The 72089-nt window shown below is 38.9% G+C and overlaps 1 protein-coding gene across 2 annotated transcripts; it reads right to left on the reverse strand.

Annotated features, from left to right (window-relative positions):
- Positions 1–15026: 15026 nt before the first annotated feature.
- Positions 15027–50880, reverse strand: LOC126428131 (uncharacterized). Of its 2 annotated transcripts, XM_050090033.1 has the most exons (7): positions 50614–50880; positions 50189–50526; positions 45221–45391; positions 43589–43730; positions 38713–38894; positions 30540–30616; positions 15027–16486 (listed from the first exon to the last, which is right to left on the reverse strand). In XM_050090033.1, exons 1-7 carry the CDS (start codon positions 50818–50820, stop codon positions 16293–16295), a joined length of 1311 nt encoding a protein of 436 aa, XP_049945990.1. In that variant the 5' UTR covers positions 50821–50880; the 3' UTR covers positions 15027–16292. The 2 variants fall into 2 exon arrangements, with proteins under 2 accessions (XP_049945990.1, XP_049945991.1); XM_050090034.1 differs by lacking the exon at positions 50189–50526.
- Positions 50881–72089: the final 21209 nt, after the last annotated feature.

The raw sequence follows: 72089 nt of genomic DNA on the forward strand, positions 1-72089 counted from the left end.
CGTCTAATTGTCGAGTTTCACTTTCATTGTTGATTTTAGACTTGCCATTATTACTGTTAGCAGTTTGTCATAGTTGAGCAATGCCTTTATTTTAAAGTAGATTTTGTAAGATTAGTTATAGAGGCTTGAATGACGCAGAAGTTCTTGCAGAACTGTTACTCGACAACGAATTATCAGATTTAAGTGATATTGAGTCAGATCATACAGAAGTAGAAAAGAATTCCAGTGAAGAAGCGGAGGACAATGAAGAAGAAACAAACCATGCAGGTAACGCTCCAGATAAATATGTTACAAGTTCTGGCAGAGTGTATCTTGCAGAAGCTCCGAGACATAGTAAAATGGATTTTGGTAACATAGTTCATGAACGTCAAGGAATAACCAGTGCTGGGAAAGTGCATATGTGAATCATTTTTAAAAAATTTCACTCCTGAATTAGTATGGAAAATACTTGACCATACAAATGAAGAAGCTGAAAGAGAAAACGTATCTCCTGTTAGCGATTCTGAAATATATGCATTGACGGGAATTTTAATTGTAATTGGATTTTAACAGGACACCAATATTTCTTTATCTGATTTATGGTCAAATTCATTGGGAAGACCGATTTATAGAGGAGCTATGGGTAAGACAAGAACATATCAGCTATTGAAAATTCTTCGCTTTGATGATAAAGGCACCAGGTCAGAAAGACGTGTACGTGACAAATTTGCGCCGCTGTGTGAAGTATTGAATGGAATATTCCCAAGGTACTTCAGAAATGGACCTTACAATACAATTGATGAAATGTTGTCTTTTCAGAGGTCGTCGTCCTTTCAAAGTTTTCCTCAAAGACAAATCTGGAAAATATGGAATATTAGCCAGAATGCTTTGTAGTGCAACTGAATGATACATAATAAAAATGGAAGTGTATGCTGGAAAACACAGTAAACCTGCCAGTGAACAAGGTCCTCTTGAGATTTTGAAGAGACTGGTGGAACCAATAAAGAATACAGGCTACAATGTCACAGCTGACCGCTTCTACACTTCTGTGGAGTTGGTGGACATTCTATATCAAGACTACAAACTTACATTGTTTGGGACACTCAAATCAAACAGAAGACATGTACCACAGGAACTTAAGACGACGGCAGGCAGAGAGCTGTATTCCTCCAAATTAACATTCACACACCCATCTTCTAAGAAGCCACCAGTAACAACTGTCTCTTACATCACAAAGAAAAAACCAAAGAAAATCTGTTGATGTTGTCTACACAACATCGTAATGCAGGAGTAGATGTTGATACACCAAAAAAGAGAACAAACATAAACCTGTACTATAATTCCACTAAGGGAGGAGTGGATACCGTAGATCAACTGCTGCAAATGAAAAACCAACAAGGAAAGCAAGGTGCTACTTATGCTTGAAGAATGCAAGTAACCAGAGAGCAAGAGACATCATCTCACCAAGTTAACATGTGGAAGCTGTGGGCGCCATCTGTGTGAAACTCATTCAGAATCAACCATTTTGTGTGTAGGAGGTAAATGTCATCTGTATGTGAAAATATTCTCTCCAAGTGAAAAGTGTTTCAATGTGAAATAACATGTATTTTAGCAAGTGTTTTTTTTTATTTCTGTTTTTGAAACTTTCTCTCAGTGACAAAGCTGTATTATTCAGTTAATAGATCAAAGAGTGCATAGAAACTTTAGACAGCCTTTGTATTCAATTACAAACCTTCTTATCTTGTTTACACAAACTTTCGTTGACCAAGATTTGACCATTCTTGGTTGTTACATTCACCCTATGAGTGTTAAAAAATTAAGCTTTCAATTATGTTGTCACTATTTCCTGTTAAACTAATATCTCAATGGAAACAGAATTACATAAAATAAATACATATTACAACAAATTACAAGATTTACAACTTATTGTAACACGGGCAAGATTTGCCCTTGGTTGGTGCTCCATGTAACCTAAAATCCCTTGGTGTTTCTACGATTAAACAAACCTGTTACCATTCATGCAGAACTTCTCTGTATATGTTCAATATCCCATGCTAATCCTGTCTGGTATGGGTCCCACACACTTGAGCAACATTCCAGAACCAATGGCATGACTGATTTGTAAGCAGTCTCCTTTGTAGGCTGATTAAACTTCCCCAGTATTATGCCAATAAACCAAAGTCTGCATCCTGCTTTATCCACAACTGAACCTATGTGACTGTTACATTTCTTATCCCATCAAAGTGTTACATACAGGTATTTGTATGAGTTACCCAATTGCAACAGCAACTCATTGATATTATAGTCGTAGGATACTACATTTTTTTAGCTTTGTGAAATGCAAAATTTTACACTTACTATGTGAGATATGAATGTTATAGTCTGTGGAGAGTGATCTCTTGGGTTCTCTTGGTGTGATTAATTAACGGTGTTCTTTTGAGTGTTCAGTCAAGATGTTCATTCTATCAACAACTCAGCTAAACATCCAAATGCACGCCATTAGTCTATGTGGATTTTAAAGTTATTACCATACAATTACGACTGAAATCCCACTGCAAAAAGTACTATCAATTCTTATCCGAGTCAGATAAATGTACTAGGGATAAAAGCTATAAGCAGAAAAGTTGTCCAAGACACAGATGTTAATTCCCAGAATGACAAATGTTGTGCACACAGACAGTTGGCAAATTGAAGCAAGGATTTTCTTCTCACACTATCTATAAAATTGCTACTTATTGACAACTTTTTAAAGCTTGATATGTAAATGGCTCTGCATTCACTAACCTATGTCTAAATTTTCTGATGCTCAGTTTTGAAAAAGTGACAGTATAAATGTTGTCTTGGGCAGAGATCAGAGGATATCTTAAAGACACTCATTTCGAATTAGTGTGCAAGGATGAGGAATCGAATAAGTTAGTAGGAAATCTGCTTCTAGTACTGGGCACTGCAGATGTTGAATGCCCATAAGAGGAGATGGACTTAGATAGCAATTAGAGGGCACTGCAGCTGCACTGCCCTGTGCTCACATGCCAAGGGTGCCACTGTCACACCATGTGAGTACAGCAGCCAATACAACTCCACGCAACCGGTGTATAGGAAGCCATCCAGTTCATTGTTTGTGTTCGGAACTACTGGATTTACCTTCACTGTGTCAGGACTGTTTGATAACTACCTTGCTTGTTGTCCGTTTATTCTCTCTGGCCGCATCTCAGATTCATCTCTCTGCTGTTCTCAGCCTTTTTATTATCGTGGTGGCGATGGCTTCACTTAGTGTCTCATTCTGGTATAAGTTGTTTGTCCTTGTCCTGGCCTCTTGTCTTGTCCTCAGTCCGTCTGTTGTATTTCTGTGAATTTGGATTACTCTTCCAAATGTGGCCCTCCCAACTGGAAGCTTCCTCCGTTCCTCCATTCACCCAGAACTGCAAAGCATACACCAATATTCGGGTACCTACAGATATAGCATTGGTGCCTCCTCAGTTTTACTACATAACTGCTGATCATCTGCTGTTATTAGCTTAATATTTACTTGATTGCAATGGTATCCTTGAAGTATTTGCATATCTATAAGTGCTGAGTCTTATTTATAGCGTGTTATTATTTATTATGCAGCTAACTGCCATGCAGCCAACATAACTCCTGTGTGTGTGAATCTACATGTTAATATAACATGTAGAAAGAATGGCTAGTGAGCTGTTTTTCTGAAACTTCCTGGCAGCTTAAAAATGTGTGCTGACCTGGGACTCAAAACCTGGCACCTTTGCATTTTGTGGGCAAGAGCTCTACTAACTGAGCTACCCAAGCACGCCTCATGATGTTTACTCAGAGCTGTACTTCTGCCAGTATCTCATCTCCTACCTTCCAAAATTCACAGAAGTCCTTCTGTGAAACTTGTGGGTCTGGCATTCCCGGAAGAAGGGTATAGTGGAAATATGACTTAACCATCACCTGAAAGATGTTTCCATAATTAATGTTTCACTCTGTTTGCGGAGTGCCACAGCAGAACACAGTTTTAATCCGCCAGGAAGTTTCATATCAGCACAGACTTTACTGCAGATTGAAAAATTCATGCTGGAAATATTGTCCAGGCTGTGGTTAAGCAATGTCTCTGCAATGTCCTTTCTTCCAGGAGTTCTAGTCTCACAAAACTTCTATGAAGTTTGAAAGGTAGGAGATCAGGTAATGGCAGAAGTAAATCTGTGAGGAGGGGCTGTGAGCCATGTTTGGGTAGCTTAGTTGGTAGAGTACTCGCCTGCAAAAGGCAAAGGTCTTGGTTTCAAGTCCCGTTCTGGCACACAGCTATAATCTGCCGAGAAGTTTCATATCAGCACACACTCCAGTACAGAGTGAAAAATTACAGCTACATTAAAAAAAATTTTGAACTGGTAGCAGTTCCTGAATTCTTGCTTTATGTTAAGATGGAAAGTTATTTTATATCTTACTACCATATTACATAACTCAGTTATGAACGCTGTGCAAGGAGGAAAACTACATGAAAATTGCTTTTGTGTCCTGTATTGTGACTGTGTATATCATACTTCAGTTAAAACTGATTTTGATTATCAGCAACATAACCATTAAGGAGTAAATGTATTGGGAAGTGAGTGTAAGAAGTCCACGATTCACTGTTATCTACTTTACACAGTATTCTTAATGCTCTCTTCTGCAAAACACTCTCCTTTTATTCTTTAAGTACACTGCCTTGAAAGATAATTGCATAAGGTGAGAGGGAATGAAGACATGCAAAATACGAGGGTGTGCTGAAAAGTAATGCCTCCGAATTTTTTATTCAGTTCTCAGTATCGGGAGAAATATTACATGTCACGCATATTACTCAGTTGACTTTACCACTTCGCTAATACAAGTTGCAACCCTCTGCCGCGAGAGGTCTCCAAACTGTAGCATGTAATGTAAAAATGTCAGTGAATGCACATAGAGCATCCTCTCCTTTGACACGACAGTGCCAGGCCACACACAAGTGCTGCAACAATGTGATGCATTGGGTTCACTGTCATCAATCATCTTCCATACAGTTCTGATTTGGCCTCACCCAATTTTCATCTGTTTCCAAAATTTAAAGAACACCATCAAGCACTTCACTTTAATAGTGATGAAGCAGCGTAAGTTGAGGTGCCACTGACAACAAAGTCAAATATTCTACTGCGACAGTACCAACACATAGTAAAGCACCTTGGGACCAATTTCCATTTTGTTTTGTTATTTACCTCCTTATATACGACAGCGAGTCAAAAATTATGTACACTTTTCATTCTACCGTTTATTAACATGAAGCTAGGGATATACAATGCACATCATTTTTCTATGTACTCTCCCTCCTCCTCAGTGCACTTGGCCCAAAGGTTATCGAGCTTACATATTCCTTCCAAATAAAAAGTATGTGGTTGATCGTGAAGCCACTTTTGCACCATATTTTGCCTGTCCACATCTGAGGCAAATTGGCAACCACACAAAGCATCCTTGAGTGGCCCAAACAAGCGAAAGTCATTTGGAGAAAGGTCTGGGCTGTAGGGAGGGTGTTCCAATACCTCAAATTTCATCTTGTTGATGGTTTCAATAGTGTGACGGATCATGTGTGGCCATGCATTGTCATGCAACGACAACACCTTCTTCGACAGAAAACCTGTGTTTGGTGTGAATTGTTGGCTTCAGCTTCTTGCCAATAATTCACTATAAACCTCCCCCCCCCCCCCCCCCCCCCCCCCACTGTTGACAGTCGTTCCCTTTTCCATGAACTCTGCCAATGTGGGCCCTTGAGAGTCCAAGAACACAGTTAACATAATAATCCATCATCAGACAGAAATTGTGCAGCGGGTGAGAACAGCAGTTCAACAATTGCCACAATGTTCTGGTCGACAACATGCTGTTGCATTGGGGATTTCAGATTGCAGTTTGAGGAGGATTGTCCAAAGCGATTTGAAGTTCCATCCTTTCAAAATAATGATTGTTCAACAATTACGCCCAGCAGACTACACCTACCGTCAAAATTTGTGTGAGCAAATGCTTGTTCAGATCCCTCAGAATGCAGCTTCCCTCAGTAGTGACGAGGCACATTTTCATCTTAGTGGGTGCGTGAATAACCAAAACTTTCGCTACTGGGCTGAAAATAACACCTGAATTATTGATGAAAGTCCGCAACATTCTCCTAAAGTGACAGTGTGGTGTGCCATATCACAATTTGGCATGGTAGGACCTTACATTTTTGAGGAAGGAATGACCATGACAGTGAATTCAACATGTTATCTTTCAATGTTGCAAAATTTCCTGCAACCCAGAATGGACAAAATTGTGGAAGAACATGGATTGGGGGACATGTGGTTCCAACAGGATGGAGCTACTGCTCACACAGCTCTAATTTCACTTGATGTTTTGAGAAAAATGTTTCTGGGCCGTCTTGTCTCTTTGAGAGATGATGTTGGGTGGCCTGCATGGTCAGCAGATTTGAGCATTTGAGACTACTTTCTTTGGGGATATCTGAAGGAAAAAGTTTTCAAAAGCCGCCCTCATGCCCTACCAAAGTTACAAGAGCGGATTACTGACGAAGTAAATGCCATACCCCGCGATGTGTGTGCAAGAGCTGCTCGAAACTTCAGGGATTGTATACAATAATGTACTGATGCTAACGGCAGCCATCTTGAGGTCATCATTTTCAAAACTAAATGAATGTAAAATGGTATATTGTACTAATTTAGAAAATAAAAACATTTTTTCTCTATACATCCAGATTTACTTTTATTGCTCCTTAAAAAAGGTTAGGCGGTTCTGCCGCTCCCTGTATATGGGGTCCCATAAATCGCAGAAAGAAACTGTTGTGACTGGCACTTACGTATAGAAGGTAGCCACCAAGGTACCCGACAGGTGAGCAGAGAACCAATGTTTGATTCTCAAACACATTTTGTATTTTTTTTATTTGTGTTTTTTTTTTTCAGTAACGTAATTGGTACAAGAGTTAGTAAAATAATCAGTAAGGAATAATAACAAGGTAGGCAAATTTCTCAAATGACTTGGATTAGTGAAGGACTAAAATTGTAAGCCTTTTTATATTCAACAATTCTGAATAATACTGCTGTGAATTCATCAGGAGGGACTACAGACAGTCAACCATGCGATGCTTGTTTACGATGAGGCATGGTGCAGAACTTTATTTGACATTTCAGAATTTCAGTGTGCTCCCTGAAATCCAGCAGGAACTGTACAACCATGTGGATGCAATAATTCATAGCGTAATTCACGATCAACTTTCAGCACTAATTTTTGCGACAATGCTATTGTATGTGTGGTATGAATTAAAATTAATTAATGAAAAAGAAATACTGTATTTTCAAATGTAAATGAGGTCTGTTTTCAGCCAAATCTTTAGAAGGAAAAATGTAGTTGCATTAAGATTGCAACCGTGAGACGTCTTGATGCTGCAGGTATATTTGTTTCAGATGTTGATATTGCAGTTACCATCAATGCAGTTGTTTGAAGGAAAGTGAGGACGTGTAGCAGAGTGTGTGACAGAGTCGTTGTAAGGTAACCAGTATTAAAATTTTAATTCTCTACTAGTCCAAGTCGTTTGAGAAATTTATTTGCTTTCCTCATTACTATTCTTTATTGATTAACTCTTCTATATCCACCAATGTTGATACAGGGAAAAAAAAGCAAACTGGACAAAGCATTTGGGATTTGAACACAGGTTTTCTCCTCCCCAGCTAGATGCCTCCACCACTACATCAGCGTTGCTTTTGTTGAACAGCATTTATGCGTACATAAGCAGTATCCTTGATTACCAGAAAATACTCATTTTCAGATGCCATGTATAATTATGAAAAATACCCAGTTTTCAATTATCTATTGATCCTGTCATTTTCAAGCCAATTAAGACATGAACTTTAGGGGTGGTCTTCTCAAAAAACCGTGTATGTGAGGAGGAGGAGGGGGGGGGGGGGGGGGGTGGGGGGGAGGAGGAGAAGCCAAAATATCTTAAGTCTTTCATTTTAGATTGTACACAAGTGACCTCTCAAGTACAATATGAGCGAAATGGGTTGGCAATGTCTTAGGACTTCCCCTGTGAGTAGCAGCGAGACAATGTTCAGTGAAGGACAAGTACGGCAATGTGAAATTTTGGAGTGAATGGGACTTCCGCTGAAATTATCAGAGCACACACGATGCTAGCATTCGGAGCATGTTAAATGCTGTGTCAGAGGGAGGAAGTTTCACCATAAATTTGTTTTATTGTGCGCTGAACTGTTGACTAGCAGAGATGGTTAGTTTACCTGCGTAAGCTATCACATGGTGCAAGATCCGCAGCAAGTTGTTTGATGGCAAAATGTCTGCTTCTGGTGCAGATGTTTGTTGTAACAATTGGCAGTTTCTTCAGCATAACTCCTCCCTACACACATAAATTAAAGCCATAATGCTTTTTTTACTTCACTGGACACAAGTGCAACAATTGAGAGGCACTTTTGAAGTCAAGTTCCATTCGAGTGCCTCCCTGGTGTCCTCACATTTGGGGGTGTGCTCCTGACATGCAGGTCATAAAATCAGATGCGAACAGGAGTCGTGATGGGCAGCAGAGGTAGCATTTGGATAATCTTACAAGGAATTTAGCACCAGAGCTATCATCCAAAAATGTGTAAACCTCCCTACACGCAAACAGCATACAGTAGACCTCTGTTATTTCGAAATCAGATATCTGAAAACTCAGTTAACCCATACTAGCTGTTCAGTCCCTGTCGAATTACTTCAAAACATTTACTGCTTAAACTGAATTTCAGACAACTTCTATTACAAACTAAAATCACATAATCCATATCTTATTCTTCGCCTAAACTGAATGAGTACAGGGTGGTTATAATTAAACTTTGCTGCTGGAGAGGGGCCCATGAAAAACAAGTAACCATAGAGCAATGAAACTTTGTGGAAACATCTTTGTAATGACATGTGGAAGAGAGATAATAAATAAACTATTGAAAGGAACACATTTTAATTTCCTTGTGAGAGGGTAACATTTTTTAACTGTGTACCATGTTTACCTTCCACGTTACAAATGTTGCTTGATGTGACAACCACCTGCATTCACAACAGCCTGGAACTGCATTAGAGATTACTTTGCAGCTACCTGAAACATCTCAGGTGGGATGTTGGGTACCTCCCCTGCTATGCTAATCTTCAACCTCCGGGTGTTAGCATCCCGTGATAAATCTGAAGTCTATTCTTTCATCAGTAAGAGGTTCAAGACAGAAAATAGAGACAAAAGTGGCAAGCTGTTCATAACATCATGTGGCCAGTCAAACACTAAGTAGTGGAGGAGTTAATATTTGAATGGTTCCAACATATACGCTAACAGAAAATTCTATTGCCTGGCCACATGCTTCAAGAAATCACCCAGAAAAAGGGAACTTATTTGTGTGTGTTTCCTGAGGGCTGGCAACAGTGTTTTCAGGAAAGGCATAAAAATAGTACTGTCAGTGTATGTGGGGAGGCACATGCAGTAAATGAGGAAGATGCCAATGAGTGGTCATGACAATTTAAATCCAAGATATCTCATTTGTATCATCCAAGAGATGTTTAATATAGATGAAACTAGCACTTTCTATAACCTGCCTGAAAAAATGTTAAATGTCAGTGGTGAAAAAAAATCACGAATCAAAATGCAGCAAGGAGAGACACACAATGATCTTGTGTTGCAATTCAATGATTCTGAGAAGCACAAACCAACAGTGATTGGAAAATACAAAAATCAGACCACTGCTCAGCACATCAGTTCAATGATCTGTAACTACTACTTACCAGCTATGTAACACCACTAGCTGTCTGCAGTCATTGGACTGAGGAATAATCACCTCAATGAGAAGTGTAACTGCAGGTGCTGACTTGTTTAGGCTGCTGTCAGTGCAATTGAACTACAAGAAACAGTTGCACATTGGAATGAATTGCAAGCGGTTCAGAACATGTCTGCTACTTGGGATCCACTTACGACAGACACCATAACTAACTCTTAAGCAGGCCTGATAACTCCTCTGAAACTGAAGAGGAAACATATGATCCAGTACCTGAACTTATTCATAACATGGATACAACTTTGGATTCTGACATCGCTCTTATACAGGTTTACTACTGATTGGTGTACTCTCATACTGCGAATATGGAAGAACGTACACAGACAGATGACAACATCCATGTTGCTGAAGAGCCAGTTATCAATTCTGCTGAAGACACAGAAGAGAATGGTAATGTTTTACTGTCATCTTTTGAGGAGGAACAAGACGACATGACACTTGTCACCCCACACTGAAGTCTCTGCTACAGTTGCTGCTCTCGTGAGATCTGCTGCCACTTCTGATGTCTCCATGGGATTTCAAGCTCCACTGGATGTGGCATCTTGAGAAAGTGCCGTAATTTTATGACTAACGGTCTGACAAACAACAATTAATGATTTAAAAAAAATAATTTAGAGACAAGAATGTGTAATGGGTAAGGAATGCTGTAAGCTAAAATGTGTTCTCATTGGTGTGCTAAAGAACAGTATATGCAAATGCTTCTTAAGATTATCGTGTTTTGTATTACATGATACACTAATTCAGTAGGTACAGTATTGTTCCACAACATATATGTAATTATACAGTTTGGAAAAAAAATAAGAATTTGACAATATATACATATACTTCCAAAGTTACAAAAAATACCAGAGATACTGTTGTACAAATATGGTGAAGATATACTTTTTCTTAGAGTTCATGAAAATAGAGCGCCTTCATTTGTTGGTTCCCGTAACAAAAGAAAAAGGTAACTCAATAGTTGTGTATTTCTACAAAAATAAATAAATAATAATGTTACTAATTCAAACTTCATTAAACCAAACTGGCTATATTTCAGTGTCTTGAAATTCGGTTAAGCGAGGGTCCACTGTAGTGGGCAATGGCACCTACTTGGGAGCAGTCACTTTTGTTGTCAAGTAAACTTGCAACAAATCTTACTCCATGTCAAACAAGCTTTACTGATCTGCTTGTATTTGGTAACCATACAAGGCACAGAGTACACAATGGATATTTTTGAAGTGGATGATGTGCTGAAGATTTCAGCATTTGTGAAAATAGTTTTGTTTGAGTCACAGTTCGAACTACTTTCTTTGGTGGTTTCGTGGACTTTGCCAATTTTTGGAGTGCATTTCTAGGAATTTGTAATATTTCCAGTTGTGGATGCTGGTTGAGTGTTTGAACTTTTGTGAATTAGCCACAGTTAGTATTTGAATTCACCTGTGGTTTGACAAATAGTCAGGACACTATTTACTTGCAGCTGATAGTTCAGACATGACTTGGATCATCTACAGTCAGAACTTCATTTGCCACTGTTCCGGTGTCATTCCAAGTAAAATCGGTCAGGCTAACATTCATTTTCACAGCAACATTAGTAAATGGAACAAAGAGTCATACATATTTTAAATCACAAACTTCTATTAAGTCAGTACTGTTATACAAAACGTACCACAGCCTTTGAAAGAATAATTCAACATTTTAACAAGTAAATATACATATATATGTTTGCACAACATGCTGCAAAGCTTTGTGTCTGTTTCTGCTATGTATTCCAATTGTCCTGATATCACAAATAAGTATATTACTAAAAAAAAATTTCTATTTAAAAATTTTGCAAGTACCAACATTTACTTGTAACTCAGTGTTTAGAACATAGAAATTCTGAAGTGTTATGTATAGTGTAGTGGGTGGGCTCACGAGTCAGACTACTGACTTTAATAGTTTCAAGCATATCTGGTGCAGTACTTCGCTGTTAATAGCACTTTGGGCTAACAGTGAAGAGTGTTGATAGAATTTGTTACGTTAAATTCTCGGTTAATTGCAAACAATGAATCTTGGCTAAAGTAATTTTTAGTAGCTTGCCACTTCACTACCACTTATTTGTGCACTTACAGGAAATTGGGTGCAGTTGACCATTAATGGAAGTGAAAGCAGGGCCAAAGACAATAGTTTCACTGCACTGCAGATTGGCCATATTCCAGGTGGCAGTGTAATTTATTATTAACAATCTAGCAGTAGTGCAATAAGAGGCCCATTACTGGTGTTACTGCATACAATTGCATTACATCAAATTTCAAATGGAACTTACTTTCTGAATCCTCTTTCCATTAAACACCAAGTGCTGAATAAATCACAGTGGATGTGGGAGACATCAGTAATTTTAAAATCCAACAGCTCTGTGCAGGGAACAGAGGTATATACTGTCACAGGTTAGAAAACAATTGCACAATGTGATGTTCATTTACCTACAATGCAAGTGCAACTGCTGAACAAGAACAGCAAGCAGTGGGAGGTTATAGTGGAATTGGTAAGAAGGTTGTGGTTCAACACAAAAAGTTTTGCAATGCATGTGCTGATGTAACCTACACATGAGATGGTATTTATTATAATCTAAATATTGAAATACACTGTATTTCCAGGTAAAGTCATTTAGGCTAACATTTATTTTCACAGCAACAAAAATAAATAGAACAAGGAGTCATACATATTTTAAATCACAAACATCTGTTAAGTCTCTGTAAGAACAATTCAATGTTCTTAGCAAATAAATAGATATATACATAGATCTGCACAACTTGCTGCAAAGCTTTATGTATGTTTATGCAATACATTGCAACAGTCCTGATATCACAGATAAGCATATTATTAACATTTATTTCTGTTTAAAAATTTCACACATACCAACAACATTAAGTACAAGAAAATATGAACCCCTTGAATTTGCACAAAAACGTGTGCTTAAGATATGCACATGTTGCAAAAGGACCTTAACTGGTTTCAATCTTTACTTTACTTTGAAACCCTTATAGATACACACTTGATATGCAAGAGACAAGATGCCGACTATTATCCTCCATCCCACTCCTGCTGTGCTACAAACCCTGTTGCTTTCTGTTCAACAAATAACAAGAATTTCTCCTCTCCAATATGGTACCAGTTTTCACTGAAATTCTACTATAAGAACAACAAACCACTTTCTTTATTACAGTTGTTGCATAAGAGGGAGGGAATAGGATATGAAAAAGTACCCTATCACTTCTTATCATCAAGTAATCAAGCAAAGGCAGAAAACTGAACGAAATTTTTGTAGGAATCTAAGATTTTGGCTGCAGATTAAGTCAGATAATTGACATGAAATCATGTGTTGCTATACAACACATATACTAAAGGCTACTGACATGTGGCATTTTACAATCTTTGTTTTTTCAAACCCCAAATACTGTTTTACATGGACAAATGTACAGTAGCAGCATTAATTATTCAATGGTACACATACTATTAGTATGAACCTTGTATGTAAACATTAGTTTTATTTTCATAACAACTGTCCAGTGTGTCAAAATATCAGTACTGGTGTCACAGGGTATGTAGTACTTTGTTTTACTTGCTGAACTATGAAGCTAAGTCAGTAAGTATCTGCACTTCTGCTCTATTTATCTTTAGGCTGCCTCTATGGCTTTGCGTGCTCACCAGCCACTACACTGCACCATCGCCTTCACCTGTGGTAGGTTACAGCATCATTACATCTGCTTTGTACTGTTGCAACATAAAGAAGTCTGTGACGCTCTGTTTGCACCATAGAAGAACAGCGTTCCTTCCGTTTTTTGTGGTCTGAAGGTGTACCAGCAGTGGCAATTCGTAGAAGATTGTCAGCATAAGATGGGGACAACGATTTGTTCGAAAGTGGTTGGTTGAGTGTGAAGGACAAAGAAAGAGTGAGTTGTCCAGCTACAGCCACAACTATGCCAATATTGAATCAGCCCATCAAATGACTGCTCATCATGTGGCAAACCATATACAGATTAGTTATAGCACACAAAATCGTACATAATGAGCCCAACTTTCACAAAATCGGTGTTAAAAAAAACTCTATGAAGAGCACAAGTGTAACTACATGAAAATCTGTCGGCACCATCATGCTAATGAAAGTGAAAAATTTCTGAAATGAATGGTCCTCTTAAAGATGATTTAAGTGGCCACCGATTCAGCTCCAGTCAACAGGCAAAAGAAACAGTGCATACATGGCTTATTGTGCAATCAAATACCTTTTTTTCAGAGGGTATCACAAAGCTTGTGCAATGATGGACTAAGTGCACTGAAAAGCAGGATGATGATGTTGAAAAATGATATCAATAAAAATTTTGTACTCTTGTAATAAATTATAAAAATTGACTGTAGATACTCATGACTTACCCTCATATATATGAATAAAAGAAAACACTACCTACCATAATTTCTAAATTCTGTAACTTCAGACAGCCTCAATCTTATTTAAAGAACATGATATTCAAAACAAAGGTTAGAAACTACACCAAGAAGAACTATCTGCTTTTAGTAGTTTCAGTAACTGAAAAATTATAGAAAAGCTAAGAAAACACAGAACAGTAGAACATTTTTTTCCTACATTACTTTCAGGAAATGATAAAACGGTTCCATCAATTAGGACAAGAGCAAATGTTTTTTCCATCTAATTTGGTGACCCCAGGGCATGACAATGAAAAGGGAAAGACTTGGGGTGAAGGGTGATGAAGAACTAAAAATACCTCTGCGATCAGGTCCAGAAGACCATGGGATGCAGCACCGCTGGCTGCTATTCATGCACATAAAATTTTAATGTATGCCTTTTTCTATATATTTCCATCCCTGTTAGCTCATTGTAAAATACTTCTGGAGTTACATTTCTTATCTATAACCGGCTGCAGCTCATAATTTGTATTCTGGAATTTGATATGGTGTTTAGAGATGCAGCATCAGCCTTCTCATACTGAAAATCACAGCGTTCACAATAATCAATTTAGGAAAACCACTGGAAGCTTAACTTGGATTGTCAAATGAGAATTGAAACCTTGCTCCTCCAAAATTAAAACAAGTGTGTGAAAGACTGTGCCATATTGCTTGGACCTGTTTACAATCTTCAATATAATCACCAATCCAATCTGTGCATTAATGTAGTTTCTTTCTGGAAAGTTAACCTATATCATATCAACACATCAAGAAATAATGCTTAAAAATGGGAGGGGGGGGGGGGGTGTTCTTTAATTTCTGCCAGACTTAATCCCTTGGATTTCAACACTAAATTATATCTTTGTTTGAAAGTTAAGGCTTTAGTTAACCTTCCGGCCTTGTTATTTGTTTTCTGTGATTAAACTGTTGATTTGTCTTCCTCCACTCCCTTCTAAGATAATGTTTCCAGAAAGGTAGTCCATTTCAGATATAGCCTATAGCTTTTATTTTCATTTCTTCTAACCCAGTTCACTCATGATAACTACATAAAATGCAACCTGTATGTTATACTGACCTGAGGGGAATTTCAAGAAACAGTTTTTTACTTTCCATGTGCCCAACATGTTATCTGACGTTTAAATATACGCATCTAGCACTGTTTCTCATTTTATTCCAAAAGATTATGAATGAAATACAAGCCACACAACAACTGCTGTTCAAGTACCAATGCAGCCATAGAAGTTTTTATATTCTGACTTACATTTCAATTTGGTATGTGGTGGATGTTTGTCGACTTGTTTGAGAATGAGCAACACCACAAACTAGCTAGTAGTGCATAATAAAGTACTGTTTTAAAAGGACAGACTGGTAGAAATAATGTTCTTCAAATTCATTATTACCAACCCACTACTGTAGATTAATGCTCTACTTTTTGTTGTTGTCCAAAATAAGATTTTTAATGGCTAGTGAAACACCCATAACACAAGCATTTTAAAGCATGTGGAAAATTACAACATCGCAAATCTTACACAAATTAAAATATTTTTATTTATTTTTTCTGAAGGGAAGATGAAAGCAAAGTGTCCATAGCAAGAACACACACCCCAGAAATTGCCGTAATTTGCTATGTGACTGCAGAGTTTCTTCAAGTCATGAAATGCATCATCAATTCACAAAGGAAACAGGAAGTTTCAACACATGTGAAAAATATGCGTTCTGACACTTGACAAGCACACGTTATAAGAGACCTGCTTGAGAAAACAGACTTACAAAATTTCTAATGCATGTCATTCTACGACATCTCTCTTACCTTAGTAAAATTTTGCCTTTGTTCAGCAACTGCCTCACTTTCATACACTATCAGTATGAACTGAGACTTTTTTCTTTCCCCCTGTTTCAGCTCTCAATTCTCACCTGTCTATTGCTTATTGATAGCAACAATAAAAGTGTAAGTGTAGAAAACAATTCTGAATTTTTAGGTTTTCTCTCATTTTCTATAGGCCTGTCAAACTTGTAGTTACTAGTTATAACATATTCCATAAACTGAAGAGAGATTCAGGCATCAGTTTCATCAGAAACAGGGAAATCAGGTGATAGTGGTGTGTCTGGAGTCGATGTAGCAGGAGAGCTTTCGGTGGGGGAGCTTTCAGCTGGTGATGTGGTGGTGGGAGACTCCGAGGACTCATCTTCTGCAAGTGCTTGCTGCATCTCCCTCTGCCGCTTCAGGCGGCGCTTCACCGCCATCACACCTGCAAGCACAAGAGGTAAACAATTTTTTTTGCAGCAAATGGACTATAAATAAAATGAATGAAATAACAACAGCAGATGGAAGGATGTTAGTGTACAGGAAAAGCAGAAAAAATCAATTGCTCATCTAATAATAAACAATAATTACAGCAGCAACAACAAGTGTGAGTTTTGTCAATCCCCATCTAGTGCGTCCCCAAGTGGTGGATATGCAAATGCCCGATAGATATGCAGGGTAGGTGGGAAATAAAATACCACCCATGGACCAAAATAACAACCAAAACCCATGCTGCGCCTGACTTGGAGCAAGTGGCCATATGGTCAGCATCTGTTCACCACGAGGTGCGGCTGTAAACACGCTTGAGGAACTCACAATCCCTGGTTCTACACCACTGGCAAAAGTCAAAAAATTGATGACAGGCAAACATGACTCATACAAATGAAGGCAGAATTACCTCAGGTGGACAATCCACCCACACTGATGTGGCAATCAAGCATTTGGATTCTCAAGAGCTTGGACTTATACAAGAGATCAAGTTGGAGTGCTCTGATAAACTTCCATGAAAAAGCGCACACTTATATTGGCGCTCTCAACATTCAGGCACTCAATTGAGCAAGAAAACTAAATAATCTCACAACAGAACTCATGAAACATAAAATCCAAATTCTCGTCTTTCGAGAAAGATGTTTCACAGATTCAGCAACAATAGACTACAACAATCACAAAATCTTCAAAAATGGAACAAACAAGAAAATTGGCAAAGGAGCGGCACTATTTGGCTCATCGTAAAGAAAAAATTTTGGATTCAGTATGAGATGTGAAACCCATCAGCAACTGACTTATGACCTTAAGAATTAAACACACAAACAGAAATTGCACTTTTATTAATGTACATGCACCAATTAAAGGGGACAGTGAAACAAGAGTTTCAATACAAACTGAAAGATTCTGGGAAGAACTTTAAACAGAGAGGGCCAAAATTCCAAAAGATGATGTGAAATTCTACTCTGTGATTTTAGTGCCCGAACTGGCAGGGAAAACAAATACAAGAGGACAGTGAGAGACTATACTGCAGACAAATTCACCAATAAGAATCATACATGACAGTTTAACTGAGTTACGTCAATGAAACAAACTAAAAATTGCGCCAACCTCACTTTGGAAAAAAAAAAAGATATGGAGAATTTCAGATTGACCATGTGGCAATGTCATACAACTACAAAAAGGAATTCATGATTTGCAAGTATGCAGAGGTGCAAACATTGATTCGGATCATTATTTAATCAGAAGCAAAATTAAATTCAAGCCCCCTCCCAAAAAAAGAAACACACCAGTGAATCAAAAATTGGATTTACACAAAATCAAGGCTCTACAATAACAGAGAAGTCAGGAGAACAACCTACAGAAGATAGGGACAAATTTCAAACTAAAATCAGCCAAACAACGAAAGATCTGATCCTTCTTCACATAACCCAAAACACCCTTGCAGGACTCAAGAATGTGAGAGTGCACTAGAAGAAAGAAAAAAGGCATTTCAAAATTACAATTGCAACAAATCAGAAGAAACATAGAAGAAATTCCTCAAAGTTAGCAAACAAACATCCAAGATTTTAAGACAACTTCAAAACTTACAACACATGTGATTTATACAAGACCTTTGTAAATCAAATCAAAGAAAGCAGAACCTCTGCTATCAGAAACAAGGTGATAAATTAACCTTGACAAATAAAAAAACTGCCAGGAACAAGCCACATATTTTTCACAGCTTTTAAACTGTCCAGAACCCAAAGAGAGATTCCTATAATTACATCCAGAAATCACAACAGAAAGTTTGTTCCCACCAATGTGATAAGAAGTTTACTCATACTTAGAGAGAGAGAGAGAGAGAGAGAGAGAGACAGAGAGAGAGAGAAAGAGAGAGAGAGAGAGAGAGAGAGAGAGAGAGAGAGAGAGAGAGAGATCAGGGGAGGACAGAATTGTAGCTCAACTTATGCAAGTTTAGGATCAAACTAACTCAAAGAAAGTACACAAATATTCCAGAACATTTGGCAATTTGGCAAACTGAAAAAATACTCTATGATTGGAAGATTTCTCTAATCTATCCGCTACATAATAAAGGCCACAAATCAGATATAAACAACTATAGAGGGATCTCTCTCTTATCAGTTGCCTACAAAATCTTTTAAAGTTGTCTTATCAAGTTGAATAGAGCACAGAAGCAATTAGAACCAAAATTAGCAGAATATCAAACAGGCTTCAGACCCAACAGATCATACCCAGAACAAATTTTTAACCTCAAAATTATATTCAAAATGCGAGCCCTCACAGAAAAACCTCTAGTTTGTACATGTTTGGATTTCAAAAGGGCGTACGAAGAATTAACATGGGCCTTCACTATTTCAAATTTTAGAAGCGAAGGGACTGGATCCCAAAACCTGAGACCTCATAAAGCCAACTCTATCTGGAACAAAATCTAAAGTAAAATTTATGTGGAAATCTCAGAACCTTTTGACAAGAAAACAGTAGTGACAAAAGGAGATGGACTCGCTCCTTTTCTGTTCAACGTTGTCCTAGAAAATGTTATGTCAGAATGGGAGGAAGAACCCATGAAACTTTGGTTTTGGGAGCCAATCCTACAGGGTTTTCCCAAAAAAGACCTCTACATACCATACCCTGCATTTGTGGAAGACCTGGCGCTACTTACAGAGGGTGAACAGACAGCTGTCAAATAGCTCAAGGTACTTAAAGATTGTGCATAAAAAGTAGGGTTACAAATCTCAGTCTTACGCTCAAAGACAGAAATCGCGAGTGTGACAAAAAAGGTAGAATCAACAGGTTCCCATACTTTAAATACACAGGAGAATTCATCAAACTGACAGGCCTTGAAAAATCTCACAGTAAAAGTCAAACAAGCATCAGGATTAGGCCAAAACCTCTACAACAAAAAAATCCACATCAAGACAGAAATTACTAAACCAACAGTCCTCTACACGACTGAAACACTGATGCTTAACAGAATGATCATTAGGAAAATTTTAGGATCAAGACATACTTAAGAAGGTTATGGGCTACAATCACTCCAAACAACAGTAAAGTGTTCAGACATCAAAACTGGTATTAAGAAAAGGCAAATGTAACTCTTTGGTCATCTAAACAGACTACCAGAAAAGTGACTGAAAGAAAGGATAATAGATTATGGAACATCACACAAGATCTAAACACCTCGAGTCAACAAAATTCGAAAGGACCTAAAAAATGCAAATGTAAGACCAACCGACATTTTAGAAACAGACACCCTCAGACATGAAGCAGGCAAAGGTGGAGTTAATTAGAGCATCCAAAACACACACACCTCAGACCAAGGTGGCTGGAAGAACATGAACAAGCCTTCTCATAAAAAAATGAAAGCCTACTGGAACAACAATTAGAACCTAAAGAAAAGTTGACAGAGTTATTTGCTTAACGTCTCCCATTTATTGGGAGAATCTGGTAATAATAATAATAACAATAATAATCTTTATCTCTCAACAGTAATTTTAAATTCTTTGACATTATTATTTTTTTTATAATTTGCATATACTGTGTATGTTGTTTGTCACTGTAAAAATAAGCAAACTGCTCACATACGCCATGCTAAATATTTAACAAAGTTTGATTCATCATTGCCATTTGTAATCAACTTGCATCACTGAAACCTAAAAATAACAATGACACCTATGTAGTTATAAACATGGTAAAGTAAGTACTAAACAATGGAAATCTCAGAATGGATAATAACAATATTATGAAAAGTATAGTTCAGGTTGGAATATCAACAATATTATAAAAAGGATAGACTGCTACCAGACAGGCACGATGAAAAGACTGTTTTTACACACACACACACACACACACACACACACACACACACACACACACACACACACTACCTCAAGCCAGACTGTAGTGTGGCCAGAGTGCAGCAGTTGTGTGTGGTGTAAGGTGTGTGTGCTTGCTTGCTTGCTTTTGTGTGTGTGTGTGTGTTTGTGTGTGTGCGCCTTTTTTCTGAAGATGGCTTTGGCCAAGAGCTAATATGTAACAGTCATTTCATTATGTCTGTCTGCAACTCAGTGTGTCACCCTTATGGTGAGAACCAATCTACCCTTTTCATAACATTACAAAAACATATAGCGGAGAGTTGAGTCACAGAGAGGCGCAATAAAAAGACAGTTATACATTTAAGTTTTCAGCCAAAAGCAATACACATCGCACAAGCACAACTCACACATTACCACTGACACTGACTGAGGCCAGACTGCAACTGCGCCTGACACGAACAGCAATGTGAGCGGTGGGGGTAAGAAGGTGACATGGGGGTGAGGAGGGAGAGGGATAGTGGATGGTGATGGAGAGGGCGTAGTGCTGCTTGTAGGAGCTGCAGGGCTGTGGTGGTGAGATGGTAAGGGAGCTAGGTGCAGTCACAGGAGGTTTGGAGGTGGAGGGAGCAGAAAACAAGAGAAGAGGAAAAAGGCTTGTGGGTGTGTTGGTGGAATAGAAAACTGTATAGCACTGGAGTGGGAGCAGGGATGGGGATAAATGGGTGGAGGATGGGGCTAGTGAAGGTTGAGGCCAGGAGAGCTATGAGAATGTAGGATACATAGCACGCAGGGTTCCTACCTTCCCAGTCCAGAAACGCTGATGTTTGTAGGAAGGGTCCAGATACCACAGACTGTGAAGCAGTCACTGAAATATAGCACACTGTATTGGGCAGAATGTTTAGCAATTGGATGATCCAGCTGTCTGTTGTCCACAGTTTGGTGGTGGTCATTCATGCTAACAGGCTGGTTTTTATTTGTCATGCCCACATAGAAAGCAGCACAGTGGTTGCTGTTTAGTTTGTAGATAACATGACTGCTTTTACAGGTAGGCCTGCCTTTAATTGGGTAGGAGATGCCTGTAAATGGACTGTAGTAGTTGCTGGTGGGAGGAGTAGAGATACTGTCAGTGGTAGGCTGGTATGATGTGGATGGAGCCATCCCTGAGATGGATGTCAACATTGAGGAAGGTGGCTTGTTGGGTTGAGGAGGATCAGGTGAAGCGAACGAGAAGGTATTGAGGTTCTGGAGGAATGTGGATAGGGCGTCCTCACCCTCGATCCAGATGTCGATGATGTCATCAATGAATCTGATCCAGGTGAGAGGTATGGGATTTTGGGTGGTTAGAAAGGATTCCTTTAAATGGCCCATGAGTATATTCGCACAGGATGATGCTATGCGGGTGCCCATTGCCATACACCGGGTTTGTTTGTAGGTGATGCCTTCAAAGGAGCAGTAACTGTGGCTGAGCATATAGTTGGTCATGGCGACTAAGGAGGAGGTTGAAGGTCCAGTGTTTGTCAGGTGTTGGGAAAGGTGGTGTTCAATAGTGACAAGGTCATGGGCAACAGGGATGTTACTGTACAGGGAGGCGGCATTGACAGTGACAAGCAAGGCACCGTGTAGTAAAGGAACAGCTACTGAGGAGAGTCGCTGGAGGAAACAGATGATGTCTTTTACTGGTAATAGGCTGAAGGGGCTGATGTATGACAGCAGATATTCTCTCAGTGGGGCACAGTAACTGACCCCAAAAGGGCGTCCTGTGTGGTTGGGTTTATGGAATTTAGGAAGCATGTAGAGTGTAGAAGTGTGGAGGATGGACTTACTGATTTTAGGAGTGACTGGAGTTACTGTTGGATTTCAGGAATGGGTTTGCTGTAGCAGGGTTTGGAGGTAGACATATCTGACAACTGGAGACCCTCAGGGTAATCCCCTCTCCCAACCCCTTGCCTCACAGCTCGTATCCCTGTAATAGACCTAGATGCAATCAATACCTGTCTCATACATCCTCCTCCCACCACCACCACCACCACCACCACCACCACCACACCACCTACTCCAGTCCTGCTACAGTTATCTCCTATCCCATCAGTAGCAGTGCTATCTGTGAAAGCAATCATGTGATCTACAAACTGTGCTGCAACCACCGTGCTGCTTTCTACATGGGCACAACAACTAACAAGCTGTTTGTCCAAACAAGTGGCTACTGTCAAACTGTGGATAAGAGACAGCTGGAGCACCCAGTTGCTGCACATGCAGCTCAACACGATGTACTTCACTTCAATGACTGCTTCAAACCCGTGCCATCTGTGTCCTTCCTACCGACATCAGCACTTCTGAACTGTGCAGGTGGAACTCTCCCTACAACATATCTTTCATTCTCACAACCCTCTTCGCCTCAACCTTCCCACCCACTTCCCTCCTCCCACTCCAGCACTATCCATGCCTCCCATTCCACCAACACACCTACTAATCATTTCCCCTCCTCTATGTCTTCGCCTCTCCTCTTCCCCCCAATACAGCCAATCAATTCTGTACCTAACAGTTACAGGTGTAGTGCCCCACCACACACCTGCCCACTCTCACACCAGCACATCATCTTCTCCCACCCCTAGCCTCCCACACCTCACCCTCCTCACCCAAATTGTGTGTTACAGGATTAAATCATTTAAATAATACATCACAATTGTGTACCCAGTCTCAATGAATATTATTGCTCATTAGATAATTTGTCCTGCTGGAGACTAAAGGATAGAGAGATGTCTTCAATTGTCATTTACGCTTTCAAACCATAGCTGGGTAAGGAGAGGATGCACACACTGCCACAAAGTGGGTAGCAAGGCGTCCAGCAAGAACTTAAGAATCAGTACAAATATTACCCTGACAGAAGAGGTGCAGAATAGCTGTTGATCTCTGGTGGCCCAGAAGACTATGGAGTTAGGCTTATACCCGGCATGAAAATGTGTAAGTTCCCAAGGAGGAGATGCAGAACTATCAGCATTCCTACTTACTGTGTTTAACTGGGTAGTTAGCCTTTGCACAAAGCTGCTTAAAGGTGAGGAGGATGGTCTGTGAAGGGTCTCACTTGACAAGTTGCAGGAACCTTCAATGATCCTGGATAGCTGTTGGAATAACTTCAGTCTACTATGGCATCTGTCAGCAGGTGAGGACTCGATATGAAGGGGAATACCAGCTCCCAGAGCATAGGCGATCATGTCAGAGATGCCTCCCACCATCTCATTGATGAAATATGACAGCGAGGAAGTGATATGACAGAAGAGGCACATAACCGACAGTTAGGTCTTCTAAGAGCCCAACATGATAAATGGTCCACTGGGCAGTGACAAGAAAGGGATAGGATCATTGGAAAGTGGTCACTGTCACAAAGATTATCGTGTAACACTAACTGTAGTGAAGTGGCGAGACTGGAGGAAGAGAACGTAAGGTCAATAGCCAAAAATGTATCCCCATAAGTGGCACTGAATTTGGTAAGAATCTCATAATTGAGGAGACACACATCACGATCAACAAGAAGTTGGCCCATCAGAAGGCCCCCACTAGACGACTTGGTAATACCTTATAGGGGTTGTGCACACTGAAATTGCATAATAGAAGAAACGGCAAGAGAGAGAGAGAGAGAGAGAGAGAGAGAGAGAGAGAGAGAGAGAGAGAGAGAGAGAGAGGGGGGGGGGGGGGAGGGGGGGAGTGGGGGGGGAAGGGTGGTTATCTCAAGGTAAGTAAATGTCCTGCTTTGAAGTAAATGTGTGTTACAAATGTGGTGATCACGATCGTCACTTGTACCGACACTGCTACAGCTTTCAATGTGATACGGAGAGGAATCCACTCACTGATGACAACTGTGCAAACCAATGTACAGAACCCTCTACACGTTCTTTTGGGACCAGTATGGTTCCAACAGACTGCACAGTAGCCTCAAAGAGTTAGGGAATGGTCATCAATGAAGTGTGCTACTTGGAGAGCAACATAGATTGCAGAACAAGAAGAAATCACTAGTTGGAATTCTAGCAGGTAACAATTATATCGACTATAGTTCCATTGGATCAGCACACTGAAGTGAGCTGGTTAGGTGTGAAGGGGCCGGGAGGATAGGTCATGCACTATGATCACTGTTTTTGGGTGTGGAACAACAACAATGAACACTTTTTCAGAATTCAATGGCGTGAGGGGTCAAGCAAATCCCGGCATCACTGCAGGAGCCTACTCCTAAGATTTCTTCTTTTTCTCTTTAACAACTTTTGGTGGGCAAAATTCCTGTGAGGGCTTACTCACTAGGTATAGGAACATGGGAAGAGTGAACATGCCTCGGATCCACGGTCCGTGGCTCCTTCAGTCAGTGATTGGTGTCAGGCCTCCGCTTTGTGGATTTGCAGTGAGAGCATTCCAAAGCGGAAGCCCTGTCGCTAGTAGATGCCACAGGAGGAAGCTGCTGCTACAGCGAGGTGCAGGGAGCGGTTCCCAAAGGTGGTGCTGGAGGAGCTGACAGAGGCAAGGGCCTATTGCCCCCACAGTTAAGTTTATTTGTGCGAACACAACGTGTCAAAGTGGAGACAATAAATACGTCAGGTACAGTTGATGACCTGGTCACAGCAGTGCAAAGGTCATTATCACTGTGACTGGATACAAATGATCATATTTTTTCCAAACTTCAAAATAAGAGAGATGATCTACCTCTTTCAGTTCCCGGATTTTATGTTCCCCGAATGGGTTAACACACTTCGGGGTTGGGGAGGGTGGTTGTTTCCATAGTTGACAGACAGTTTGTAGAACACATGGAGAATTTTTGTGAAGTGGCCAGCAACATTCTCCACAAATCAGGTTGTATTTAAACACAGAAGACAAATGCCCAAAGTGCTTACTTTTAAAATATGGTGTCACATTGCAGCAGTAACATGAGTTGACCTCTTCTAGAATCAGATTCCCCTTTAAAATGAAGAGATACGCGGCAGTGTCTACCTCATTGTCTGCTGTCTCTCGATGTACGAAGTGGATTCCTCACATCTGCAAATGTTTGCCAAGTTCTTCATCTGTCCACAGCATCAGTTCCCAATGAAAAATTAATCTTTGTACTGTGTTGAAGTTCTTGTGGTGGTGTGATGATAGCAGGTACACCAACAAGTTGTTTACAAGAGATTAATGCCTAAGACTGAATAGGATTTGGCACCTTAAGATGGAACCACTTTGCTATTTGATAAGAGAAGGGAGATCACCAAAAACACTTTCAATAGAAGATTGGTTTAGTAGAGAGAGAAGACGTTCTATCTGTTTGGGTGCAAATCAGGAACTGAGGGAATAACTGTCTGCAAATCCCTTGAATTAGTGTTCCCCTCCTGACATAGCCAAGGAGGAAACAATCCAAGGGTAGTAACAATCAGCACTAAACTGTTGTCCATACTGGAAAGATTGCTGGTGCCTCACAGCGGCCAGTTGTCCTGCGATGCCAAATATCCACCACAATGGCACCCTACTTTGAACGTGGGTTCTTCTCCACCACTGCCACCTGGCATGATAGCCAGTGCCCGGGGTCCAGGTGCTGCCCAACGGACGGGCACCTATTCCTCATTAAGTGCAGGGAGATGACAGCTTGAGCCTCGACAGTGTGACCCCTGCGTGGTCTGGCGGTCACTAATACACAGGTACCTGACGACCTCCACACTGATTGGCTATCACGTTAGATAGTGGGCAATCTTCCCCACATGGCTCGCACAATCTGTAAAAAATTTGGAAAGGTGGATATCAAACCGAGATCTGAGGACTGAAAGCACGATAATCAAAATATGTGTTGTAAAATGAAGGAACAAAGTGGAAGGAGCCAGAAACGACATCCTAAGAGTGAGCTACGTTGTCAACAGGAAATCTGTCAGAGAAAGTCAGAGAAAATATACAATGAGAAAGAAAAATAACAGCACAGAAAAAGATGAAGCACTGCCATGGCTCTGGACCCCTTGCTCCCACGCACCTACTCCAAAAGAGTTCCGATTCCCGTGAGGGCTTCTCTCGTGATTCCCACTTCTTCATAGGAACAAGCACTGCCATTTTGTTCTTCATAACCGGTACTGCCAGAGAGTTTTTGTCAGTGGGAGGATGGTACAGAATGCACTCAGCCTTATGAGGCCAATTGAGGAGCCACTCGACTGATCAGTAGCAGTTCCAAGGTCAAGAAACCCAACAATGACCAGGAGAGCAGCGCGCTAACCACATACCTCACTGTACTGCTGCTGGAGAGAGCACTGGCAGGGAATGACACACAGGGCAGTCGGGCGCCGTGGTCCTTCTAGAGCCAAAACACAGAACTTAACCTTACCATGGTTTTTTTTCTTGTGGTGATAATTACCAGGTGTACCGGTATGAAATGAGCATTAAGATTCAAATGTGTCGATAGGGAACATTTGTTGTGAACGAGCCTTAATTTTGTTTGTTTGTTATGACATCTGTCAAAGATATTTAGTATACATTAAGTCATGGAACAAACATCATCATATGTTTTCATCGTGTTAACAATGTCGAATTTTGTACCAGAAAGTGATGATTTGTGGAAAGCATTAATTTTTTGTTTTCATTTGAAAAAAAGTGCTGCAGAGTTGCATTGAATGCTTGTCGAGGCATATGGTGATCATGCTCTATCAGAAGCAACATGCAAAAGATGGTTTCAGCAGTTCAGAAATAATGATTTTGATGCAAGAAATGAAGACCGTGGAAGACCACCAAAAAAGTTCGAAGACGCCGAATTGCAAGCAATATTGGATGAAGAGTCAGAAGAAAATTGCAGCAACGCTAAATGTTGCACAACAAACAATTTCTGACTGTTTGAACGCTATGGGAAAGATCAAAAAGTGTGGAAAATGGGTGCCACATGAATTGAATGAAAGACAGATGGAAAACCGAAAAACCGTTTGTCAAATTTTGTTTCAAAGTCATGAAACAAAATCAATTTTGCATTGAATTGTTACTGCCAATGAAAAATGGATTTATTTTAAGAATCCTAAACGGGGAAAATCATGGATTAATCCGGGACAACCATCAACATCGACTGCAAAACCAGATCGATTTGGCAAGAAGGCAATGCTCTGTGTTTGGTGGGATCAGAAAGGTGTGGTGTGAAACTGAATACTAATCACTACAGACAACAAATGATCAATTTGAACTATGCATTGATCAAAAAAAGACCAGAATGGGCCGGAAGACATGGTAAAGCAATTTTTTTATACGACAATGCACCTGCACACAAAGCAAAACTGGTTCAGGGTACAATCAAAACACTTGGCCGGGAGCTGCTACCCCACCTGCCGTATTCACCAGACTTGGCCCCTTCTGACCACCATTTGTTTTCATCAATGGGACACGAGTTGGCTGAGGAACACTTCAATTCCTATAAAGAAGTCGAAAATTGGGTGTCCGATTGGTTTGCTTCAAAAGACCAACATTTCTATTGGTGTGGTGTCCACAAATAGACAGAAAGGTGGTCAAGATGTATAGAAATCAATGGTCAGTACTTTGAATAAAATGTTTTTACTTTTCAATACAAAATTAGTGTTTCACTTTCACAAAAAAAAAAAAAAAAAAAAAAAAAAAAAAAAAAAAAAATGCTCATTTCATACTGGTACACCTGGTAAAACTTTTAGCCCTTCAATTTTTTATTTTACATCTCACTTTTATGAAGGGCTAAATGTAAATGGACAAGAAATGATGGAGGAAAAGCTGTTGACGTGACAATCATTAATAGCTTGTTTGTGTGCTGGAATTGGTGCAGTTACAAGTCAACATGATATTCCACTATTCTTACAATACCCCGAACTTGGCAATGAAAGACTTCGCTTCCTTTTCCCAAAGGGTGATGTGTCGACTCAGTAAGGCGCCCGACAGTTTTTTCAACTGAACACTAGTTTCCCTCTAAGCCCAGGAATTCGTGATGTCTTGTACTGTTTACCCTAAGCCTACATATACAGAACTGTATTATCAGATGTGTAGCTCCACCACCCCTTACAAATTATGGCCACTTATAGAATTCTGGTGCACCAGGCACCTGTTGTGTAGCATAGGGACTGTCTCACAATGAAGTGTGAGCACCTACAGTCTGTGTTGAAAGAAAATCGATATTCACCTGACCAGATCTGCCCTGCTTTAGTAAGATCTCGCATGAGACTATGATAGAATACCATCTGAGGCACTGCAAGCCTTAAGTATAAATTCAATAGCCAGACTGACTGAGGTCATAAACAGAATTTATGAGACAGGAATTTGGCCTCTAATACCTACTTAAGAGCATTGTAACACTTCTACACAAACGGTGAAACATGAAAGAATGCAAAGACTACAGTACAATTAGTTTCAACCGTCATGTTACAAAGGCTGTAAAGACAATGATATTAAGATGAACTGAAAAGAAAAATTGAGGAAAATACTGGGGAAGGCAAGTTTTGGTTCAGGAAGTGCAAAGAAACAAGAGATGCTATGGGTTGCCTGAGGATGATCAGAGAATGAATAATAGAAATGAAGAAGTAGGTGTATATTTCATTTCAACTAGGGCATGACTTTAAATACAGTCACCTGGAGTATACTGCTGAAATTTAAAAGATGTTGGTATGGGCTGGAAAGATTGAAAGTTAATGGAGATGTAGACAAAGCAAATACTGAGAGTACAGAAAGGAGACTGAAGATATGAGCATTGGAAGGGATGTAAGGGATGCCCATTGTCACTGAAGCTGTTCAACATATATGGAGACAAATTGAGATGCAAGGCCTTAGATGACGCAAGAGGCATTATAACTGGAGAAGAAAAGATAAAGATTACAAAATATGTTGACAAACAAGCAGTGCCGGCAGAATCAGAAGAGAAGCAACAGCAGATGTTGAAGAGTATTGGAGGAAGGAAAAAGTAAGAATGAAGATAAATATGCTATAGGAAATACAAAAGTTATGAGAACAAGCAATAAGAAAGCTACAGTTCACACATTCTTACTTGGTAATTAGATAGAACAAATAAAATACTGTATGTACCTGGGAAGCTTAATGACATGGAATGGGTACTGTATAGAAGAAATAAGGAGGTGGATACATATGGGAAAAAGGCATTTGAAAAGGTGAAGCAGTTACTAACATTTAGAAGAATTCCGATGGAGCTAGATTCTATAAATGTTATATCTGGAGTGTACTGTTATACAACAGTGAATAATGGATCATTAAAAAGAAAGATGATGTTCAGAAAGTTTTGAAATGTGGCTATGGAGAAGGATGCTTACAGTGGAGTGGACTGACAGACTTAAGAATGAAGAAGTTATGAAGAAAGAAAGAAGATTTTTTAGACATGATCAGGAAGTGGAAAAAATCTTGGCCGGGACATACACTGCGTAGGAATTGCCTGCAACAAATAATTATAGACGGAAAGGTGGAAGGCATGAGAGGAAAAAAAAAAAAAGACTGTTGCATGAAAGTCATTTTTCATCCACCTACATAGACCTCACCTCCTCTTGGCTTGCTAATGGGTGATGTTGGTCTGTAGAAAACTGCAATCTGCAGGATACTGCATCTGTATGACAAAACCTGAATTGGCCTTTTGAAGCCCAGTAAACTACGGTATATTGTTAGGATTATTCTGCTACAATTAGACCATTTGGATTTCAGTTATTAAGTTATCTGTGGAAATATGTTTCGATAGGATATGGTGAATCTCTTGATTTCTCTGCAAAGATGAAAGTGTATGATCAGTGCCACATTTACTGACTTTTAATTTGATCAATTTGACTGCCAAGTATTAACTTGGGCAAGCAATTTATCAGAGCATGTGCATTCAGTAACTGCATCACACATATGCCACCATGATTCAGATACAGCATAATTCTGCAGAGGTAACAAAATTCAATGGAGTGTCATAATGCAACTCCAATGGATGTGGATGCACAGCTGTGCCAATCATTCGTTTAAAAACATGGTGACGTGCATCAATTATCTCCAGTTACAAAATTCACCTAAAAGTTGCCCGGTTGCCAGCTGAAAAATTGAGGCGCAGAGTCAACATCATTCGTCATCAATCAAAAACTTGTATGGAACATGAAAGATTGTGCAACATTATGTTGGTGATCTAAGCAGCTGTAAATAAATTGCTTGAAGCATTCTGATTGAAAGCTCGATGTTAGTGGAGCCTAATCACAAAATAATAAATTACTATTGCTGATTGACACTTACATTTAATTGTCTGGTAGAGTTTCAGTCCTCGCCTGTTGATATCACATGCTGTCACTGAGCCACTGTGGTGTTCTGACCTGCAATTACATAATTACTATTAAAATTACTGTAAACAACATAAAACTACTAGTGTTTTTTTGTACTTTATTTATTACCGCACATGTGTCAATGCACTTGAGATCTCGCAATATATTCACCCCCTGCCCTCTCCCCAACATCAATAGACAGGTCCAGCTGTCCTGGTAAGTTCATTATGCATCACAGGACCGCTGTTTTGGATATTAAACAAGCATCTGTGGGCAGCTCCCAGCAATTCCCTGTTGTTGCCAAAGCTCTTACCTTACACCATCCTTCCTGTTATCGAATAAAGTACAATTTTATGGAGCGAGTTCTCGTAAATATGGTGGATGTGGCACAAAAATGAACCCCAGTGATGTCAACTTTGCAGTCATAACAGCATTGCCAGTGTGGGGCTGCACATTGTTGTGCTGGAGGAGCACTCCTTATGATAACTTACCTTGTCAACTTTGCTGAATCCTGAGTCCAAATCATTTAAGAGGTCACAGTACATCCTGCATTTGACAGCCAGTCCATCGGCAGTATACCTCAAGTGTCCCAAAAGACAGATCATATGCTTACCAGCAGAGGAAGCAGCACAAAATGCCTTGGGTCAGGTACTCCCATGATGTTTCCATAGCATGGATTGGACTTTCTTCTCAGGGGCATGATAGTGACATCTTCATTCTCCACCAACCACTAGTTCTCCAAAAAAATCTATATCTTCATTCTTCACTTCCAATAGTCAATGACAGATTTCGACTTTGTTGTCTTTATGAGCCCATGTCAAGTCCCCTGGAACCCAGTAAGCACATACATCTTTCATAAACAAATTGTTACGAGTAATGGACCGCCATAACAGCTCAACAAAGGTTATTCACCTGTTGTTGTTGTTGGTTGTTGTTGTTGTGGTCTTCAGTCCTGAGACTGGTTTGATGCAGCTCTCCACGCTACTCTATCCTGTGCAAGCTTCTTCATCTCCCAGTACCTACTGCAACCTACATCCTTCTGAATCTGCTTAGTGTATTCATCTCTTGGTCTCCCCCTACGATTTTTACCCTCCACGCTGCCCTCCAATACTAAATTGGTGATCCCTTGATGCCTCAGAACATGTCCTACCAACCGATACCTTCTTCTGGTCAAGTTGTGCCACAAACTCCTCTTCTCCCCAATCCTATTCAGTACCTCCTCATTAGTTATGTGATCTACCCATCTAATCTTCAGCATTCTTCTGTAGCACCACATTTCTAAAGCTTCTATTCTCTTCTTGTCCAAATTATTTACCATCCATGTTTCACTTCCATACATGGCTACACTCCATACAAATACTTTCAGAAATGACTTTCTGACACTTAAATCTATACTCGATGTTAACAAATTTCTCTTCTTCAGAAACGCTTTCCTTGCCATTGCAAGTCTACATTTTATATCCTCTCTACTTCGACCGTCATCAGTTATTTTGCTCCCCAAATAGCAAAACTCCTTTACTACTTTAAGTGTCTCATTCCCTAATCTAATTCCCTCAGCATCACCCGGCTTAATTCGACCACATTCCATTACCCTCGTTTTGCTTTTGTTGATGTTCATCTTATATCCTCTTTTCGAGACACTGTCCATTCCGTTCAACTGCTCTTCCAAGTCCTTTGCTGTCTCTGACAGAATTACAAAGTCATCAGCGAACCTCAAAGTTTTTATTTCTTCTCCATGGATTTTAATACCTACTCCGAATTTTTCTTTTGTTTCCTTTACTGCTTGCTCAATATACAGATTGAATAACATCGGGGAGAGGCTGTCTTACTCCCTTCCCAACCACTGCTTCCCTTTCATGTCCCTCAACTCTTATAACTGCCATCTGGTTTCTGTACAAATTGTAAATAGCCTTTCGCTCCCTGTATTTTACCCCTGCCACCTTTAGAATTTGAAAGAGAGTATTCCAGTCAACATTGTCAAAAGCTTTCTCTAAGTCTACAAATGCTAGAAACGTAGGTTTGCCTTTCCTTAATCTTTCTTCTAAGATAAGTCGTAGTGTCAGTATTGCCTCACGTGTTCCAGTATTTCTACGGAATCCAAACTGATCTTCCCCGAGGTCGGCTTCTACTAGTTTTTCCATCCGTCTGTAAAGAATTCGCGTTAGTATTTTGCAGCTGTGGCTTATTAAACTGATTGTTCGGTAATTTTCACATCTGTCAACACCTGCTTTCTTTGGGATTGGAATTATTATATTCTTCTTGAAGTCCGAGGGTATTTCCCCTGTTTCATACATCTTGCTCACCAGATGGTAGAGTTTTGTCAGGACTGGCTCTCCCAAGACCGTCAGTAGTTCCAATGGAATGTTGTCTACTCCGGGAGCCTTGTTTCGACTCAGGTCTTTCAGTGCTCTGTCAAACTCTTCACGCAGTATCGTATCTCCCATTTCATCTTCATCTACATCCTCTTCCATTTCCATAATATTGTCCTCAAGTACATCGCCCTTGTATAGACCCTCTATATACTCCTTCCACCTTTCCCTTCTTTGCTTAGAACTGGGTTTCCATCTGAGCTCTTGATGTTCATACAAGTGGTTCTCTTATCTCCAAAGGTCTCTTTAATTTTCCTGTAGGCAGTATCTATCTTACCCCTAGTGAGATAAGCCTCTACATCCTTACATTTGTCCTCTAGCCATCCCTGCTTAGCCATTTTGCACTTCCTGTCGATCTCATTTTTGGGACGTTTGTATTCCTTTTTGCCTGCTTCATTTACTGCATTTTTATATTTTCTCCTTTCATCAATTAAATTCAATATTTCTTCTGTTACCCAAGGATTTCTACTAGCCCTCGTCTTTTTACCTACTTGATCCTCTGCTGCCTTCACTACTTCATCCCTCAAAGCTACCCATTCTTCTTCTACTGTATTTCTTTCCCCCATTCCTGTAAATTGTTCCCTTATGCTCTCCCTGAAACTCTGTACAACCTCTGGTTCTTTCAGTTTATCCAGGTCCCATCTCCTTAAATTCCCACCTTTTTGCAGTTTCTTCAGTTTTAATCTACAGGTCATAACCAATAGATTGTGGTCAGAGTCCGCATCTGCCCCTGGAAATGTCTTACAATTTAAAACCTGGTTCCTAAATCTCTGTCTTACCATTATGTAATCTATCTGATACCTTTTAGTATCTCCAGGATTCTTCCATGTATACAACCTTCTATCATGATTCTTAAACCAATTGTTAGCTATGACTAAGTTGTGCTCTGTGCAAAGTTCTACCAGGCGGCTTCCTCTTTCATTTCTTACCCCCAATCCATATTCACCTACTATGCTTCCTTCTCTTCTTTCCCTACACTCGAATTCCAGTCACCCATGACTATTAAATTTTTTGTCTCCCTTCACTATCTGAATAATTTCTTTTATTTCATCATACATTTCTTCAATTTCTTCGTCATCTGCAGAGCTAGTTGGCATATAAACTTGTACTACTGTAGTAGGTGTGGGCTTCGTATCTATCTTGGCCACAATAATGCGTTCACTAAGCTGTTTGTAGTAGCTTACCCGCGTTCCTATTTTCCTATTCATTATTAAACCTACTCCTCCATTACCCCTATTTGACTTTGTGTTTATAACCCTGTAGTCACCTGACCAGAAGTCTTGTTCCTCCTGCCACCGAACTTCACTAATTGTTATTCACCTATCAGCCATAATCAACTGAGACATAATCTCAATGTTGCTCGGATTTCACATTGCTAACATCAACCAGTACTCACATTCTTCGGTGCATATTTCCTTCCACTACACAACCCAGTGATCCAGCTGTAAGCACTCGTCTGTACAGGGGCTTCTCAATCACACACCAAAGTTAAACTGTTTACAAGTATCTGTTGTTTTGACTCCGTCCTTCCACAAAAACCATGCAGTCTGTCTCTGTTCATGAGAATCACCTTTCATCTTGTTCATAGCTTTCTCCATTTAACAACAAACAAATGCTGTCATTTCAATACACACACTTTTCACAACTCCAATGTAGTGTCTGTGTAGAGTACTAGACTCAGTTCATTGTCCTATGAGAGGATGTGTCCATAGTTCGGGCACAATTTGTAAAGCAACGTAACTGTAAATCATTTTTGAATGTCAGTTTTACATTAACAAAAGACAAGCTAATCAAAGAAAGTGATTGTGTGTACTGTGTTAACAATAACCTATCAGCATATTGTTTAATGCTATTCACACTCATGCCACTTAAATTTAACAGAGTAAATTAAAAAGAAAGCTGTTGCTTTGGAATAAAACTGCTGTCTCCCAATTTTATTTCACAGCTGCTGCCCATCTGCTATTAGTAGCTTAATATTTACTTGATTACTATGGTATTTTCCAAAGAAAAAAATATCTTCCTTCACCTATAAACTAGTGGAGAGACCCAGCATCGCCCAGGTATTTATTTATAGCTGTGTGTCCATGACAGTACCAAGCAGCATCTGGCCTTGTGCTTAATGTTTATGTGTAAAGTCTGGGAACTCACACATTACAGGCTATGCTTTTTCAAACTCACTCCCACACGACAAACTGCCTATTGGCTTCTGTTTCGGGTTCTTCGGCCGACGTTCATCTAATGATTTTTCTGACGTTTTGCCAGCCACTCGTGCTGGCGAAACGTCAGAAAAATCATTAGATGAACGTCGGCTGAAGAACCTGAGACAGAAGCCAATAGGCAGTTTGTCAACAAGTGGCCACGAAAGCCTTAACAATTTTGTATCACTCCCACACCTTTGATACAGATGTATTTATTATCCCCATAGCATTTGTCACCTGATGGTAAGGTATATGAGTAATGAGATTGGTTGAAATTGGTCCATTGGTTTAGGAGCAGATGGTTGGGACTGAGTGACAACCGTGTAAGTGGAATTTCTGTTAAGTCCGGGTCCAGTGTTGGAAATTTTATACATACTAATTATGTTCAATTGAGACTAGAGACTAAAGAAAACAATGTAGTAAAAGAAAACTATTCAGTAACATGTTCAACAATACAAGAAATTATATTACAGTACACTGCAACAACGTAAACCAAAGTTACTGTGATGTAGAAGGTTTCACAACACCCAACGTCATGTGACAAGTCAAATTTTATTTCTTGCAAAATTTCCTTGTAGCCAGCTAAAAAAATTGTTATTCCCTGTTTTGTAGCAGAAATGCTCATTTCGTTGGAGCCTATTTTTTTCTAAAATTTATAATGATTGTTCAAATGAACAGAGGCCTCCTCTGAAGTCTGCAACTGACATTTTATCTTGTGACTGAATTGGATCTAAAGAATCAGGCTGTTCTATGTTTTGCTCTTGCTCACTCATTTGTATAAACTCACTAATTGTCCGCTCTCAATTGTATACATCCAGCAGTTCTTGAATATCACCACCATCCACCTCCAAATTTAATTTTCTGGCAAGATCAACCACTTATTCAATCATGTTACCAATTTGATCAGACTCTAGTGCTGATTCCCCCTGGTTTTCAGTGGGGAGAAATTCATTCCACGGTTGTCCATTAATTCTGATGGGTATCTGAAACATTGAACTGCTTCCAAAAGTCTTTCACAGAGATCTCATTGTTTCATCCAATAGCTTTACGTGGATGTGCAAAAGATTGTCTTATGTAGTAAACTTCTGAAGTTTCAACAAATCAAGGGTCTATTGGTTGAAGCAAGGTGGTTGTATTCAGTGGCAAAAATACAACTTTCACATGCAAGTCAATACAAGAGTAAGACGAGGATTTAAAGCACCACTTTAAATAGGATTTGTTTTAATTGGCAATAACATTTGACTTCAGGTATGAAGTACTGATAAAACCAGTCCTCAAAAACAGAAGCTGCCACCCAAGCTTTAGCATCTGGCTCCTGAATCATGGGCAACCCAGGTCATATATATTTTTTAAAGCTCCTGAATTTTCTGAACAATAAACTAAGAGAGGTTTTAATTTAATATCACCAGCTATATTCTCACCAACCATCACTGTTAATTGATTTTTGGCACCTTCAAAACCTGGAAAGGTTTTCAATCCACATGCAATATAGGTTCTACTAGGTGTTTTTTTCCAGAACAGAGCAGTTTCATCTACACCAAATATGATTTGGTTGGTACAGCCACCTTCTCCTATCACTGACTCGAGTTTCTCTGTATAGAGCAACACAGTCTCTCTATCAGCTCTTGCCACCTCTCTGCTTTCTGTGATGCTATGCCAATTACGACAACTTTTGAACTGGCTAACCCAACCATTGCTAGCACCCCACAGGTCACGCCCATGTGGTCGACTCAAATGCAAGACCTGTTCCTTCACCAACCCACTATCTCCTACCAAACGTAAGGCAGGACCGTGCGTGAAAGCAGCCATGTTATGAATTAGCTATGTTGCAATTACTGTACAGGATTCTATATGGGCCCGACAAGTAACTAACTGTATAGCTGCATGAATGACCACTGCTAAACTGTGGCAAACTGCAAATTTGACCGTCCACTAGCTGAACACGTAGCACATCACAACACATATGACATCAACAGCTGTTTCGCTACACAAGCCATTTGGATGGAACTATGCAGGTGAGAATTTTCTCTTCAGTAATCCTGCAATCCCCCTGACCTAAATGTCTGCTAAACTGTTTCCCAGTGCCTCACCTTATTTCCCATCTCCCTTTCCCACCAGTCACCCTTTCTCCCTTCCCTCCCTGTCTCCCTTTTCACCTTCCTCTCCTTTCCTCCCCTCTGTCTCCCTTACACGCCTTACCCTCTAAACCCCTTTCATATTGTTGTGCAGCAGCTGAATTATCTGTCAAAAGACCTGCCACACTATACCACTACACACACCTTGCTTGGCATGTCCTTCCGTACACCACCGCCCCACATCCATCTGTGCAGGCAACTCCTCTGAATAAAAGTACTCAATAGTCTGTCTTGCCATAGCCCCAGGAGTGTGTATTTGGGTGTGTGTCTGGTTGCGTGTGTGAATGTATGTACTTTTGTTAGAGAAAGAGCAAGTGCTATAAAGCTAGTATGAATATCTGTTTCTGTTGTGTCTGTCTATACACCACCCATCAGTCCACTACATGTGAGTGTCTGCCTTTCCCCAATTTTACAAGCTATTCTACTCACAAATTTCCACTGCTGTTTTTCATTATTATAAATATATGTATATGTAAACCTACTGTAAAATAAAGTGTGTGCTCAAACTGTAACTCTAATTGTAAATGTGTACTGACACATCCAATATTGCTCTAAACAGCAACTGAAGGAGGAATATTCAAATAAGTAAGTGAATTCCTGCTACTACGACAACACTGTCTATTGCCAAGGGGAAGTAAGAACTGCAGCTAGTGCGAAGGGGGCAGTTGTCAAAATATTGTTCATGAAATGGAAACACCAACTTGGCAGAACAACTGGAAGCTCACCATTAATCAATCATGCCAAGAAAACTTGAGAGAATATATTTTTTTAATTACTAACACACACATGAAAAGGAGGTATTTCATGCAATTTGTCTTTAAAAAAATTATTATAGTCTAAAATGTTACAGAGATCTGTTAGTAGGTAAGTTACAACAAAGACTGAATATAATTACTGAGATAAACAGAGTGAGACACTCATGATGGAAGGTGGATGACAAAATAGGTTAGTATGAGTGGAAAAGGAGAAAATTACACAACTAAAAAAGAAATTTGTAAATAATAGATTTCAGTTATCAGTCGTCCTTTGGAATATTTATTGGCAGATCTAGATTTCGACTAGCAACTAGCCGTTCTCAATGCACTATCCTTTTTTGGTCAATGCATGTAATGCCTGTTTGTCTGGCTTTGTACACAGTTCATGAATTGTGTAAAAAAGCCACACAAACAGGCATCTGCCAATAAATATTCCAAAGGACGACTGATAGCTGAAATCTATTATTTACAAATCAAAATAACGGTCACTGCGTGCAACAGCCTCTGAATGAAGGGTAACCTGATAAGAAGAAATTCATTGGACCAATCTTCCCAGCATCAGAATTCCATTTGTCATCAGATATGAGAAATCTGACTCACACAACAGGAGTGGCATTAAACTCAGAAACATCGACATTACAACTGTAGTCAAATACACTCAGATATCCCCTGCATTAACATTTTATTCACCTTCTGCCAGCTGCAGCTTCTTTCGCTCTACGGTTCCGAGTTGCTCGTACCTCCTCTCGTATCCTCTGCAACTCTTTAATCACGTCAGTCTCAGGAGGAAATAATGCTGCGTCCAACAATGATCTGTGTTTCACACCTGGTGTCGAGCTTTGCAGGTACAGGTAAATGAGATGGCACATCGGCTGCAAAATGTCAAAATACGAATTATATTATACAATGTAGGCTTTCACGGCTGGTACTGTCTTCACTTGAAACTTCTGGGCTGGTAAACCGCGGTTAATGCATAAAACTCTCCCCCAACATTTCTTCTCCAACTGCGGGAGACATCCTCTGAGCTAAAGCCGCTTTACCTCGGAAGATGTCTCCCACAGTGAGATGAAACGTCAGGGGAGGGTTTTATACATCGACCACGGCCTATCAACGAGGAAGTTTTAAGCGAAGACAAGTTATATTTTGTACAGGTTACTTGAAAAACCTTCAGTTACTTGAAAAACAGAAGCTATTACCACTAAGAAGCTGCAATATGACTATTTATTTGTGGCAGATTTCATATTCTAGTTTGTGTAATCATAACACTGGCTTGCTAGAATGAACCACTGTCATCACAGTTATAGTGCACTACGCATTGTGCAAAGCTTTTTTAATAAAACAGGTTAATTTACAAAAGCTTTGTACAGTGCACACTGGCTAAACCTAACAAGTATATGATTTGATTGTGTTGACCATAATATGATAGCACTATTGAAACTAACAAGGAAACCACCCAGCAACTGGATTTTTGTAATTTTTTTATATATGTACCATATGTCAAAATCAGAACTCAAATGTCAGTTAACCAAAGCATTTCGATGCAACTCGAAAAAATTCTCAAGAAAAATGACTTTGAAGATTTCCGAGGAACTATAATTCACTAGAGCTTAGATGATTTTTTTTGATGGGGCAAGTGGATTGCTCAGTAGTGTCTGAGGTAAGTAATTGCGTGAACAATGGATCGCTGGAACAAATCACTCTATAGCCTTTTCCCATTTTATTTTTATCGTTGAATATAATTACCTATTTCATTTAAATGTAAAATTCATCAAATAGATATCCAATCATCATTTTTTATGAAAAATGCACATCATCTTGCTTCTAATTAGATATCAAATCTACTTCAAATATATATTCTGAATTATCAATGTTTTATAAAACATTTTTAATAAAGATAGTTTCAATAATAGACATTACAAATTTATTAACAATGTTTTATAAAATGTTGATAATTAAGAATTTATGTTTGCAGTGAAAACTGAAATTTTGTATGCAATATGAAATCGTAATGAAGAAGACTTCCATTTTTCTTAAAAATGGAGAGTAAATACGTCTTAATCAGCATATATTTGATGTAATTTATATTTAAATAATGAAAGTATTTGAATTAAGGAAAAAAGATCATAGTGACATCTGAACCACTACTCCAATGAGTACCCAATTACAGTTCTCTAACAATACCGCATGAGCCACGCAACCCTTCATGAAAATCAACTCCATGTTAAGTAAATTTGAATTCCTCGGAAAACTTAAAAGTCAATTTTCTTGAGTATTTTTGAGAGTCACATTGAACTCCTTCGGCGACTGATATTTGAGTGATGAACTTCTTATACCAAAAACATAAAAAAACTACAAAAATTCAACTGTCGGGTGGTCTCTTTATGAACCACATCCCTGCTTCTTGGCTGTCGTCTTAGTTTTTCATAAAATCATGTTTTCAGAAATGACAAGTAGAGGATGATGATGTCAGGAAGTAGTGTATTGGAGATAAAGACAAACTACAATTGTTTCTGCTGGGGTTAATGAGAGAGCTCTCCTAAGGAGATAACTTGTTTGAAGTTTTTATACCTTAAATTTTAACACTGCCAATCAGATCAGTAAGAAAATGGCTCTGAGCACTATGGGACTCAACTTCTGAGGTCATTAGTCCCCTAGAACTTAGAACTAGTTAAACCTAACTAACCTAAGGACATCACATACATCCATGCCCGAGGCAGGATTCGAACCTGCGACAGTAGCAGTCGCGCGGTTCCGGACTGAGCGCCTAGAACCGCTAGACCACCGCGGCCGGCAGATCAGTAAGAGAATGAGATTTTCACTCTGCAGCGGAGTGTGCGCTGATATGAAACTTCCTGGCAGATTAAAACTGTGTGCCCGACCGAGACTCGAACTCGGGACCTTTGCTTTTCGCGGGCAAGTGCTCTACCATCTGAGCTACCAAAGCATGACTCACGCCTGGTCTCACAGCTTTACTTCTGCCAGTATCCCGTCTCATACCTTCCAAACTTTACAGAAGCTCTCCTGCGAACCTTGCACAACTGGCACTCCTGAAAGAAAGGATATTGCGGAGACATGGCTTAGCCACAGCCTGATAGCTCAGATGGTGGAGCACTTGCCCGCGAAATGCAAAGGTTCCGAGTTGGAGTCTCGGTCGGGCACACAGTTTTAATCTGCCAGGAAGTTTCATATCAGCGCACACTCCACCGCAGAGTGAAAATCTCATTCTGGAAACATCTCCCAGGCTGTGGCTAAGCCATGTCTCCGCAATATCCTTTCTTTCAGGAGTGCTCGTTCTGCAAGGTTCGCAGGAGAGCTTCTGTAAAGTTTGGAAGGTAGGAGACGGGATACTGGCAGAAGTAAAGCTGTGAGACCGGGCGTGAGTCGTGCTTCGGTAGCTCAGATGGTAGAGCACTTGCCCACGAAAGGCAAAGGTCCCGAGTTCGAGTCTCGGTCGGGCGCACAGTTTTAATCTGCCAGGAAGTTTCAAATCAGTAAGAGCTTCCAAAGGACTGAAGTATGTTTTTTCTTCCATTTTTGAATAGCTTATGTGAAACTTAATAAACTGAATCTCACTCAACAAGAGAAAGGCAATTCATAAACTGTGATAACTGTATTAATGCCGAGAGTGCAACTAAAATGCAACACTGATTAGCATTATTCTAAAGTAGTAAGGGAACAGCTGTATACAGGAAAAACTATACTACAATGACCACTACAATACAGTAAAATAAGAGGCATCTTTCAGCTGCAATTGATGTTGGCCCCAAAAATTAATTACTGACAAGTGATCTACAACCTACTTAAATTATCTGGATTGGATGAAGCATCACATGCAACAATAACTGTGTGGTTCGATACTCATGCTGAATGTTTAAGTGAAGTGAGATAAAGTGAACACGCAACTTGACACATTTCTTCTCAAGCTATCGTTTTGAAGTGGTAGAAATCTCAAGACTTCAGATTGATACGGTTTTGTGTTCAACCACTACCTTAGTGCTAAAGCAATAATGTGTTCTGTAGTACTGGACACTTATTAAGAAAATGATTAAACCCCCTAAGCTTTCACTAGTGATACCACTAATCAGTATAGTGACCGAGGCATTTTAAATATCATTGTATCCGACACATCCGTGCAAGAAAATAAGGGTTTCAGGTGGACATACACTTCTTGTTAATGTCTTCAGGCATACTAAAAAAATGAAAATACGAGGCAACAGTGGGAAAATCATAGTTTTCGCTGGAATTAAATATAACTACAGAATGTGCCATGGGGAAATAAAGGATGGAAGCAAGAGAGGAGGAATAACTGGGGCATTTTAAATATGCAGAAAAAGCTATAGACATGGACAACCGTTTCTATAATGGCATCTGTAGATAAGGAATGCCTTTAGATACTCAGCATGCACATGGAGACAGCTGACCACAACATTGCAGAGCTCGTATTTAGAAACTAGACTTACTTAAACACACTTCATATTTGCATCACATTTATTGATTTAGTCATAGTACTTCAATGGAGTGGGCTTAATTTGGCATAAAATGTTAAGGCAGAATTGCATTTTTCTAGAAACTGCACAGTTATTTACGGGGGGGTAGAGGTCTAGGCCTAATTTAAATTTGAGTGAGAATCAGATTTTAATGTAAGGGAATGGAACTGAACTTGTCTGGTAATATTACGTGTAGGCTTTCAGGTAATATTTAACAATATGGTGTCACAAAGGTAACTATGAGCTGCAGCTCAAAAACTTTGTTTCTTTTTCACTCAGTGGACTGGCAGTCTGGCTGCATACAGCCAGATACAGCAAAGTATCTGCTTACAAAATTGTAAGTGAGAAAATCTGTATAAAACTGAGTACAGCTAATACCTCTCTACATTTGGGCAAGCCAGAAATGGATGTGTGAAGAGAATAACTGACCAGCATGAAGAATTCATGAAAATAGATATTAAAACCAACAAAACTGCAACACTCGGTTATGTTGTACAGGCACTCTCCAGCAGTCAATGTACGTACTGGAGATGAGAAAACAGATATGGTAGGTTGATTAATGGGATTGAGAGAGACTAAACAGCAAGTTAATCAGTCACTCTTTGCTGTAATAAGCCTAATGACGCCACAAGGGGAGAAGAATGGATATCCAGTTTGATCTTGTGCTGCACATTTTCATACAGAAGACCAGGTAGAAATAGAGCAAAATAAGAACAAACCCAGAACAGTTTCACACGAGCTTACTTTGACTGATTTGTCACACAGAATGGAACGAGAAGAATAACTCGAGACATCTGGGTGAAGAAGTGTTTCAATATTCGAGGTGCCAACTTCCGTCAAACACTCAAGCAACAGCTGTGGAAGGATAAGAAAAGTTGGAGGAGGCTCATTTACTGACACACTCAATCTGTTAGAGTGGAAAAATAATGATGATGATGATCACCACCACCACCACCACCACCACCACGATGGTGATACGGAAATATTGGATTCAAACAGCAGAATAAAAACATGATTAAGTGGCACAAACAAGGTAGTAAATCACACGGCACTTTGATTCAGAGCATCAACATACTTACTGACGTCACAAAATTAAGACAGTAGAATGTCCACAGGACTGCATTGAGTGCAATAAGAGGAAGAACATCCGGCTGCCTCACCTCTGTTGTGACAGCTGGATAAAGCAACAAGGTAGGCAGCAGGAAGAACATGTTTGTCGCCCTGGAAAAGAAAATGAGAAGCAAAATCAGCTCTCAGACACTGCTCATTTCTGTAAGCAAAGTGACTCATATTGTGGTTGCTCTTTGTGATTAACTATGTTTATCACTTCTTAATGAAAATACATTCCACAAAACTATGGACCTAATGACACACAAGTACACAATGTTGTATTAAATACTGTATTTTGCCACCAAACAGGTTGTACACATATCCCATGAAAAGTTTCAAGAATTATTTGAGAGCAAACTAGAATGTTACTAGCTGACCAGGTTGTACCTGCATCACTGGAAGATGACAGCACTGCAAATAAGGCAATTTAAGGACCCATTTAAACATTTGAGTCCCAACAAAATATAAAAGAATTAATTTTTTTCACAAAATTACCCGTATCATCTGTTATGCAACAAATGCAAAAACAAACTGGCAAAAAGTAAACAATTATTTTGAAGTTGTGGTTTCACTTTGGGACCAATGGGACGTACAGATTTCAACGACCTATCATTTAACTTCCATGAATTCATAATGCCTAAAACAAATTAAGGCTAAATAAAAACCAAAAATGGGCTTACAATTTAAAAATGTATGTCTCAAGTACATACTGCTTTGTACTGGCTTGCAATCTGAGCTCTTCCTCCTCTCTCCAAAGACCTCTCATTTTCTTAAGGGTGGCATCTATATTCGCCTTAGTCATGCACGTTTCTACAGCCTTGAATTTGTCTTCCAGCAATTCTTGCCAAGTCATTTTCAATTCCCTCCTTTGTCAACGTTTATATTCTATTTTGCATGCTTTCATTTGCTGCATATTTATATTTTCTCCTTTCATCAATTAAATTCAATATCTCCTGTGTTACCCTAGGAATTCTGCTAGGTTTTGTCTTTTTACCTGTTTGATCCATTGCTGCCTTCACTGTTTCACTTCTCTAAGTTAACCATTTGTCTTCCATTGTATTTCTTTCCCATTTTTAATTTTATGTCTGTGAATAATTCCTCAAACTCCAAACAACATTTTTTTCTCTCCCTCCTAGTCTCATCTCCTTAAATGTTTACTTTTTCGTAACATCTTCAGCCTTAATCTGAAGTTCTTAACCAATAAATTAGTCAGAGTCCACATCTGCCCTTTGAAATGTCTTAATCTGAAATCTTCCAGTGTCCTAACTTCATTCATGATTTTTAAACCATGTGTTAGTGATGATTAAAAAATGCTCTGTGCAAAAATTCTACCAGGCAGCTCCATATTTCAATCCTTTCCCCCAGTAAATGATCACCTATTTTCCCTTGCCTTTCTTCTCCTATTACTAAACTACTGTCACCCATCACAATTAAATTTTTGTATCCCTTAACTGTTTGAATAATCTCACTGAACTTGTACTGCTGTGCTGGGTGTTGATTTTATATCTACCTTGGCTACCGTAATGCATTCCCAACACTGTTCATACCAGCTCACCCACATTTGTATTTTCTTTCTTTGATTCCTTGGGGATTATACTCACCATACAAAGGCGTGAGCTGCAAATAGTATACGGGATATCACCCCGACTCCTGCTATACGAAATGCACCTCTCCACACAGGCCGGTCAAACAGAACAAAGGCTGCTGCACCACATGCTGGTAATGCTTCAATGTTCATTAAGATCACAAACAGGTATGCAGCCTTCACACACCTTGATAATAGGAAAAGAAAATATTTTGATTACCTGTAACTCACATGAAGTTTCATATAGAAATATAACTAGCAAATTCAATGTGTGCTGGATTTCAATTCGATAGACTGACTGACACATTTCTGGAAGATCCTTATCTTTGTTTAACCTTATATAAAATAGTCAGTGAGGCATTATCAATGGGCCCTACAACATGTTTCAAGGTTCAGAAGTGTGTGACAAAAGTTTGTGTGTACATGCAGACATTTCAATCCATACACTAACACTACTCACATACAATACTGAGATTGTTAGAAGTTATTATCAGAAATGCGTATTATGTTAAGGATTCAAGTCTACCACTATTTAACGATTGAAATATTTTAACTATTCTGTGTATTCATACTTGTGAAATGTATATCTTTATACATAATAAGCCAGGATTATTTATAGGAACCATTTTCAACATGTGTATGACACTGGAAATGAAGACGATTCCATGTGACCATCTCGTAGATTAAAATTCTGCTCCTGGATTCCTCAATATAGGTCTATGAGAATTTATAACAAATTAAAAGCGAAAAACTTTCCAAGATGGAACAATGTACAATGTTTTCCAAAAGGAAAATTACATGCCATATTTGAGCAAAAATATTCAGTCATGAAATTTTCTTTCTAATTTAATAAATTTGTACTGATAGTTGTAAATAAAGGTTGATTTTAAGTTCAGACACACTGTATGTGTCTCGATTATAATATATACACTGGTGAGTCTCCTAGACAACAAATCAATGATTTGTGCTTATAAGTAATGAGATAGTAAAATTCTAATTCTGAACATGTGACAAATAGTACTACTACAACAGTATTATGCAGTAACACTATCCAAAGTAAAGGTGCAGCCACTTTAAATCTATTCTCTATACAGAAGAACAAACTGTTGCTCTGACACTATGTAATATGTTTTGCTGTGACAGTATATCTTTACTATATAGATTTCAAGTGAATAATGTCAATATCCCTGAATGGACTTATAATGTCCGGGTCTATGAATATTGCTAAAGTGCATTCTTCACAATAAGAAACAAAACTTGGTCTTTTACTGACGCTTATTCATTATTGTGAGCACACTGGTGGTTGATTGTCTAAAAACTTAATGCCTTGAAACAGCCATGATGTAACAAAATTATTAGTTTGTCACAATGTGATTCATACATAAATTTACTGCTCTCTAACAAGTCATCCATAACCTTCAGAGCAAGTGTCACTGTGACTCAACAACTCCCACTTTGTTTTACTGTTCTATGTGAGGTGTATTTATATCATTACTTCAAAAATTATTTCAACAGGATTGTTTCCTACTGCTCACACTAAAATAATTTTTGTTATCACGCATTTCCTTGTACTTCATAGTAATTCATATGCCTTCTAAGGATCAGTTAATCAGGTTCTACTTTTATGGATCTGAATTCAAAGAGTATTCAGAATTATGTTAATCTCTTAATTTAATTTAAAGAATCTACAAATTACGGCATAGCATGTAAAATCTAACACATTTCTACACTCAGGGAACACAGTGTTCTAAATCAGTATAGGTCAGTTTTCCAATAAATTAGTATTAGTCAAGTCCAATTTTTTAGAGCAATGGATACTATGGAATTTCTTCTCTTCTAAAATAAAGATTATAAAAAAACTAATTACTTTATCGGAATCAGCGAAACAATTTATTATACGAGTAATAACAATTTGGAAAACAAGATAAAGAGAAAAAAATCTACAAAACCACTCCTTTAACTATTGATGACATTTGTCATAGGGACAGGTGATGGAGCTTAGAAATAAGTGTAGCTATGTAGAGGTCAATATAAATGAATGCAACTACACTGTAAATGTTTCTGGGCACTTTTTTACTGACTGGGCTCTTACTTGGGGGAAGACGAGTTCACGTAGCCTTCTGGCTACCCACACTCAACTCTCGCTCTCTCAAAAAATTAATAAAGGCAAATTTTGTTTTCAGAACAGGGCCGATTTCATTCCTTACCCTTACGCTCTTTCTGTAATGTCCTTGTTGTCAATGGGACATCCAATAGTCATCTTCCTTCCTAATAGGAGAGTCATCATGTTGTGGTCTTCAGTCCAAAGACTGGTTTAATGCACTCCCCACATTCCACAACCTACATCCACTTGGACCTGCTAACTGATTTTAGCCCTTGGTCTCCTCCTACAATTTTCCCCCCTCATACTCGCCTCCATTACCAAATAGGCAATTCCCTGATGCACTGCGGTGTGTCCTATCAACTGACCTCTTTTAGTCAAGTTCTGCCATAAATTTCCTTTTTGCTGCATTTGTTTCAGTACTCCCTTATTAGTTATTTGACCTATCTAATCTTCAGCATTCTTCTGCAGCTCCACATCTTGAAATGTTCTGTATTTTCTCATCTTAACTGTTTATCATTCATATTTCAGTTCTATATGAGGCTTCACGCCACACAAGCACCTCCAGTAAAAAATTCATTGTCACCATCACCACATATTGCATTAACCGGCCTTTAAGATTTACACCAGGAAACAAAAGAAATTATCACACTACAATAGAAGAAAACAAGCATGCTATAAAAATTATGAAAGAACACATTACAAAGTACACAATAAAAAAGGTCATCAGTCACACCAGAGGAGATGTCTACTGATGATGGTCTCTAGCTGTATCTCCCACCATTGCTGGCTCCACTTTAAGGATCTTAGTCTGTGTGTCTGTTCCTACTTGCTGACAACTAAAACTGACACAACCAAAAAGGACACAATAAAAAATTATCCTATTTCCTCAGTACCGAACAGTTGCAGACCTACCATCCTATGGCAGCATGCCTCGAATATTCATGGGTTTAATGAGCAATGTCATGTTTTCCATACTGTATACAATTGAAGCAAGGGTCGACAACATCATGTGTCAAAGCAGACAGGTCGAATCAGCTTTCAGTTTTGCCCAGAAACTGACAGAAAGTAGAATAATCAAGATATGTATAAATAAACATCAAGGTAATGGGCATTTGAGAGTACCTACAAATTAAACATTATACAAGAAAATACAATCAGTAAAGAGCACAATGAGGAAGAAACAAGCATTGCTCTTTAGACATCTGATCATAACACCGAAACACTGATTCTGTAACAGAATAGTAGAAAAACTGAGGGGTAACAAGAGCAACATTAAATGGATTACACAAATTAAGGACGTTATAAGAACTCCAAATTACAGCAGACGAATTAAAAAAAAAATACCCACAAGCCAGACTACAAATGCAAGTCAATAAAAAGTGTACAGGAAGGCTGCTCTCAAATTATGAAAGCAAAAATATTTGAAAGAATGAGGAGAAATTGGAAATTTGTGGTAAGATCTTATGGGACCAAACTGCGGAGGTCATCGGTCCCTAAGCTTACACACTACTTAATCTAACTTAAACTAGCTTATGCTAAGGACAACACACACACACACACACACACACACACACACACACACACACACACACACACCCCCATGCCCGAAGGGCGACTCAAACCTCTGACCGAGGGGGGGGGGGGGGAGGGCGCACGAACCATGACAAGGCACCACAGACCACACACCTACCCCACATGGTAAGAGTGAGGAAATACTTGACTGACAGAAGAGCAAAAAAAACTTTATGACCATATCAATACTATCAATACTACTGAATTTTTACTAAACTGAATTTTATTACTGAATAATAGCTCTTTGTGTATACCTTCTAATGACTATCTCGAGTGCTCCAATATACACCATAATAATAATAATAATAATAATAATAGTATTTAGAATATGACAGCAAGTGTTTAAAAGCCAGCATTATACTAACAATATTTTATGAATTTAACAAGCTCAAATAGCGGGAAGGATGAAAATCCAAATATTAAAAGGGAAGTAGAACAGTTTTTCCTTAAGAGCCTGTTTTGATGAAGTACAAACTCACACCTCAGAAGAATGTGGGGGGAAAAAAAAGCCATACTCTTTCAAGGGATCCATCTCAATACTAGCCTTGACAATTCACGCGAATCATGAGAAACTTAAGATGGATAGTTTGACTGGGATTTCAACCAGTGTTCTACAAATCATGAGTCTAGTGTCTTACCACCACACAATCTCCCTTGGATTGAACAAGGACAGGACATGAAAATGACTGGGTCCTTTTCTAAGTAACCATCCTACGTACGTCATGAAAAATTTAATACCTGGATAGGGAAATACAGGTCAGAAATCTATATGCGATTGCAGACTCTCTCGGCATATCCCAAAGATGAATTCTTCTCGGGTTATCAGCCGAGTGGTGGCGTCGTCTTGTCCCAATGTTTCAATGAGTTTAGTACCCATCATCTTTCGGCGACTTCGCCAGACATACAAACATTGCGACAAGACGACGCCACCACTCGGCTGATAACCCAAGAAGAATTCATCACAGGTCAGAAATCTTTCTCCATGACAAGAGTTATGAGGCTCACACAGTTATTTGTGACTTCTATGTCAAAAAATGTGCAACCACAGTTTCCTGACTTGTTAAATAAAATTAGTAACCCATCTACAACAACGTAACAATTTCTCAATGTTACGAGAAATTTCTTATCTTCATTTGTGCCTTGTACAGGAATGAAGATTTTTTTTTTTTTTTTTTTTTTTTTTTTTTTTTTTTTTGCGTTGGGATTTCAAAATAATGTATTTATAGCTATTATAAGTAATCGATATGCTTCGAAAATTGTTCTAAGTATAAATTTCCAGACGTCATTAAAATGCCAGAATTGTCATACCTCATTAAATGCGCAGTCAACACAAACAGATAAAAGAAAAGTTTCGTTGAACTTGTTAGATTAAATCCTCTTCTCGAAGTTGTCATCCACAGATCATGTACATAAAACGCACAATATAGGCCAAAATATTTCTTCGAACAGGGTGCGACGGGATCATTTCCATGAAAAATGTTTTGTTTAACAAGTTCAGGAAGCCAATCGTCAACATTGGTTCCATAGTCGAGAATGAATTTCGTTATAAAGTATGTGACGCTACAACACAGAAATCCAGCTTTCCAAAATGTTTGCACCAGGAGGGACCTATGTGGTTCAATGAATTCCATCCTCTTCAGTAGCAACTGTTAAACACAATCATGAATGTCAAAAAAATGTTCTTTTTTTTCTAGAAGGGTAAGTCTCAACTACATAAAGATTCATCACTATACCTGAACCATTCTGTAATACAGCAGGTACAGATAGGCCCAAAATAGAAGTCCCACGAAAGTCCATGACAACAAGCTGACCGTAGGCCATCGTGTAGGAAGTGCAGTTGATAATATTTCTGTTAATTGCCATAACCACACTCGGACTTCCAAGGCATGCAGTATAGCAACTGCTGTCAATGCTTCAGCAAAATAAATGCAAATGCCCATAACCTGTCACAAACTAGCGTGAGCTACCATCAACAACAACAACAGCTGATCGTTACCAGAGGCAATGAGCAACCCAAATGGTGTACCCTGCAATAGATCGATTAAATATGGCGGGAATGTAAACATCACTACAGTTCAGACTGTTACTATTACTTTTATATGGCATTCACATTCGATGGCTTCACTAACTCACAATCAAATTATCAGCTTTCAACCTCACCTAGACCTCGGGCTACGCCACAGCTCAATCTGTCACATAACGAAAGCGACAGATTTCAGCCGATCGCCAACTGTACCACACTCATTTTGGCGACTTATACAGAGAATTACATTAAAGACAGGTCGCATAAGTAATAAAAAAAAAAGATAACAGTCTCTGGAGAAGATTCTCACAGCAAAATAGTATTCTCCAAGAAAATTTAAAATTTCGTTCGACAATAATTCAAAGCGTATGCACAGACGAAGGAGTTCTTTCTTATTAGCTCATCTTCTTGAGAAGATTCTTGGCGTGTGTTGTGTGCCGCGTCCAGCACATCAGTGTGTTCACGGAGAGCTGCACCGAGTTTCCATTTTCGTTTTATGAGAGGTGACAAGTTATTAAGACGATTACGGACAGTTTCCTTTTATGACGATGTTATGGTATTTTGCCATACGAGAATTTTCTTGTTTCTGAAATTAGGTGAACATTTTATGCGAACCAAATCTTAATAATACATCACATTATTATCGACTCCAAATCGGAACCCTGTCAGATTTTTCTGACATGAGATAATATTGGTTCAATATGACGCATGCAGTTAGTTACGTGAAGCAGATCGCTTCGTACGTAATAAACCAGTTATTAATATTTACGATCCGCCTACGTACTTCCAATATCCCAAAATACAGGATTCATGCTCTGAGTAAACATGATGAACATCCGAAAATGTTAGTAAAAGATGTCTGGTTTATACTCAGTAAGTGTTCTACTACTCTGAAAACTTACGTCTACTAAAAAGTACAAAAATGTAATCATTTTCGCTTCGTTGCCCTCGGTACTTTTATAATTTTCAGGAAAAAATTTCGTCAACCAAATAATGTGTTTTGTTAAACCTGAATAAACTCTCGCAGTTTCTCTTCAGTGTTTCTTACTAAGCATATCTTTTGTTACCTTCCGAGCAAATTAAATTCTACGATTTTTACGAAAAAACACGGTAAAATTTAACATCAACAGAACTTGCTCAGTTCGAAGTATGCTACAGGGCTCACTTCCAAATACGGAGAATTTTTCTCGATTTGTGGGAAACTTCTCTAGTTTTATTCATACGAAATTGGAGTGTTCTTTTCGTTGAGCCATTTCGCCCACTCTTTAAGTAAGTTATCAGGGGAAGTATCTCTGACTCGCTTTATTCCCATGGGAAGCCTACACGTATAAAATAGCACAACTGAGCTCTCTCTCTCTATCTCTCTCTGTCTCTCTCTCTGCTGGTGTGTGTGTGTGTGTGTGTGTGTGTGTGTGTGTGTGTTTAAAACAGAATAACGTCAACACTCAACCTCCACAACAAATCCATATACATGGACGTGTTCCATCATTGGCTTTGGCACTTGCAAGAGAACATTCCCAGGTGTCAATAAACGATCTTTATGAAACTTGGGAGGTATGTAGTGGGGGAAAAATAGTGCAAAACACATTTTTTGTTTGTGCCCAATTTCACTTTTAATGGCCAAGACACATCCCAGAGGGTATTTGGAATTTTAGGTTTACAGGGCGTATCTTCAAAACAATTATACGATATTTTTCTTATAAATGTTGACATGTAATTAGTGTTCTTTAAAACTGTATTATCAACTTCTGTAATAATACGAAATTTGGCAAAATCCACCGCAACAAACTTTTTAAGTTTCAACAAATGAAAACTTTTGTTACAACATACATTAAAGAAGTTTTCAAGCCACATACTTCCCTGTGTAATGGAGCTGGTTTCTGAAACACCATTTTTGGAAAATAAGCTGTACACAATGAAGTATTTTCAACACACATAATTAAAATATGTAAACATTCACTACTATTCTAATTATTTATTTTACTTATACTGTGGTTGTGTTATGTTTTAAATTGTTGTTTTATGTTTTACATTAATAGCTTTTTTGCTTGTTTCTTTTTAGTTTACCATTTCAGATATGTGTATTTTGCTAACTGAAAATAATAAGTAACTCATTATCATGCCATGAAATAATTATAATAATAATAATCTATAAGGAGATGCTTAAAAGATAACATTTTTTACACCATGCACATCAAGTGAACGAAATTTCTTCATGTAATATACTCGACAGAGAAGAAATATAAAATAAAATTCAGTGGGATTTCGAATTGTTTTGGGGCATTCTCTGAATATGCTGATTTGTATCAGGCATATTTCAGTATATTGGTAACCCTTGTCAAAGAGAATTGAATATATACTAATGACTGCAGCTTGATACTGTTGTTTCTCAAGTGGAGATTGACATCATAATGATTTAACAGAACTAGATCTGAAAGTCTTCTCATGAAATTCTTCCAACATCAAGAGCTATAAACTTCCCATATGTGCACCTGTGCCATTGAGCCCTTTGGGATCGGCAGATGAACAAGTTCCTTGTACTCAGGTAAGATGTTCTAAATGGTTTTTACACATTGACCACCAAACGAATCTAACAATAATATAGATATTTCTCCCTCACTGAGAAAGAAAACATCTTTTAAATTTATTTTGTCCAGGTCCAAAGATATGTAGTTTAACAGATTTTGATACTGTTACAAGGAAATTTGGGGCATCAAAAAGAGATTCTTGAATTGTCAGTCCACACTTCCCACTAGTTTCTTTTAAAACTATGAAACGGCAGGTAGTCAGTGTGAAAAGAAGAAACAAATCGATTTGAGCATTTTAGCTGAGGACAAGGAATATCTGATGTTCCCAAAGGGTTTGATGGCACAGGTACGGCCGTGAAATGTATATGACTTTAGATGTTGGAAGTATTTTGTGAGAAGACTTTCGGATCTAGTTATGTTGGCTGATTATGGTAATCTTCACTTGATAAAAAATACAATCAAGCTACAGTCACTAGTTTATGACCAATTCCCTTGCCAAGACTTACCAGTGTACTGAAATATTCCTAATACAAATCAGTATATTTCGAGTATCACCCATGAAATTGGAAATCCTGCTGAATTTTGTTTTATCTTCTCCATCGAGTGTATTACACGAAATTTCGTTCATTTTAAGTGCATGGTGTAAAAAACGATATTCTTTAACCATTTCCTTACAGATGATCATTACTGAAATTATTTTTTTTTCTATAATACTGGTTTAGTTATTATTTTCAACTAGCAAACTACATATATGTGAAACAGTAAATTAAAAAACAAAAAACTATGAATGCAAAATGTAAAATAACAATTTAAAAATAAAACAAATATACATAAAAGAAATAATTAGAACAGTAATGAATGATAACATGTTTTAATAAGGTATATTGAAAATACTCTTACAGATTATTTTCCAGAAATGGTATTTCAGAAACTAGCTCCATTACACAGGGATGTATGTGGTTCGAAAGCTTCTTTAATATATGTTGTAACAAAAGTTTTCATTTTTCAAAATTAAAAAGGGGGAATGGGATATTTTTCAAAATTTCAAATTATTACAAAAGTTGATTCTAGTTTTCAAGAGCGTTAATTACAGATCATATTTTATAGGAAAGAAGACATCTTGGATACTTTGCAAGTAAACTGTAAGTTTGTACCAGGGAAGAGAGAACTGTTAGAACCACAGCACCATCTGGTTCAAAAAATGACTGAGAAATCTGACCTAAAGGTTGAGATACTCACAGGTCCATTGGAAACATATATGTGGTTTGTTATTTATACAAATTGAGGTATGGAGGGACATGGTTTTAAACATACACTATCAAATAAAAAAAGCATTATACAGATAGAGCAATCGGTACACAGGGGCTGTAACGAGTTGATAAAAGAGAAGGAATGGCACCACATACCACACTGAAGAGCCAAAGAAAGTGGTACACCCATGTAATATCATGTAGGATTCCTGCGAGCACTCAAAAGTGCTGCACACGACGTGGCATGGACTCAACTAATGTCTAAAGTAGTGCTGAAGGGAAGTGACACCATGAAACCTGTAGGGCTGTCCATAAATCCGTAAGAGTACAAGGGGTGGAGATCTCTTCTGACCAGCATCCCAGATATGCTCAATAATCTTCGTGTCTGGAGAGTTTGGTGGGCACCAAAAGTGTATAAACTCAGGAGAGTGATCCTGGAGGCACTCCGTAGCACTTCTGGACGTATGGGGTGTTGTATTGTCCTGCTGGAATTGCCCAAGTCCGTTGGAATGCACAAAGGATGTGAATGGATGCAGATGATTGGACAGGATGCTTATGTACAAGACAACTAAATTGTATCTAGTAATATCAGCGGTCCCATATGACTCCAACTGAACACACCCCACACTATTACAGAGCCTCCACCATCTTGAACACTATGGTTCTAAGCACTATGGGACTTAACATCAGACAGTATGCTTACCATCTGTCAGGGTCGTATCTAGACGTATCAGGGGCCTCATATTACTCCAACTGCACACGGTCCACACCATTACAGAGCCTCCACCCGTTTGAACAGTCTCCTGCTGATATACAGGGTCCATGGATTCATGAGGTTGTCTCCATACCCGTACATTTCCATTCATTCCACACAATTTGAGACTACACTCGTCTGATCAGGTAACATGTATCCAGTCATCAACAGTTCAATGTCGGTGCTGATGGGCCCAGGCGAAGTGTAAAACTTTGTGTTGAGCAGTCATCAAGGGTACACGAGCGTTCGGCTCCGAAAGCCGATATCGATGATGTTTTGTTGAATAGCCCGGTATTGAAATCTGCAGCAATTTAAGGAACGGTTGCACTTCTGTGACCTTGAACGATTCTCTTCAGTCGTCATCGGTCCCATTCTTGCAGGATCTTTTTCCGTCCGCAGCGATATCGGAGATTTGACGTTTTACCGTGTAAGAGGTCCGAGCAGATGTAATTTCGATGTATTGCTCATGTGCTGCCTGCAATAGGCAAGGTATAAGAGAATCGTTGACCAGAGAGCAGAGTTGACTGCAGTAGGAACTGTGTAGCTGTAGCAGTAAGTTGTTGCTAGTCTGCACTAGTCTGTGCTAGCTTGTGTCTGGTCTGGAGTCTGCTCTGGTCTGGTATAGTGTATCATGTTGGCTGGGCCGGTCGCGGTGCAGCGATGCCGGAGCCTGAGTATTATTGTATAAGGTAAAAAGCAGCCTCGCGCATATCTAGTAATGTATCTGAACTCCCGTGTAAATCTTTTAAAAATGTCTTAATAATAATCTTTGTCATATAAAGTAATTTCTAACAAGCATTGATTTCAATTTAAAGAATTTACTAATTTTTCCAATCCATGATCATTCCGATTGTTGCAAAAGAAAAATCAGTTGCTTCCTATCATAAATGACAAATCTATCAGCCAGCATTGCACAGTGCTGTGCCGGAAAAAGTTATTGTAAGAGCAGATAGTTGGCGACTTTATTGAGGTAAGAATTTTTGCTTTTTTTATTAAGAATGATCTTACAGGGCCGTGACGCAGCACTGCTGTCGTCCAAAATTTACCAGGTTACTGAATTTATTTTTTATTACGAGGTTTAGGAATTTTTCTGTTTCGAGCGTACATTAAATGGGAAACAAATTTTGTGTGGAGGTTAAATGTGAATGAATTTCTGTAGGGAGGTTATAAATGGGAACCAATTTTATTCTGAGATTACACTAAAATTAGAATCATTAACCAAATAATATTTATTTTATTATTTTTTGTGGGGAGGTTACAACCGGATTCCTGATATTCACAGTACACTCCTAAATGGTCGTACAGGAAAGTACCCACTTCATCGCTACCTTAGACATGCTGTGTCCCATCGCTCGTGCACCGAATATAACACCACGTTCAGACTCAATTAAATCTTTATAGCCTGCCGTTGTAGCAGCGTAACCGATCTAACAACTGCACCAGATACTTGTCTTATATAGGCGTTGCTGACTGTAGCGTCGTATTCTGCATGTTTACGTATCTCTGTATTTGAATATGCATGCCTATACCAGTTTCTTTGGAGCTTCATGTAGTATGCTTTAGTAATAGAATTATGGTATGTTCTAGAGAGACATGGTGATGAGACAAGTGTGTCATTATTTCTCTAGATCTGTGTATATGAGGAAACAGAAATGATTTTATTGTCCTGAATACAGTGGTTTTCTCCCTCAATACATGTGAATTGCAAGGCATACATAATTGAATTGTAAAAATATTTGGATGCAATCTAAAGCAGCATGAGTCCACAACCTATAAACAGGGATCACATATTGATGTTACTATAAATGAAATCATGATAAGTTTGTAATTTATCTACAGGACCTAATACTACTACTGTTCAGCGTTTGTCTGACTATCAACCATTTTTTCAGTTGTTATCTCTATCAACATAAGATGATGTATATATACTGCTTTCGACACATATAAAATTGTCCGTTTTGGAGGTGAGTGAACATCTATTGGAGAGAGATGATTGGAGATGCAGTCAGCACTGACTCAGCCCATTTCGTCACAGTGTGATAGGTTAACACTACTCTCAATAACTGTAGCTCTTGGTGGTCCTGTATCATCATCCATCAGCCTGTAAGCTCATGTTGTGATCCTCTGTTTAGCTTTTAACTGTCATATGTTATTATTATTATTAGTACTTAAATAAGCGATTTTATTCTTTCTACAAAGTGGAGCAGGATGGTGTTAAAATGATTTTCCTCTATTAATATGCATTTTGAGTAACACTACATATACAAAAAGGATCACATCCGTCCTATCCATGCTCCTGGGGAATTCTCATAACCCCCCAACACACACACACACACACACACACTCACACTCACACACACACACACACACACACACACACACACACACACACACACACACACAGAGAGAGAGAGAGAGAGAGAGAGAGAGAGAGAGAGAGAGAGAGAGAGAGAGAGAGAGAGAGAGTAGAATAATTACACTCACACTTACAAAGATGAGTGAAAGTGCTAACATCTGGTGTGTATATTCACAGATTTGTGATACTGATATGGATAATCGACTGAACTGTGTTTAGCATGCGGGGATTTAATGTGGAATATTATCCACCTGTCTACAATTTTAATTATGGAGTGTAGAAATGGAATACATGAATGTATGCTCATATAAAATACTACAGATAATTTATAAACATTCCTTGCAGAGTGCTATTGCTAAAAACAATCAAGCTTTTTAATAATATTTTCTTAAGCATTTTTTTTTCGCATTAAGTTCAGTTGTAATCTTTGTTACCTCTTCCAGCTTGTCCTGCCATCACTGTTATCACAGTCTAAGACAGCAGTCATGACACTCTGTCTATTTTTTGTTACCTGCTGCAATAGCAGTGACCCAAGTGGCCAGCAGGTTATGCTTCTGTATGCAGTATCGCATGAGTGCGAATATTTCCGTTTATATTCATTTATAACGTAATTTATACAATTAACAGCATATGTAATGCAATAAAAATCGACAATAAGTAATAAATGATAACACATCTGTCATTCATTAGTTTCCAATGGCCCTGGGAGCTATCAAACGGCACCTTACAGGATAGTTTGTTTCCGATTCTCTTGTAATGTACAGATATTTACTGAAGACTGTCATTCTCCTGTAATAACAAAACATTGCTAGTAAACACCAGAATACCTGATCTTCGCAGAAAAATGATGTGTCTACCCAACAATGCCAAGTTTTGGTTGTTACATTTCCATCCATAGCAGTGTAAGTGGAACGTAGGTAACTTGTACAGTTTCTAATAACTGTATTATTTTACTTATAAAGTAAGCCACCACATCAGTAATTGAATGGAAAACCACACAGCTGCAACAGTAAAACGTCAAAGGGAATAAAACTGATTCCCAACACAGAAGAAGCCAATTCTACAATAGCTGTTACATATGAACCACAAAAGGTAAAAATTTACAAAATATTCGCTTTTGCAGAAAAAGTAATTACAATTAAGAAAATGTGCATTTATTAGAAAGTCGAGTGAAGTGTAAAAATGGGCGTCATTACGCTCCATAAAAAACTTTTACATGTCAATGAAAGTTATTTTCATAATAAGAACATGCAACAACAGAAATACATGCTGATCATTTATGTGTTTATATTCTCTTGTATTCATGAAAGTAAGCTGTAGTTATACTCACGTTCAGAAGCATTTCTTCATGAGTAAGTTGTAGTTTATATTACTGAACCAGTGAGATTTGGTTGTTTTCACATTTATTTCACTTTAATTTATATCTCTTGGTAATTTATTAATGCATGGAATGCAAAACATAATAACTATTTGGTTAAGTGAGTAGAAAAGTAATTATAAAAGAATATTGTCATTCAGACGCAGTTAACTCTCTGCTTTCTCACTGCTTGGAGCGCTAGTGTCACTCCAGCTGTCAAATGGTAAGAACTTTTACAGCATGTGGTATCGTGACTGTTCTGTTAGACTGTGTTTTTGTTGTGTGGTATCTGTGTTTAGTTTGGTAACAGGCGCTCAGAAGCTGTTGTATGTCTCTATCTTTAGCCAAACAATGCAGAGGCGCCTTTTCCTCATGAAACATGGCTGCTACAATCCCAAGCTCAGGGGTTGTAACATGTCAGAATACCAAGAGGTATGGTTTGGGAGGAGGGGTGACTCACGCCGAAGCGAAGACAGAAACACAAGCAAGTTCTTCATTGACATTATTAAATCGAAGTTACACAGCAGGACTTCCGATGAACTCGGCGATGGAAGCGCACAGTGTGTGTGCGTGAGTCAGCGCCAATGCCATGGTCAGAATCTGCAGCGTCGGCGTCCGGTCGCCCAGCCTTACAGATTTGGCACTCCTGCTCGCGCCATAGCTAAGTGGCCTCCGTGTGCATTAACTGCGCCTGTAGCCCAGAACTTGGCTGACTATTTCCTAAAGTGCGACTCATGGACCCCATGTAGAACGCCGAAGGAAGCAGCCGACCACTGTCATTGTAGTGAGCCTCAGCAGGTCCGATTGTCCAACCAGGACAGCTCGGTTAGTGATCACAGACAGCTCTGCTCTCAGGAGGCCGCAAGTTCGTGTCCCTGTCCCGACCCCACGTACAACAGCTTGCTGTTCGCTGGATAATGTCACCCAGAGAGCGGAGGCCAGCAACCCTATCGGTCCTCGCACCGGTGCAGCACCATGGTGCAGTGCGCCCCACCACAGCTATTACACGTCCGTGCAACGGAGGTTGGAAGTAGTTTCAGCAGGCGAGTTGGCCGCCGATATCCATCACCAAAAAATCGTCGTGGTTGGCCTGCAACTTAAACAATCGTCATTTTCTAAGGTTTTAGATGCAGATAGAATGGCAACACAACTGCCTCCTTTGAGCCTCCAGGGGAAACTCATGACAACAAACTGTATGTTCGCACGTTTTCGAACAAAAGCGAAACGATATTGTTTGCCCTCAGAAACATTACTGCAAATAAACGAAAAATAAAGGAACATGACTGCGACGCTATCGTTATGAGAAGTAGAAAATAAAACTGAGAGTGACAAGGAAGCATTCACAGACAAGGACAGAGATAGATATTGCCGGAAATACGAAATATTCTTCACGCTTGGTGAACAGCGGTGGCAATACGTTGGCAACTACCTGCAACATGAGCAATATTGCCCATCCATTTCACAAAGTTCCGACACAGCAACCACTTTGCAGCAATGCTGAGAACAAATCTACTGTGGGCAAATATTGCCATAAAATACACCTGTCCTAAACAGATCTTAAAAAAGTTCATTCCGTCAAACCCAAGTGTGACGTCATTAGGACGAGTAGAGTGGCTGTAGCACACGTTTGTGTGAAGTCAGCAATGTAGTGTTACTGCATGCTGACACAAATGCAAGAAAGCCTGAGACCTGTATCACTCTGCAAAAGATCTTTGTCAAAGAATCTGTCAACTGTCTTTGACAAAATTACTTCACTGGAGCTATTACGCTATCCTAAGATTTTTCGCCATAGTAGATTCATAATGGAAGCCAAACAGTTAACTGCTTGTACAACAGCAAATGTTGATGATGAACACACTGCCTGAGAAGAAAGAGAAATGGAAACAATGGTGTGTAAAACAACGTATAGCGAGAAGAGGTAGACAGAGTGTTCGCCAGAATTTGCTTCGTGAGTTAGTGTGTGAGGACATAAAGAATAATGAAAATTATTTGAGAATGGGTGAACAAGCGTTTCAGTTTCCCCTCATGAAAGTGGCCTCTCATATCTGCATACACGACACTCATTTAAGAAACGCTGTTTCTTAATTTCATTGGTCATTATCGATGTTTTTGGAAAGCCTGCAACTGTGTCATTCATGGTTTAGATAATGGAACATTGCTCTAGTTACGTATTTTCTCATGCTTAATATGACTTGTTCCGAGAATTTATTCGCATTATCAAGAGGAAGTACAGTGGGGCGAAAAAAGTCATGGGATTCCTCCTAATGTCGTCTTGGGCTTCCTTTTGCCTGGTGTCGTGCAATACTCGACATGCCATTGACTCAACAAGTCTTTGGAAGTCCCCTACAGAAATAATGAAGCATGCTGCCTCTATAGCTGTCCATAATTGAGAAAGAGTTGCTGGTGCAGGGTTCTGTGCACAAACTGACTTCTCAATTATGTCCCTTAATTGTTCTGGGTGGACAAATCATTGCTCGAATTGTCTAGAATGTTCTTCAAACCAAGCACCAATGTCCTAAAATGAGATACCATAAGGGAAAAATATACTGTGGGTTAATTTTTTGAATCACAAGCTTTATTTTTTTGTTAGTTAACATAAAAAGCTATTAATCATACAGTGATTTACAAAAGAGGTTTATATTATATCTTACATGATTATCACAATGTTATATTAGTAAGCCTACAAAATCACATGTCATGAGACTCGTTTGGCAAACTGAAATTCTCATATGTCTTCTGTAGATAGTCACTTTTATTTAGAAAAGTCCCATGTAAACATCACAAAAGTGTGGTTTATCGAATTATAGGCAGGCTATTAAATGCTTATTGTTTGTCTGATTATATTATATAGGTATTTACCTGCTTGCTGAATATGTTGCCAGTTTTATTCCTCTTGGTGAACCGAATGCCAGTTTCCTGACACCATTGAATAGCCCGGGTTCAAGGTATTTAATATGCTAGAACAGCTTAGTTGCTAGCTGTGTTGGAAGCATTTACTGGAACCGAACTTAACCTTTTGCCAACTCTTAGGATTTGGTTATTCTTACCTTATGCTCTCCTTCATAAAATAGCTTGAGGAATATTGAACATTTTTGAGGCATGCTGCTAGCCCATTTGCTTATTATTAACAACAAGCCGGCCGAAGTTGCCGTGTGGTTCTAGGCGCTACAGGCTGGAAGCGCGCGACCGCTACGGTCCCAGGTTCGAATCCTGCCTCGGGCATGGATGTGTGTGATGTCCTTAGGTTAGTTAGGTTTAGGTAGTTCTAAGTTCTAGGTGACTGATGACTACAGCAGCTAAGTCACATAGTGCTCAGAGCCATTTGAACCATTAACAACATCAACAACTTTCTGCATGCTGTCTGAATCCTATGAGAGTCAGTTCCTGATTCTCTTATAATTTCCAACCATTATTACTGAATAATAATAATAATAACAATGAAATACATGATACATTATCAAAATAGAAACGAATGGAAAATAGGAAGCATAAAATGTGGTATTTTCTCCTTTCATGATATGTCATTTACCTGCAGTTACAGCATTCTGTGTACAAGTAAGCGTTTATTCACCTTCTGTATAAGAAGTATTATAAATAAAATGATCTGGGTATAGTATGCTACAGAAGAACAAATCACAACTTCTGAAACCCAGTGTGTAGGTGCTGATTCTTCACATAACACAACAGCTTCTAAGCAAGCGGCGTCGCCATTTCTTATGTAGCAGCGTCGCCAATACCAGAGCATGACTGTTTACCACTGTTTACCATTCCAAAATTTAAGGTCCCTTTCAAATACCGGAAAATGCGCTTTACTCTATTCCAGTCTTCAGTGGTTGGTTTCTCCATAGCTCGAGCAGCTTTATTGACTGCAAAAGTGATGTCTGGACGAGTTACTGTTGAAAGGTACATGAGACAACCAATTGCTTCACGGTAGGGTACAGATGACGAAACTTCTTCGTTTTGATTATTGTCCTCACGTCCAATAGGAGTTGAGATTGTATTGCATTCTGCCATTCGAAATCTTTGCAGAATTTCTTCTGTGTATTTCTCTTGACTTATCATTATTGCTCCATCTTCATATTGCTTTATTTTTATGCCAAGAAAATTGTCAAGACTGCCAGTTGTTATTTCGAATTCATGTTGTAAAACATCCATAAAAACAGCAATTTCTTTCTTGTTACTGCCGACAATCAGGCCATCATCAACGTAGATTGCCACATAAAGGCTATTTCCATTTTGTCTACGATAAAATAGGCATGGGTCTGCATCACTGTTTGAAAAACCAGCTTTCTTCATGAACTCAACAAAACGTTTGTTCCAGCAACGTGGCGCTTGCTTCAACCCATAAAGACCTTTTTTTAAGAAACATACTCGGCCTGTACCATCTTCGAAACCTTCTGGTTGTTCCATATATACTTCATCTTCAAGTATTCCATTCAAAAAAGCTGTCTTTACATCGAATTGTTCTAGCAGCATTTTCTTTGAAGCAGCTACAGCCAACAGAGTTCGTATGGTGTCATAACGTGCCACAGGGCTAAAAACGTCGTCATAATCAATTCCTGCTTTCTGAATACAGCCTTTTGCAACCAATCTGGCTTTAAAGCGAGTACCTCCATTGACTGCGACCTTACGCCGTAGAACCCAGCGGTTTTGCAATACTTTGGCATTCTTCGGACGGTCAACCAGCACCCAGGTATTGTTTTCCTTAAGTGATTGAAGTTCTTCACTAATAGCTTGCATCCATTCTTCCTTCTCGTTTGACTGCAATATTTCTGAAAAACAGTTTGGATCTTTGTATCCAAGTGCATCAACTTTAGTTGCCATACAAAATTCACCACTTTCTATCCAGGTTGGTTTTCTTCATTGTCTTTTATTCTTCTGTTTCTCTTCATTAGAAGATTCAGCAGCTTCTGCTTTTAGAAATTCTGTTAATTCTTTATTTTCTTCAGATTCACTCGACTCTTGACTTTCTCTAGAATCGAGAGTGGCAATTTTTTTCTTGAGTTTGGCTTCCTCCAGAAGTGTACAGCCTAGGAGATTTACATTGGTCATCTTTAGATGAATTCGGATCATTAAATTCTTCCCGAGGGACTTCAAATTCAACATGATCACTATGTAAATCACAAACAATTTCTGGCTTAAATTTTACATCGTGACTCAACACCACTTTTCTTTTAGATGGAATCCAAACTCTGAACCCATCTTTGTCATTAACATATCCAACAAGTCGTCCAAAAACTGCCTTATCATCAAACTTGGAACGGAATTGTTTGTTAATGTGAACATAGCAGCCTGTACCAAAAATTCTGAGATGATCAAGTCGTCCTACTGGTCGATTAAACCATAGTTCATAAGGGGTTTTATTTTCAACTGAAGATTTTCCAGTACGATTTATTAGGTAGACTGCTGTGTTACATGCCTCTGCCCACAACCCTTTAGGTAATTTACTCGGATTTAGCATTGACCGGGCAGCTTCAACAATGGTCTTATTTTCCCGTTCAGCCACACCATTTTGTTCAGGAGTGTAAGGAGGAGGAATCAGTAGCTCTATTCCCCTGTCTGCAAGCAGTTCACTGACGTTCTTATTGTTAAATTCTTTGCCACCATCACATCTAAATTGTTTGACAACATGTCCATTAGTTCGTGCTTCATTTAAAAACTGCTTAAGCACAGTACACACTTCACTTTTGTGTCTTAAAAAGAAAATTCGACGAAATTTACTAAAATCGTCTTTGAAACACACATAATAATGCTTGCCTCCAAAAGATTTCGTGCTCATTGGTCCATTTACATCCACGTGGATTAATTCAGCAGTACTGGTAGTGCGTATTGTTCGTGTTTTGAATGGCAGCCTATGCATCTTTCCAACCGCACAGCCGTCACAAAATTCACTCTTGGCATCTTCCACATTAATGTTCATTCCTTTTAAAATATTCTTCACATGTTGTTTATTCTGATGACCAAACCTTTCATGGTACACTTGCAATAATTCGGATGAAGTCATCAAGCTCATATGATTCATTTTTGCATTTCTAACAACACGCATGTTCAACACATAAAGTCCATTTTTCACATAACCTGTCATAACAATATTGCCACTGACTTGTTTTCGAACACAGACATTATTATAACTAAAATTAGTACCGTAGCCTCTGCAGGCAATGGCTCTCACAGAGAACAGATTAGCACTTACATCAGGAACGTATAAAACATTGTCCATTCTAGCATTGTACCTTTTATTGTTTCGTCGGATTTGGATGTAAACTGTTCCTTGACCGTACGCACACGTTTTCACATTTTGTTTTCCCAATGAAATTACTTGAGGAACATCAAATTCACTATACGAAACAAAATACTGTTTGTTGGGAGTGATATGATTTGTAGCGCCACTGTCGCAATACCATTTATTTGGGTCACTGTGATTACTGGTACACACACCCATAGCGTATGAAGTAAATGCAGCGTGTTCACTGTCTCGCTTCTTCTCTTTTCTTTTATTGCTGTCACGAGTGTTCTGTGGACACTCTGCTGCCCAGTGACCTAATTGTTTGCATTTATTACACGGAAACTTCTGTTTTAATTGTGACTTCGTCATCTTTACTTGCTGATTACTTGTTTGCCGTTTTCTTGTTTTAGAAACGACAAGAGCTGCACTTCCATTAACGTCTTGTTCACGCAGTTCAATAGTACAGAGTTTTTCAATCAATAAATTCAAGCTTTGCTTTTCTGTCGGTATCGTATCCCAGAGATCCTTAAAATTGTCTTAGTCTTTTCCCAGTGTAGACAAAATTCGACCATTTAAGATTCTTTCAGATAGCGTATTTTCTTCATGTTTTGATAATTCATCGTTCAGGTCCACAAATAACTTTTGCAGTTTGGCCACATGTGCACTAATATCTTCCGATTCATCACGTTTAACACGGAAAAATGTTTCAATCAACATATTCAAACGCTGAGTACTGCTACGTTCAAATCGGGCGCGTAATTTTTCCCAGATTTCTTTAGCATTCTTGCACGTTAAGACGAGTTCTGCAACAGGTTTACTTAGCGCACTTGCTATAAGACTTGCTGCCTTTGCGTCGTCCTTGTGCCATTCCACGTACGCTTCTTTTTGTTCACTTGTCGCATCTTGCGGCAACTCTACACGTTCACGTGTACCGTTAATAATATCTTCTAGTCCATATGAACGTAGCACCACAGAAATATGCCATTTCCATTTCGCCCAGTCGTCAGGTCCTTCAAGCTTATCAATGCTGACCTTATAATCGCCGCTAGCAGTCATGTTTCTTTACAGACATACGCTCATTTCAAATATTGTTTTAATGAAACTGTGTTGTTTGCCTTTACACGTGTACTGGGCCCATAACCTGATGAAAAATATTATTTAAAGGCAAGAAAACATTTTATTAACTTTGTAATTACACCCTGGATGCGAAAAAAAACACATTTACTGTAAGAAAAAACACAGAAGTTACACACAAGCCAAGAATAAAGATATTGACAGCAGAGTCATGGAGCAGCACATAAATATAGACGTCAAGGAATTTTTTCTTTTCTTTTAACAACCATAAAGTGCTGTTTCTCGTGGTAGTAACAAGATACACATGGTACGTCATTTTACAACACTGCGTCTATTTAGGACACTTTCTCCTACACATTTTTACGAAATTTGTGTTCTTCGTCCTTTTCAAGTGTAATTTGTACTCCATATCATAGTGGCGGCAATTTAGGGCAAATATATAAAAAAGAGCAGATTTCCAGGTACGAACATGGCACTTACAACACCACACAGCACCATGATGACATGACGTCAAATTCGGCTATTTTGTCATTCACATACCACAATGTTAGGTCCTTTCGTAAAGTTGTCAGATTCTCACTTCTAAAGATAGAAAAACAAGTAAAAGCTTTAAAAATTGCAATGATTATACTAATATGAAGCGATAATGAGCAGCTCCTTTAATTTATATGCAAGAATGGCTCCTGCAGTGTATCGTCTCTAACGATCACATAAGTCGATAATCAGTATCTGTCACCTTAAGTGGGAAATACGAATTTCAGCACTTTTTGTGTGACATGTTTTATTGTATATATTTTCCCCTTCCTCTGCTGCTGACAGGAGCTGATTACAAAATAAGGCTACACAAAGTCATTTCTTCTTTCATGTCATTGTATATAAAAAGAAGGTGGCACAGCATTCAGTGTGACGTCACATAGAATGGGCCAGTGTTAGTGAGGCGCAGAACCGACAGAATCGAGGGTCACACTCTGCAATCTTTCTCAAATCATTTTACAGAATATGTTCCGTAAAAAATTTGGTTTTTGCGTTCATTGTAACTTTATAAGTCAGTTTAATTAAGAAGTGCTCATAATTTCGTTATTGGTCATAGCTAATGTGATACTTCACATATAGCTAAGAAATTCTAAAACATTATAATGAAAGTTGGGGTCGCTACGAATTTTATTATTGTGCATATTAGACTATGTGTTGCTGTGTATGAAATGTAGCTAATATTTTGAATTTTACTTTGAACATGCGAGGGAGGGGGGTTAATATCTGCCTCCAGTATCGTGAAAATGTATTTTGTTCACAAAATGGCTCTGAGCACTATGGGACTTAACTTCTGAGGTCATCAGTCCCCTAGAACTTAGAACTACTTAAACCTAACTAACCTAAAGACATCACACACACCCATGCCTGAGGCAGGATTCGAACCTGCGACTGTAGCGGTCGCGCGGTCCCAGACTGTAGCGCCTAGAACCGCTCAGCCAACTGGCCGGCCGTATTTTGTGTCACGTGTTTACTTCTGATTGTACATGTGAAGGAATGAAATATTCATAACATTCCCGAAATTTATTCTCTATTTTTACTGTAAACTGCACAGTAAAACTTACCAAAGGATTTTCTTTCTACAATTCATTCATCTTTGATATATTAAAAATTACAGTAAATAGTATACTATCTTTCTGCTCCTATCCCTGCACAGAATGGGAGAGTGAATTTTCTTACTACAAATACATCAGAAGTCACCACTGAAAGCGTCTTTGATCAATTGCTGGCAAGGTTCTGCAGGTCATCAGTGTTTTCACAGCCCCAGAATATTATTGGGTCAGTAACAGCCTGCTGGAAAACTACAGAATTGTTCCATTACAAATAACAAATTTGATGCCTGTTTGTCTAAGGTTAACAACAATATGAAAACATGGTAGTAATTACTTTTTTCCCTGCTTGCGACAACACACTAATGTTAAAATATATTATAAATATATATAGTTTATCTTTAACACCTCAATAGATATTGAAGGTGAAGATGTTCTCCACTGTACTCTGGATGGGGATAAGAACGAAAACTTACTGGAAATAATTTTCATACCTATCAGATGAATAATAGGAACAAAATCCGTTGGTAAGTTTCCATTCTAGTTGTTCACCACTAAAAATATGATGGGTTACACGATTGCACCAAAGTTGCTATATAATTGGTGATTTATTTTTGTCTGAAGTGTTAACCATTTCTCATTTGAGGAAGCAACACCAATTATGTATAACAGGTACAGTTCTTTTTTTTTTGGCAGATTTAATTTTGCTTCTTTTACCAAAACACACTATAACTTGCACAAACTCAACTTGCAGTAGTTATTGGGACAGAATCCTAAAACAAAATTTATTAAACAAGCAATTGGTGGCCAGAGAGGTCAATAGCTTACGAAATATCTTATTGCATCGGTTGACAGTGACATAACATAAAAAAATTGTGTTTTTCATATTAGTAATTTCAGTAGCTGTCGATGACTCTTAAAAAATTACGATACTGGTTTGAAAAAAAATAGCAACTGTAGTTTCTGCTATATCGCCTTAGATAAAGTTCTGGATGTTAACGATGTGCAAAAATACTCTCCTCTTTGCAGGCTATCATTTGCCAAAATGTCGTTTGGATATGTTAAAGGGTTTACAAGATATGAGGGATGTTATGAATATTTCACTCCCATGCACGTGCGACTGGAAGTCATTGTGCTACATGAAACCCATTTTCTTGAACTAGAGACACACATCGATTCCCTCCCAAGCTTAAAGAAAAATTCAAAATGTTAGTTACACTTCATACAAAAGAACATATGGTCTAATATGCATCAAATGTAAATTCATTGCGACCCCTATTTTTCATTGCAATGTTTTAGGATTTGTTAGTTGTTTGTGGAATATCACAATAATTATGACCATTAAAGAAATGATGGGCACTTAACCATGAAGCTGACATATAAAGCTACTGTGTGAGAAAGGTTGCAATGCATGCACTTCGATTCTGTTAGTTCAGTGCCTCATCAAGGCTGGCCTGTTCTCTGTGACATCACACCAAGTGCGGCATGGCCTTATATTTAAGTGGTGGTGATCCTTGGTACTCAAGACAAATAATCGTAGAACACGTAAGGTGGATATCCATCGACAGTTGAAGAAATACTTAAAGCACAAGTGATGAGGTTAAAGATGTCATAGATCAGGGGCAGGCAGGAATCCTGCACGTGTGCTGTGCACTTGCATGTGTGCAGTTAACAGGTGTTCTGCGTGCACACAGGGGCAAAGCTGGCCACACGCTTTTCTCCCCTCCCCACCATACCGTATCTCCGCTCCTTGCTCTGCAATGCGATTTGTTTCCTAGTTTGCATTATTGAATGAAGGAATAAGGTTAGTAGGAGTGCTTGAAAGAAATCATGGTTTGAGGAGAACCTATTACCTACAATACGCTTTAATTAATTATCACAGGTGGTGTTTACAACACGTTTAATGTCTGGAACAAAATTTCTAACACCGACAAACACAAATAGTTACGTAAATTTTCATCACTGATGTTTGCTCTTAACTGATACTTATTAATTCTCATAACAGAAAAAAATGTCTCACAAACGTATGTCGAGCCAAACATTGACATTATCTTCGCGGCTTCACAATGGAGACGAGGAAACTCTTGCTGTGGAAAGTTGTGATAAAAGTCTATTACACGTCTTGCCAAAAGGAACTTGTCTCTCAACGAGAATTACACTGTAGATCTATTACTTCCATTTGTAAATTGGGATGAATACCATCTACAGAAGCAGCAAATGGTCTCGAGAGCCATTCAGGGATAAATATGATATATCCCCAAATCGCTTGAGAAATTCCTCTTTTATTGCTCTAAGTATGGAAACATATTCTTTGCAATTCTGTTCTCGAACAGTAGACAGAGTATGGAAATGCACTGCATTCCCTGACGAGAGCTGTCGTTCTCACAGCTCAAGCTTGCTAGTGAAAGCTTGCGCCTTTTCAGCTGTTTCAAAAATTAGATGATTTTTCTCCTTGCAAACTTGTGTTCAGTGCATTTATGTGTGCCGGTCGGAGTGGCCGAGCGGTTCTAGGTGCTGCAGTCTGGAACCGCGCGACCGCTACGGTCGCAGGTTCGAATCCTGGTTCGGGCATGGATGTCCTTAGGCTACTTAGGTTTAAGTAGTTCTAAGTTCTAGGGGACTGATGACCTCAGAAGTTAAGTCCCATAGTGCTCGGAGCCATTTGAACCATTCATGTGTCTGGAATTGTCCACGAAAAATACAAGGTCGGCAACCCACTCTGAATCTTCTAATTTGCGTTCGTACCTTCCTTTGTTCTTTAAAACTGATTTATTGTTATTCTCAGCTCAAAAAATCTTTTGAGTAAATTACTGTGGCTAAGCCAGTGGACTTCACTGTGGTGTGGTACGTCACCATACTCTTCACCTATTTCAGCTAAATATGTGTGAAACTGTCTATGTGTAACCCTGTGGGATCTCAAATAATTAACTACGCGAATAACCACTTGCATGACGTCCCCCAGTTTTGCTGCTTTTGCATAGAGTATTTCTTGGTGCAGAATGCAGTGTATGCTGTACAATGATACTTCCGTCCACTGTAGCTTTTTTCTTAGTAATCCAACAAATCCTATTTGTTCCCCTTTCATTGCAGGCGCTCCGTCTGTTGTCACTGACACCAAATGTTCCCAGTTTAAGTCAGCTGAATCGACAACTTCTTCAAAGGCTTTTAGTATGTCTGCGACAGTGGGCATGCTTTTTAAAGTTATCATATCTAAAAAATCCTCTGTTATGTGCAGAGCAGTGTCCACGCCATGGACATAAATCACTAATTGCACGGTGTCTTAAATGTATGTGGACTCATCAAGTGCAATGGAAAATGCAGTAAAGTCCTGCACTGCACTCCTTAATTAATAGTAAACGTCACTTGTGATGGCACTTATACAACAACTTACAGTGCGCCGAGAAAAAATGATAGCTCGAAAGTGATTTGCATTAAGTGGGCAAAGTAAATCAGCAACATCATGCACTCCTTTATAAACTCACCTTCAGAAAATGGTTTTCCAGCTCTCGCCATATAAAGTGGAATTTTATAACTTGCTGGTACCGCTGGGTTATCATTGTTGTCGTCCTCAAAAATTGAAAACAGTGCTCCATAAAATGTTAAATCATTTAGATGAGAGACATGACGAAAGAAAGTCGTAGATCTCTCGTGACAACAGCAGTTTACGTGAGATTCATCTAGTATTGTCAGATCGCTCTTCTTCAGCTCAGTCAATTTCCCCATCCGCTCAACATCCGACAATAAATTGTACTCGTCCTTGTGAAATTTATTATAATGTCGTTCAATACTGAACTTCCGCTGACCAGCGAGAATACTGCCACATATTAGACATTTCGACTTTTCACGTTTTTGCGCAAAGAGAAATTGATTCTCCCATTCCTTTTTAAAAGATAGCAAATCTCCACTTCTCCGTTTCCTTGATTCACTCGGCATTTTCCAGTTCTTGAAATACATCGTTCACTGCGTAGTGGTCACTTCGCATCAGCGTCCTCAACCAGCCGGCTGTCGCCATTGCCCCAGTCGACGATTGCACGCGACCAGCACACTTGCAGTGCTGTGTA

This window comes from Schistocerca serialis, chromosome 12 (genome assembly GCF_023864345.2).
Source record: "Schistocerca serialis cubense isolate TAMUIC-IGC-003099 chromosome 12, iqSchSeri2.2, whole genome shotgun sequence".
Classification (NCBI taxonomy): domain Eukaryota; kingdom Metazoa; phylum Arthropoda; class Insecta; order Orthoptera; family Acrididae; genus Schistocerca; species Schistocerca serialis.

Bases quoted from the DNA above. Each gene is read 5' to 3' on its own strand.
- LOC126428131 (XM_050090033.1), bottom strand. From the start codon at position 50,820: ATGGGCATTTGCATTTATTTTGCTGAAGCATTGACAGCAGTTGCTATA. The intron at 38,895-43,588 runs GTAAGTATGTTG...GACATTTTGCAG, and splicing joins GTCTTAATTTTGTGACGTCA to CCGATGTGCCATCTCATTTA. The intron at 16,487-30,539 runs GTAAGTGTCAAT...TTGTGCTTGCAG, and splicing joins ACTCTACCAGACAATTAAAT to GTGTGATGGCGGTGAAGCGC.